The sequence below is a fragment of the Neltuma alba genome, unplaced genomic scaffold (genome assembly GCF_004799145.2).
Source record: "Neltuma alba isolate B1F8T4 unplaced genomic scaffold, ASM479914v2 tig00011768_pilon, whole genome shotgun sequence".
Lineage (NCBI taxonomy): Eukaryota > Viridiplantae > Streptophyta > Magnoliopsida > Fabales > Fabaceae > Neltuma > Neltuma alba.
In genome coordinates this window covers 7,276-79,364 of record NW_021636392.1, presented here as the reverse complement: position 1 = coordinate 79,364, position 72,089 = coordinate 7,276, and the positions used below count along the sequence as shown (strand labels likewise).

Genomic DNA, 72,089 nt, shown 5'->3' with positions numbered 1-72,089 from the left:
CAGTGACCCAAGAGAGCTCTGGCACCAACCGGAGCTCAGATAGCCAACCACCTTGTGAGGATAACTTGATATTTTTTGAAAAAAAGTAAATGGCAGCGTCCTAAATTTACCCGACATTTTAAACTTTTAATTTAGTCATTATAATTGATTTGAAAATTTGCCAATCTAGGTTTTGAAAATTCAACTATCGTTTTCTCAAAAAAAAAAAAAAATCAAATCATTATATTTTATATTGAGAATTAAATCAAAATTGTAAATCAAATCACCAAGGGAACATAGAAGTTATAGCGTGAACTAGAGACTTTTTTTTTTTTTTTTTGAAACCTTGAGCTAGAAACGAAATATGTACGTTTGTCCATGTTTTGATCTGAACTCTGAAATCATACTTTGTACGTCAGGCCTTTTTCTTGGTATTTTTTTTTTAAAAAAATAAAAGCCCGTTTCAGAGGAATTTTTATATTAAAAAAATTAAGTATTATTTTACAATTAAATTAGAAGGCATATTATTTTTTATAACATCACCTACTCTGTATTTCTATCACAAATTCTTATTGTTGATATTTTTAATTTATTTTTAAACTTTAAATTTAATTTAATGACTAAGTTAAAAACTTAAGCATTTCAATCCAAAAACCTAAATTTTCTTCTTTTTTTTCTTTTTTTTAGAGATCAAGACAAGCACACACTAGGTGGCAAAAAACAAGAGAGAATTATAATAATATTTCAAATAAAGAAAACAATTAAAAAACAAGTCCCAAAAATTGTCATCCTCATTATAAAACTTATTATTAACTTGTTATAAGTTGTTAAGATTATTATTAAAACTTTTTGATAATTATATTTTTTTCTGTAAGATTTGACTATAATTCTTTCAGAAAAAACAAACAACACATAAAACAAAACTGTCTAAATTTTTCTTTTTGAAAATTTTTTTTCCCTTTAAAAGTTTGTCTTTTTCTTGATTCAATTATTGTTCATGCTTGCCGACAGCTTCTGCCTCTAAACTTGTCAGTCACGGAGTCGCAGCGGGCTGAAAAAGACGTCTTTGATGAGAAAGGAGGGATAGAAATAGTAATTATATATTTTTTCCTAAAATATTTTTTACCATATTATTTTTCTTAAATATTATTTTTTTAATAAGAGCATTGGATGTAGAAAAACTAAGAAAAATTAAGAAATTAATAAAAATAATATGAAAAAAGTAAACCAAGAAAATAAAGTAAATCAAGATCTTCTCCCCCAGTATTGGACCAAAAAAATCCTAAAATTTGCATTTTCCAAAACCTGCAAACCATGCACATTAATTGTTTTATATATGACTTTTAATGCATTCATTCTGCATCTATTTTATCTTTATTATCTTCTGTTGAGCGAAAACTTTGATCGGCCCCACCTTCATGTTTAGGGGATAAATGGAGCTTTAGGGTTAATTAATAACTTTTGTTCACTGATTAATGAAGTACTCAGTTTTTTGATGAAATATACGTGTATAAAAGAACACAGAGAGAATGACGTGTCCCTCCGGGGATGGGAGCTAATAATTAGGTTGGCTCCGCTTTTTCCAAAAGCAGATACACAAGTCAGTAATTGAGAAGAAGATTGAATTATTGGGAGATTGAATGAAATTAAAGGGATATTTAAAAGGGTTAAGAAAAATATTTATTAGAACTAGCTAGATTCCGTTTGCCTCAAAAGCTATTTGCAAGGAGGTGAATCACATTTACACTAATTTTAGTTTCAAATTTTTGGAAGATATCTCAAAAATAAATTTATAAATTGTATCTTAAGATTTGGAAATTAAATAAATATTTTACTTAAAAATATAAAGGAAAATATATCTAGAGCTGATAATATGATTGGATCTCCTACCAACTCACAAAAAATGGTAGCATCAATAAACAAGCATTTTTAGCTCAAAATAAATTCATAACTTATTGTTATGATTATATATTATATATTAATTTCAATATGTTTTACATATATTAAGAAAAATTTTAAAATTCATTAACTCTTTTTTAAATGTAATAATTTTTACTTTATCTCTATTTAATATATATTATATCGACAAGAATAAAGTCAACACAATAATAAATAAAAAATAATATTATATATTCATACGAAAAATTTAATTTTGTACTCTATAAATAGAATATAAAAAAATTTCTCTGTTTTTTAATAAGTTCAGAGAAGTATATCCTATCTAAAAAAATTTAAAATAAATGCTTATAATTTATTTTGTACTTTTAATCAAGTATTTGATGAAAAAAATAAAATTTTCATTATATCTTTTGCATACTGTATAAAAAATTTCAAATATATACTAAAGAAAAGAATAAATAATTATCGGCAGGTTAGAGTAAGCTTTTAGCCAACCCACCTATAAAACATACCTTTTTGACCCACACCACATAAATTCAACTAACCACAGGTCAACTCATAAGTTGGGTTGGATTACCTATCTATATATAAATCTACATATAATATTCAAACTCTAATAAATCCCTGATTACTTTGAATAATACCATTTGATTTTAGGATTCCATAAACGTATAAAACTCATTCTGTTTTCCCCAAAGAGGCAATGCTTGGCTTTATTTCATTTTGTTTATACTCCCTCCACTGAGTTTTATGATATTTTTGCCTAGAGACAGTGATGAGCCTATTTAGCTGGGCATCTAATGTTTGTTATGTATATGTACACACATAATTGATATAATTAATTGGTATTATTATATTAAATTCAAAATTATTGATTCTGACTTAACTGGTTCTGCCCGCATATTATTTCGTCACATAAACCCTAAATATTAAGTTCATAATCCTCCAATTAGAATATCTTGGGCCCTGAGGTTGAACCATATTCAATACTACAAAATTTTCCTTATTTAATGTTTTTTATCCTACTAAAAGGTGCTTGGGAACCTCACAAAACACTTAAAAATGTGCTTTTTAAGTTAGTCTAAACAAAATTTCTTCTACCTATTTATTTTGTATATTTTAAATTATTTTTAAAAATATGCCTCAGTTCTTAATCTCCTATTAATATAAATGTAAAATAAAGTGAGATAGGGAAAATGAACAAAAAAATCCTGAGATTGTCAATTCTCATTCAGAAAACTAAAACTTGAATATGATGGGGAGGAAAATAAGCCTAAATTAAAATTTTAAAACTCAAGAAAAATGATAAAATATCCTTTTATTTTATTTTATTTTTTTGAAAAAGAACTTCACCCCAGCTGGCCGACACCACCAACATATCAACTTTAAATCTCCCCTCTTCCTCATCAGTAAGAGGATTACCCAATCTTCCTTCAGGTAAATCTGGGATCTATCTATCAGTCCAGATTCTAATATCACTACCAGTCCCTGACCTCCAAAACAAGCCTTTATTTAATGAATCTCTGCCTTCAAGAATGCTAACCTAGCACCACGATGCTTTTTCTACTTTCTTAGCTTCCATAAAGCTATCATTTGGAAAATAGATGCCCTTTAGAATCCTGCAGCAAAGATCATTAGGATTATGCAACATTCTCCCAGCATTTGTTGCAAGCAAGCAAAAACATCGTCAGTATCAGCAGTGGATTGCATACGTGGATGGACAAGTGTGAAGCAATCATGTAAAAAAACACACACACACATATTAATCTTAACTCGTTATTAAACTTGTGTGTGTCAATGGCTCCCCATTATTAAATACGAGGATGTCAGCCTCTTACACAAATGCTTTTAAGGGTAAAAGTGTCCCCTAGCTTATTACACAATCTCAATTTGACAACTTAGTTTTCAAAATGTAAATATAGAAATATTGTATTTTCATTTTGCATCTAATCACTTAAAAATATTTAATAATTTACTAAAATTTAAAAAATTAATTTGTAAGTCTTTATAGTTTCATCTGATTAAAATCAAGTTCCTATAATTTTATTTTTAATTTTATCAAGTCTTTATAATTTCTTTTGATTTAACTCAAATCCTTGTAATTTTTATTCGGCACAAATTTCTAATTTTGGTTTCCTTTTTCAAGAACACATTTATAGTTATGTTTTTTTTAAAAAAATTTTTGCTTTTTACTAATAAGCAATTTTTTGCATTATAAACTTTTTATTCATAACCCTTTCCTTTCGTTCATTTTTTTCACATTTTATTCATAAAATTTTTATTTTAATATTTTCTTAAAACTACATTTCTACTTATTTTATTGTTATTTGAAATCTATTTGTTATATTAGTTATTTTATTTTATTTTTTTGATGAAAAATTTTAGGTGAGTTTTGTTCCAGAACTCATTAGGATCAAGACATTATATTTAGATTCAAAGTAACTTTTTATTGGCTAAATAATTTTTTAGCCCTTTAATTTTATACAATATTTCAATTTGATTTCTTGAATTTAAAATGTATACTTTTAATCTTTTACTTTAAAATTATTAACAAAAAAAATGACATTGAGATTTTGAATGTTGAACAAATATTTTTAAATCATAACATATCAAGTTTAATTTTCAAAACAATCATCATTGGTATGAAAATCATCATTTAAGATTAATAATTTTAAAATCAAATAATTTAAAATATACTTTTTAAGATAAAGAACTGAGAGAGAGAGAGAGAGAGAGAGAGAGAGAGGCTCAGCTTGTGAAAGAACTGAGGAACATATCCATAATGAAGAAAGCCATCGTCATGATCGTCTTAATGGCGATGATCTTGATGCTCACAGCAGAATCAGGAGGAAGCATGAACTCATCAGAGAGCAGTGGATTACTTCTTGGTTTTGATGAAGCTGATATGGCTGGGCTCATGAGCCCTCATCACTTCGCCAGAATGCTTTCTGATGATCTCAGTTCCGTCACTAAAGGGACCAACCAGGGAGGCAAACCAGCCGTCCAGTGTCCTCAAAGTCAAAACGGACCCTACAGTTCTTGCCTCTTCCCTTCCAACAATCCTCCACGGAGCCCTTACTGTGACCCCAGAAATAGAGGTGGCGAATGCCATTGAAGATGGAAGACATACATATCTCAGAGGTTCTCATAATATTAGTCTCTGCAGGTTTCTCCTTTCTGCTCTCCCTTTCACTGGACTCGTCATCATCTGCTTCTTACTTATTCCTGTGTTTTAATTTGTGTTCAGTCAGCCCGAAAAAAAAAATGTTACTTAATTTCACTCATTTTGTAAATCCACCACTTACTAACCAGAACTAACCATGATAGAAAGAACTAAAACTAGTAAACATATCCTATCATGGTTATTTAAGAACAATCACATCACTAAGGGGCTAACCATGATAGAAAAGCATTTGACCTTAATTAAGGCTATCATGGTTAGAAAAGAATAACCTATATTTGTAATCATGCAAACATGGTTATAAAACAATATGCCTCTAAATGATAAATTATAATAACAGTTCAGATTTGACTATATTAGTCAATACTAGCAACAATTAAACTTGCAAAAATTACCATTATCACATCGTGGATCCACAATAATTCAATCACATGCAATCTAAGGGCCTCAGACCCACTACCAGCACTCTAGCCAATGTCCAAACAAAATAAACCAAGGATAGAAAGTATAATACGTTCATTAAGTCAAACGACATAAAAATATAAGAAGGTAAAATAAGTCCCAAATGAATGCAGTCCTGATGCGTGGCAATATACGAAAAGATTGCATAAAAATAAGGTCCAGAAGCTCTACACTGTCAGCTATAGCTATTGAGCCTCAGGCGTCTTCCCCGAAGGTCCCGCTAACGTATTTTTTCCTGAAAATAGTAAAGCAACAGGAGTGAGACAACGTCTCAGTAACTAAATCCCTACCTATCCCACACCCTAGCATGGGCTAATGAGGTGTCAAGTGGGATACACAGAGTTAATAATAGTTGATAAACATTTATTTAAACATTTAAACTCACAATAATCATACAAGACAAATATTTCCACCAATCTCATGCAATTGATACATTTCAAAAGAGATAACATACTTATCATTTATTTAAAAGATATAAATATCAATGAATATCCCATGTCATATGCAATTCCTGAACCCAAATCCATCCTTATATCCTCCCTATTTCCGCCGACTGGACCCATGGGCTAAGTTCTTTCCATTTGACTGGAAACTCTGACAAGCTCACCACACGAATGATGTGGACCGGCCAAAGACCACAGAGCACTCGGCGGACTATGGGTCCCCCTTCGAAGAACTAGTGGGGTGTCGCAGTCCCTCGAAGAACTAGTGGGACAATAATAGCAGCCAACCATAGAGCTCCGTATGGAGGCTAATACCACGTGGCAAGTATATGAATCTTAATAACTCCAATTACCTCCTTTCCCCACCCAAAATAGATGCACATGGTTCAAAATGACACATTTATATGCATAACCAACAGAATTTCATAATAGCACATTATAATCATGATCACCAATTTCTTGCAATACAAACTATGTCAATCCTTTTTAAAATAGCATCCCACAAGATAATTCATACAAAACGTAATATACTTTTATAGAATTAGTTATAAAGCTGCTCACCAACTTCATATTAGAGCATGCAACAGATAGAAATTTAGTTACCTGGTCTCCTAGCTAACAGTCAACTACAACCAGAGTCCAACCTCGAAAATGCCATAATAGAGTTTATATCTACAAAAAAAATTAAAATATTATATCTATAGCATTAGAGTTTGCTACTCACAAAATTTTAGCCTCTAACTCCTCCTCTAAAAGTTTTAATTTACTCAGAACTCTAGCCTAAAGACATTTTTCTAAGGTTTGGAATGAGAACATATATATATGATTTAGACTCGATTCCTAAATTTTCCTTACTTAAATATCCCTTAATTATTAGATTATATTATTAGAACCATCAAATTCATAATGTAAATAGACAAACTGTAAATTTATAACTTATATTCCATTTTCGAAGAACTTAGACAAATAGACTTAGTATGAACTAGGTTATTCTCACTACAGAAGTTAAACCCTTAATCTAACCGTTGAATTTAATTTCCTATCTATCATGATACTATCCTCCAAATTATAGCTCAATCTAACGGTGAATGAACTTTAAACTGCTAATTTACTATTCAGGATTCTATTTGCTAAATCCAAAAGATATAAGTTAAAAATGTACCTAATAACTTGTAACTCGGAGATCAAAATGATGATCCAACCGTTGGAATTAACGATTTGGATGTGCCAAATGGGCTGACCAAATTTCAGTTCGATCCAACGGTTAATAAACTCACAACTAGCACTTTTCTGAAACTACCTCAGATATGTGCGAAAATTATTTACTCACTTCAAGCTCCACTTATTATCTCCTATATATAGGCTCCTCATACTCCTTCACTCTAAAGATTAGTCGATGTGGGACTTCTATACCATGGTTTAATTTTCTAGAATATCATCCACACACACACACAATCACACACAAAAACATTATTAAAATAATAATAATAATAATTTGCCTATATCTAACTCTCTTTTTTTAATTAACTTAATACTAAAATATATTTATTTATAATTTAATTAAATACTAGATAAAAATAAGGATGTTACAGTTCTCCCCACCTAAAGAAATTTTGTCCTCAAAATTCAATAAAGGATGACGTTTTCATACCTTTATCGAATAGATGAGGATAGTCACGACGCATTCTCTCCTCAGTTTCCCAAGTAGTATCCCCATGTGACATGCCCTTCCAGAAGACTTTGAGGAGTCTAATAGTCTTATTTCGCAATTCCTTATCCTTAACATCCAGGATTCTCTCTGGTTCTGCTTTATAAGTCAAGTCTTCTCGTAGTTCCACCTCTTCTAATTCTATAATATGTGATGGGTCCAGCTGGTATTTCTTCAATTGGGAGACATGGAATACATCATGCACCTTTGACAAGTGTGGAGGTAGTGCAATGCGGTAGGCTACTGACCCAATTCTTTCTAGGATTTCGTACCGATGTATCTGGGTGTCAACTTTTTAGCTTTAGTGGATCTACCAATACCGGTAGTAGGAGATACCTTCAGGAACACATGATCCCCTACCTCAAACTCTAGTGGTCTTCGTCTTTGATCGGTGTAGCTTTTCTGTCTACTTTGTGCAGTCAGCAACTTTTGTTTGATTACTTCAATCTTTTTGGTGGTCTCATCCACATACTCAGGGCCAATAATAGTCCTTTCACTCAACTCTGTCCAACACAATGGCGATCTACACTTTCTGCCATATAATGCTTCAAATGGTGCCATTTGTATGCTAGAATGGTAACTGTTGTTATAAGCAAACTCTGCTAATGATAAGTGGCTATCCCAACTCCCTCTAAACTCAATAACACATGCTCGAAGCATATCTTCTAATGTTTGTATGGTTCTTTCGGTTTGTCCATCAGTCTACGGGTGGCATGCTGTACTAAAACACAATTTGGATCCCATTGCCTCTTGTAACGATTTCCAAAATCCTTATGTGAACCTGGGATCGTGATCTAAGACTATACTTATTGGGGTTCCATGAAGTCTAATTATTTCTGAGACATATGTCTGTGCTAACTTTTCCATCGAGTAGTTCATTTTAATGGGTAAAAAGTGGGCAGACTTTGTTAATCGATCCATAATAACCCATATGGCATCAAAACCTGCCGGCGTTCTTGGTAATCCCATAATGAAGTCCATAGAGATACTCTCCCATTTCCATTTGGGTATATCTAGATTCTGTAACAAGCCTGGGGGTTTTAAATGTTCAATCTTCACTCTCTGACAAGTGAGACACTTCTGTACATACTCTGTCACATCTCGCTTCATCCCTGGCCACCAATATTGTTGTCTCAAGTCATGATACATCTTGGTGGCTCCTGGATGCATGGTATATTTACTTCGATGGGCTTCCTCTAATACCAGCCTCTTAATTTCTTCATTACCTAGAATGCACACCTTCCCTTGGTATCTTAAAATACCATCCTCCCCAAGGCTATAATCCTTTACCTCTCCTTTTTCTAACTCTTTCTTAATTCTCTTTAGGTGCTCATCTTGCAATTGAAAAGCCATAAGTTCCTTCCTTAAATCAATCACCTTAACATTCGACTGTAACAGGGTAGGTGAGCTAGGAAAAACCCCGCTATCCCTCAAGCTCTCTAGTAAGTAGTACTCTCTTAGATTCATATAAAGTACGTGAACGGTTTTTCAGCTTAGGGCATCTGCCACCACGTTTGCCTTCTATGGGTGATATTTTAGTTCGAAATCATAATCTTTTAGGAATTCTAGCCACCTTCGTTGCCGGTTGTTTAATTCCTTCTGATCCATCAAATACTTTAGGCTCTTATGGTCACTAAGCACTTCAAACTTTGAACCATAAAGATAGTGTCTCCAAATCTTAAGGGCAAATACCACTGCTGCCAGCTCCAGATCATGAGTTGGATAATTTTCCTCATGGGATCTTAGCTATCGTGAAGCATATGCTACCGCCTTCCTATCTTGCATTAATACGGCACCTAAACCTTTCAATGAGGCATCAGTATATAGGGTATATGGCTGATTCGGGTCAGGGATAGTAAGAACAGGTGCGGTTGTTAATCGGGTTTTCAACTCTTAGAATGCAGCTTCGCATTTATCAGTCCAGATGAATGGTTGATCTTTCTTTGTCAGATTCATTAATGGCATGGCGATCTGAGAGAATCCTTTGATAAACCTGCGATAGTATCCTGCTAATCCCACAAAGCTTCTAACCTCTGTAACTGACTTGGGCGACTCCCATTTCAGCACAGCGTCTACTTTACTCGGGTCTACTGCCACCCCCTTTGCTGAAACCACATGGCCTAGAAAGTTTACTTCCTTCAACCAAAACTCACACTTGCTTAACTTTGCATAAAGCTTGTGATCTTTCAACACTTGTAGTGCAACTCTTAGGTGTTCTCAATGTTCTGCTTCACTTTTTGAATAGATTAAGATGGCATCAATAAATACAACTATGAACTGGTCTAGATAAGGTCTAAAAATTCGATTCATGTAGTCCATAAACACTGCTGGGGCATTAGTCAACCCAAATGGCATCACCAGAAACTCATAATGTCCATATCTTGTACGAAAAGCAGTCTTAGAGATATCTTCTGCTTTAACTCTAAGTTGATGGTAGGCTGACCGCAAATCAATCTTAGAAAAGACTGAAGATCCCACCAGCTGATCTAATAGATCATCTATTCTAGGCAAGGGGTACTTGTTCTTGATTGTTACCTTGTTCAGCTGTCGATAGTCGATGCACAAACGCATGCTTCCATCTTTCTTCTTAACAAACAACACTGGAGATCCCCACGGGGATACGCTGGGTCTAATGAACCCTTTCCCAAGAAGTTCCTCTATCTGTCTTTTTAATTCATTCAACTCGAATGGAGACATTCGGTGAGGAGTCTTGGATATAGGCGTCGTGCTTGGTATTAAATCAATTGTAAACTCGACTTCTCGTTCAGGAGGTAACCCGGTCATTTCCTTAGGGAAGACTTCAGGAAATTCCCTAACCACGTCAATATGATCGATTCCGTCCTCGGTATCCACTTGTATTGAGAAGAACATCGCATAGGCTTGACATCCTTTCCGTATGCATTCATCTACTCACGTGGCAGATAAGAATACTGACCCACTAGATGGTTCTATAGGCACCACATCTTCAGGGAAGACAACTACTCTTTTTCTACAATCTAGTACAGCATTATTACGTGATAACCAATCCATCCCAATAATTACATCCATTCCTTGTAATGGCAAACAAATTAGATCTATTGTTGTTCTACGGCCTTTAAAGTCTAATGTAAGGTTTAAACAAGCTTGAGTAGTTCTAACAGACAAACCCGCAGGAGTAAACACACTCAAAATAACAGGCATCTCAGATATGTGCAAATTAGAATGCAAGACATATTTATGAGAAACAAAGGAATGGGTAGCACCAGAATCAAAGAGTGCTTCAACATTATGTCCCTGAAGGGATATCATACCTTTGATGACGTTAGGGGCAGCACGTACTTCTTCTTGAGTAATAGCAAAGACACGGCCTGGCATTATTGATCGAGTATCCCTGGAGTTCTGAATGTTATGCTGATTCTCAGGACAATAACGAGCAATGTGCCTCATCTTGTGACACTTGTAGAATTCCCAACATTTTCCAGGATGGTTCCTTCCACACTGTAAGCAAGGTCCATGGATAGTAGGGGTTGACATCACTGATTCATGATGAGTGATCGGGTTTCTATTAGACTGAGATCTTGAGATTATGCTCTTCTGGGCTGAGCCCTTCTATACAGACTTCTTGTGGCTTAAACTTCGATTCTTTCCATATGGACCTACACTTTCTATGCCCGTATTATTTCTCTTACTAACCCCTCCACTTGGTCCAGGGTATGAGGAAACCGCCCTTGAGAATCCCTTTTACAAGCTTCCTCAACCTCACGAGTCCTCCTAGCTGCAACTCGAAGGTTGGTACACATATCTCCAAAATCAGTCACTGGAACCAAGGCCAGTTGTTGCTTCAAGTCTGGTCTAGCTCTTTCTCGTAATTGCCTAGCCATCCACCCTGAGTCCTCATCCCTCCGTAAAAATGTCACATACTTGGACAAGTCTATAAACTTAGCAATGAAGTCATCTTCATGCATATTGTTTTGTTGTAAGGCAAAGAAATCTGATTCCTTGTCTTGACGTAGGGCAGGCAGGAAATAGTGATCGAAGAACATCCTCTTGAATTCATTCCAAGTAACTTGTGAGTCATCAGCTGGGCTTACACTTTCCCACCAGCGCTTAGTTCGTCCCTCTAACAGCACAATAGCTACTTGCACCTTATGCTGAGTAATGCAAGGGGCAGCTCTGAAAATGGTCTCCAATTTATCAATCCAACCTTCAGCCTCAACTGGATTCATGTCACCTTTAAATCTCGGGGGATTATGACGGCTCACATCTTTCCATACTGTTTTCATTGAAACATCCACTAGCGGGGTTTGTTGGACCGTTTCTTTCCGCCCTCTCAATACTTGGAGCACCTCGCTCTCTAGACTGTAAGTCACCTACACTCTTACTCTCAACTAGGTTTTCCCTCTGCTTTGATCTCTGAATTTCTTTTTCCCATCATATCCTCCTCCAGCTTCTTAAGCCTTTCTTCCACGACTTCAGCCACTACCACTACAAGAAAATGTGAAGTAGCAGCGGAACATTTCTAGCGGTTCAACAAAACCGCTAGAAATTCCAAATATTCTAGCGGTTTCTATAAAACCGCTGCAAAATACAGACGGTTTGACCATTGCCTGCACATTTCTAGCGGTTACCACCTAACCGCTAGAAAATTAGAGCTAGAAAATTCCCCGGGTTTTGGCGGGAACTTGGCGCCAAATTTGTAGCGTTTATTTTCTAGCGGTTCAGGCCAATAAACCGCTAGACACTGAAAATTTCTAGCGGTTGATGCATGAACCGCTAGAAATATTTTTCATTCCCCGAGGAGTTCAGAAATTTCTAGCGGTTCGGCACAAAACCGCTAGAAATTCTAGCGGTTTGGGACCGAACCGCTAGCCAATTCCCGAGGCACATGTGACCGTTGGGAATTTCTAGCGGTTCGGTCCAAAACCGCTAGAAATTTCTAGCGGTTTTGTGCCTAACCGCTAGAAATTCTCGGTCTATATATACCCCCCCACTCTCACTTCTTCAATCGTTCTGGAAGCGAAGCTCTGTTGAATTTTCTCCACAAACATATTCGAGTTCTGATTCAGTTGCAGATCCTTATTTTCAGGTAAAAATAGTAATTTATTGATAAATAATTTTATTTTATGTTTTATTTTATTTATTTTATTATGTTGTAGCTTATAAATAATTTTTTCTTTTTATTTTATTTATAAATAATTACTATTTGTTGTTATTAGGATGACTCGTCGACACGGGAAAGACCCAGTTGATCCTGAGAGAGCTGGACCCAGTGAGGTTCATCATGATGCTGGTGAGCCATTCCCCAGCATTCATGACTACGATCTCAGCGAGGAGGATATCCTCAGTTTTATGGAGCAGGATGATGTTGAGCGGACTGAGGAGGCTCATTTTACTGGGGATGAGCAACCCCATGCTGATGCTGATGCTGCTGACGAGGAGGATGAGGAGGAGCAGGATCAGGGGAATGAGTATCCCCAGGCTGTGCAGTGTCCTGCTCCGAGACGTCAGGCTGGTTATGAGGTGGAATTTGTCGGTAAGTATTTATTTAACTTTTTAAAGTTTTGATCAGTATTTAATTTATATAGAAATTGTATTAATTTATTGATATATAATTTATTTCTTAATTAAATTTTGCAGACACTGAGGGGAACAGGTCCTATCGGAGGCTGACAACCAGAGAGTTGTCTATGATGACGAGCGGACGAGTGGTTGTGCCGCTCAATGAGTTGGGCCAACCGACGAAGAAAGGTGGCCAGTTGTACAACAAGTACGTGCGCCTCCTTGGTCAGCAGTGGACGCTGTTCCCTATCTACGTGCAGGACTGGAAGAAGATCACCTTAGACAAGAAGCAGCAAGGCTGGGAAATGATGAAGGTAATAAAAAAATGTTATTTATAATTTTTTTTTAATTTAAATAAATGATTATATATTTTTTTTCAAATAATTTAATTGTTTGATTATAATTTTTTATTTATTTAATTTGTTTGTTATTTATAATATTTTTAAAGTAGTTAAATGAATATATATATATTTTTTATTTAAATTATTTAAAAGTAGTTAAATGAAAATAATTTGTTATTGATTTCATTAATTTATTACTTATAATATATTTTAAATTTAGTTGAGTAAAATATTTTTTCATTTAAATTACTTAATTGTTTAATTATTATTTGTTTTTGATTAATTTATATTTTATTTATAATATTCTTAAATTAGTTAAAACTAATTATTTGTTTTTGATTATTGAAATTGCTTAATTATTTGTTTATAATTGTTATTTAGTTAATTTATTATTTTAATCATAGAGTAAATTTATTCTGGGGGAGGAGTTGAGGGCTGACACGATCAAGAGGCTTGGGATGGCATGGAAGAACAGGAGGGCCGACCTGTGGAGGGAGAAGAAAGGTGACGGGACGAGGCCCCTCCAGGAGATACTGGCAGATGTACCTGGTGAGTCCCGGACCAAGACTGGTCCAGTTACGTCTATTTTAGGATGACGGCTGACCAGATGGTATGATAATATTGTATTAATTATAATTTCTTTATTTTTTATCCGACTCTACTCATTTAATTTAATTTTTTTTACATTTTGCTTCAGGCTCTTTCTAGGAGAAATGCTGGGAGCGTCAGGCATCAGACGATACGTCATAGGGCTGGATCCAGGAGCTTTGCGATCACTTATGACGAGATTGTGAGTACTTGAAATAAATTTATTAAATATGTATATGTATTTAATTTGTAACTAATTATTTATTTGATTTCATTTACAGAGGGAAAAGACGCAGCAGGAGCGGGGATACACGCCCACTTATGGCGAGATGTGGCTGATGGTGTATAGACCCTGAGACGGGCGTGCGTCGGATGAGGTTGAGGAAATAGCGGTAAGTAATAAATTAAATATTAATATAATATCACAGTGTAGATATCATTATATTATAATTAACTTCTTTATATTAATTTTGGTAGGCACGGATGACTCAGGTCGATTCCGAGTTGCGTGAGTCTCAGGGGTCTGCCTTGGATCCCACCGCCTCACTTTTAGCGGGTCGTGGCCGGCCGCAGCACCCTGGTCGAGTTAGCGGGCTTGGACTTGGACCTACACCTGACTAGGTTGCCCCGCTCAAGTGGCGTTGGCCCTTCATATACTGCTGGGAGCTCTCATGCAAGTGCGAAGCGGTCGGGTTCCTCATCCTCAGAGGAATTGCGAGAGGAGCTCAGACAAGAGTTCGAGGCCAGGATGGAGGCCAGGATCGTGGAGCGTGATCGTCAGTTCTAGGAGCGTGATTGTCAGCTCCAGACGTAGCTTGACCAGCTCTTGGCAGCTGCTACGACTCTGCGTCATGTGGTGGTTAGTATAGCTCCAAACATCTCAGTTCCTGACTTCCCCGACCTACACCTGCCACCAGTCCCGCCCCTACCCCCCCATCCGCCAGTCCAGTCCCAGCAGGTTGAGCGGCCTGCCCACCCCCAGCCTGAGGATCCAGCAGAGGATGATCACGATGATGCTGCTTCTGCCCCCTACCCATGATTTGCTTTCATTGTATGGGATTTTATTAGAATCTTGATTTTACGGTTTTATATACTATTTAGATATTTATTTAAATTTTATATTTATTTGTTTACTTTATTGATTTATTTCTATAATTTTATTTATGTCAAGTACTAATTAATATTGAAATATTTATTTATTTATTACAACATCAACATTACAATTTATTAAACACGTTAAACATGTTAATTAATCAAAATAATTCTATAATCATTTATTAATTTAATAATATTTATTTTTGTAATGTTATTAATTTATTGTGCAGTATTTCTATTTAATATTTAAAAATAATATCATTTGTAGCGGTTCTAAAACCGTTAGAAAATTCAACTGAATTTTAACCATCGTGAAACTTTCTAGCGGTTTCATAAACCGCTAGAAAATACTAATTTCTAGCGGTTTTCTTGTAAACCGCTAGAAATTATCTCATTTTCTAGCGGTTTACAATAACCGCTAGAAAATTGAAAATTAGGTAAAATTTGCTAATTTTCTAGCGGTTATAAACCGCTAGAAAATTCAAAACCAATGGAGACAAAATTCCGTTAAACCGCTAGAATTTCTATCGGTTTGTAACCGATATTTAGAATTTCTAGCGGTTAATAACCGCTGGAAAATGAAAATTTCCGTTAAAACCGCTACAAATTTGTAGCGGTTTTGTAACCGCTACAAAAAAATGACCGTTCTACCAGCCTCCTTTATAAGCTGAAGCACTCCAACTGAATTCCATTTTAACTTCTCTTTGAGCTCTGTGTCATATTTTCACGAAATTTGAGCATTATTAGTGATGGATAGGTCGTGGATCAACTTGCACCGGTCGACTCCGCAATACTTGGCTGGTCTAACTATTTCTTGGATTTTGCTTTCGCCAATGCTGCCGTAAATGGTAAGATTCAGTGTCCCTGTCCTAAATGTAATTTCAAAAAGTGGCATCCCAAAGATATTGTTAGGGAACATTTAATCTTTAAGCCTTTTCCGCGAGAGTACGTATTTTGGCAACTACATGGGGAACGGCTAGATATGGGTGCTGAGTCAGTTCCAGTAGTTTCACGGATGGGAGTTCGAGTGGATGAAGCCGATGCCGTGAATGATGCTGTGCGTGATGCTTTTGGTGTTCACGAAAGCTCGAATCCCAACGAAGATGAAGTAGAGGGACCTCAACCGGAGTTTCTAAGAAACGAAACTGCTCGGGAATTTTTTGACCTCATGACCGAAGCTGACAAGCCTCTTTATTCTGGGTGTACAAAGTATTCGAAGTTGTCATTCTTGGTGAGGCTGTATCACATCAAATGCTTGTGCGGTATGACTGATAAGGCGATGTCTATGTTGCTGGAATTACTGGGAGATGCTTTCCCCCAAGCTGAATTCCCTCCATCTTTTTATGAAGCAAAAAAGATTATTAACAAGCTTGGCTTGAACTATAAGAAGATAGATGCATGCCCAAACGACTGTATGCTATACTGGGGAGATGATGCCAACAAAGAGATTTGTACGAGATGCAAGACGTCACGCTATAAGTCGGTACGGAAGGGCAAGAAGCAAAAGAAGAAACCGGCCAAAATTCTCAGGTACAAATTATTACAGCGTGTTACTTGTTCCGTCTCTAAAAATATTCGATATTTGAAATTCTTAAAACAATTGATTATGTCATCAATTTTCTTAATTGAGTCAATATTTAGTATTTAAATATTCGGTATTTTAAATTTTTAATATATTATTTTCTTAGATACTTTCCTTTGAAACCACGGTTGCAAGAATGTATATGTCATCAAAAATGGCTCAGCACATGAGGTGGCACGCGACTGAGGAAAACCTAGATGGTAGGTTAAGGCACCCACGAGACTCGGAGGCGTGGAAAGCGTTTGATGCGAAATTTCCAGACTTTGCCAATGATCCTAGAAATGTACGTCTTGCATTGGCAACCGATGGTTTTAATCCCTTCGGAAACATGAGCACAAGTTACAGTATCTGGCCGGTGGTGTTAATTCCATACAATCTACCACCTTGGATGTGCATGAAGCAGAGCTCCTTTTTGCTTTCCATGATCATTCCTGGCAAGAAAGCACCAGGAAATGATATTGACGTATACCTGCAACCGTTGATACACGAATTGATCGACCTATGGATGAATGGTGTTGAGGCATATGACTCACATGACAAGCAACTATTCAATCTCCGTGCAGCCTTGATGTGGACAATAAGTGATTTTCCCGGTTTGGGAACTTTGTCTGGCTGGAATGTGCATACTGGTTGGCCTGTCCTGAGTGCAATTTTGATTCTGTGCCATGTCGCCTTCCACACAGTCGCAAGTGGTGTTTCATAGGACATCGACGGTTCCTTGATTCCAAGCACAGACTTAGATTGCAACGGATTCGCTTTGATGGGAAACAGGAGAAGAGAGATCCTCCTGTTACTTTGTCTGGTATGGATATTTTGCGGCAGGTAGAAGATGTTCATGTCGAGTTTGGTAAGAGTGTGGATCCCGAACAATTGGGACGACGATCTCGTGGGACATCTGATACGCAACCTATGCAATGGCGGAAGAGAAGCATATTTTTCACTCTTCCTTATTGGGAATCTAATTTGCTACGACACAGTTTGGATGTTATGCACATTGAAAAAAATGTGTGCGATAATGTGCTATATATGTTGCTCAATGAAGCTGGAAAGTCCAAAGACCATCTCGCAGCTAGAAAAGATTTACGGGCCTGGGGAATTCGTGAAGAGGCTTGGCCTGATGAAAACGACAAGTTTCAGCCAGCTAAATTCACCTTGACAAAGCAGAACAAGGATATCTTCCTCTCGACGTTGAAGAACATAAAAGTACCAGATGGATATTCTAGCAACATCTCAAGGTGTATCGATCTGCAGGCTCGAAAGGTTACTGGGTTGAAAAGTCATGACTCTCATGTTCTTATGCAACAGTTACTTCCATTGGCCTTGAAAAACACACTTCCTTCTGATGTATCGGTGGTTTTGGTAGAATTATGTTCATTTTTCAAGAAGTTGTGTGCGAAGGTCTTGGTAGCGGAAGAGCTTGATCAGCTGCAAAATAAAATTATTCTTACACTTTGTCACTTGGAGATGATATTTCCTCCATCATTCTTTACTGTTATGGTTCACTTGACTGTCCACCTTGTTCGAGAAGCAAAGGTTGCTGGCCCAGTTCACTATCGATGGATGTACCCTATAGAGAGGTACTAGATTATCTTTTATTCCCGCCTCTTTAAATTTCACATTGTTCTTTCATTTACTCGTAATTATTAATGCAATTTTAACTTACAGGTACTTGGGAAAATTAAAATCATATGTTAGGAATAAGGCATGGCCTGAGGGGTCAATAGCAGAAGGTTATTCCGGAGATGAGGTCCTAACTTTCTGTTCGAGGTACTTTGATGACATGGAGACATCTTTTAACCGCCCGCGTCGCGTAGATGATTCTCCTCCTGGTCCTTCCACGTCAACTTTATTTCCTCTTGTTGGGAAACCAGTTGGAGGATATGAATTCTTCAGACTCACTCCTACAGAGAAACTCCAGGCACACAGACACGTTTTGATAAATTGCAGCCAAGTTGAACCCTTCATGCAGTAAGTATATATATCATATAAGCTCACTAGCTTTTACACTTTATATTTGTTTCTTACTGACTCTTCTAACAAATTACACTTTACTATAGTGAGTTTAGGAGTTATCTCAGGCGTCAGCTACGGGGCCGTGCGCGTTTGCTGACATTGATAAAAGAGTCCACAAAGAGTTTCCAGTTGGTTTACACGTCGAATACGTAATGACAACAGCCCATACACAGATGAATTCAAAGCTCTTTCTCTCGGTCCGTTAGACCATGCACGAAGGTTTACCGCGTACAATGTCAACGGCTTCAAGTTCTGTACGGTTAGACGTGATCAGGGATTGCTCACACAAAACTCTGGAGTTTGCGGGACATTCGGAACGAGATGTTATGCTAGCAGTAGTGATGGCGATATGCGCTTTGGAGGCGTCACTTACTATGGAAAGCTAATTGACATTATTGAGTTGAGTTACCAGCTTTTCACCGTGACACTGTTCAAATGCTCCTGGGCAAATACGACAACTTCACGGGGACTCGCTACTGACCATTTGGGCATCACCTCAGTCAATTTCTCTAGACTTATTCATACGGGGGCATCTGAAGATGATGAGCCATATATCCTTGCTTCTGAGGCACACCAAATTTACTATGTCGAGAACGAGAAACATAAAGACTGGAATATGGTCGTTCACCTCAAGCCACGGGATCTTTACGATATGGGTGATGGTGACATTATTTACGACAGTGAACCCTTCCAACCCTCGAATTTTGAAGACTTCTTTCCTCAAGGAGATGATAATTTGCCACTTATCAGGTACACGTCTTTTCTTAAATTATTTAAATAATTAACTACTAATTACTAATTTTTTCCAAATACAATATAAATTTAACAAATTTTTTTAAAATGTGTCCTTTCAGGCCGGATGATGATGGAGAATAGCAGCATCCAAAATAAATTATTTAAAAAATTTTCCGTCCATAAATACATATGTATAAATTAAAATTCGTACAGTTTTTTAAAAATAAAAAAATTTTAATTTGTAGCGGTTACATAACCGCTACAAATTTTTTTTAGGAAATTGTAATTTGTAGCGGTTATTAACCGCTACAAATACATATATGTAAATTAAAATTCGTTCAGATTTTAAAAAATAAAAAATACTAAATTTCTAGCGGTTAATAACCGCTACAAATATAACCGCTACAAAATACTAGCGCTTATATATACGCTAGAAAATGAATAACAGCTACAAAATGCAATAAAACGCTACAAAAACACCGCTACAAATGTGTCGCTGATCTGTATAAATACCATATCTTCTCTACATTCATTTACTCCATCTCTTTTCTTTTCCTCTCCTATTCTTCTTCATAATTCTCTCTTTTTTCTTACTATCTCATATGGTGGTTTTTTTCTCTTTACTGTATGGTAAGTGAATTTTATTTTATAATTCATTGTATCTTTTATTTGTTTTTATTTAAAATTTACTAACATATTTATTTCTCCTTTCCTTTCAGATTTTTCTTCTCCACACTTGTCATGCCCTCCTCAACTGATTCAAATACTCATCAACCTAATACTATAGGTTCAATATTACAAAATATATCATCTTCAATTCAACTATCTTATTAAATATTCAATTAAATTATCTTATTAAATTAAATTCACTTCTTTTGACACATTCATAATTTAATTACATATTTTTTTATTACAAAATTTAAATATATAAAATGTAACATATAACTAATTATACAAATTAACAAAAATTCTTCAACATAATTTATTTAATGGTTTTTAAAATTATAATATGAAAAAGCATAAATTTTTTTTCTGGCACGGTAAAAATTTCTAGCGGTTTCGAACCGCTAGAAATATTTCGTCAAATTCAAATTTTGCGCCAAAATTTCTAGCGGTTCAAACCGCTAGAAATGTTTTTCCCGCCATTCCTAAAATTCAATTGCCGGGAAAATTTAATTTCCCAAACATTTTTAGCGGTTCTATAACCACTAGTAATTTTCGCGCGCTACTGAAATTATTTAATTCCCGGCAAAATGGATTTCGTTTAGCAGGTTTCTAGCGGTTATAAAACCGCTAGAAATTTTTTTCCGGGAACATTTTCTAGCGGTTTTTAACCGCTAGGAATGTTTCTCCTTCAGATATTTTCTAGCGGTTAGAAACCGCTAGAAATTTTCTTTCGTTTTGACCATGATGTGTAGCGGTTGCAATAACCGCTAGAAATTTTTTCTTGCACCTGTTTTTCTAGCGGTTTCCTTAACCGCTACAATTTGATTTGTTGCGGTTAAAACCGCTAGAAATGTAACACTTTAACCGCTAGAATTAACATATTTTTTTGTAGTGTACTTGTCGTATGCATCAGTAGAACCTCGTTACTCTGCTGTTGAGGTTGCTCAGGTAGTTGATCATTAGGTTGATTAAGAAGTTGTTCCGGAGAAGAAGAAGCCTCCTCTACTATGGGTTCAGTCCTTCGTGGTCTTGCGATTCTCCCTACCTAAGGATGGAACCCATGAATATAACCAAACGAAAGAAAACACGAAAACTAAGGACATTTCAGGAGTTTATGCAACTCTTCGTATATGCCACTATATGCATGCAGGAAGCAATTCAAAATCACAAAAAGGAAAAACCCCTGGCTCTGATACCAAAATGTAACATCCATCACTTACTAACCAGAACTAACCATGATAGAAAGAACTAAAACTAGTAAAATACCCTATCATGGTTATTTAAGAACAATCACATCACTAAGGGGCTAACCATGATAGAAAAGCATTCGACCTTAATTAAGGCTACATGGTTAGAAGAGAATAACCTATATTTGTAATCATGGCAAACATGGTTATAAAACAATACGCCTCTAAATGATAAATTATAATAACAGTTCAGATTTGACTATATTAGTCAATACTAGCAATAATTAAACTTGCAAAATTACCATTATCACATCGTGGATCCACAATAATTCAATCACATGCAATCTAAGGGCCTCAGGCCACTACCAGCACTCTAGCCAATGTCCAAAAAATAACCAAGGATAGAAAGTATAATACGTTCATTAAGTCAAACGACATAAAAATATAAGAAGGTAAAATAAGTCCCAAATGAATGCAGTCCTGATGCGTGGCAATATACGAAAAGATTGCATAAAAATAAGGTCCAGAAGCTCTACACTGTCAGCTACAGCTATTGAGCCTCAGGAGTCTTCCCCGAAGGTCCCGCTAACGTATTTTTTCCTGAAAATAGTAAAGCAACAGGAGTGAGACAACGTCTCAGTAACTAAATCCCTACCTATCCCACACCCTAGCATGGGCTAATGAGGTGTCAGGTGGGATACACAGAGTTAATAATAGTTGATAAACATTTATTTAAACATTAAACTCACAATAATCATACAAGACAATATTTCCACCAATCTCATGCAATTGATACATTTCAAAAGAGATAACATACTTGTCATTTATTTAAAAGATATAAATATCAATGAATATCCCATATCATATGCAATTCCTGAACCCAAATCCATCCTTATATCCTCCTATTTCCGCCAACTGGACCCATGGCTAAGTTCTTTCCATTTGACTGGCAACTCTGACAAGCTCACCACACGAATGATGTGGACCGGCCAAAGACCACAGAGCACTCGGTGGACCATGGGTCCCCCCTCGAAGAACTAGTGGGGTGTCGCAGTCCCTCGAAGAACTAGTGGGACAATAGTAGCAACCAACCATAGAGCTCCGTATGGAGGCTAATACCACGTGGTAAGTATATGAATCTCAATAACTCCAATTACCTCCTTTCCCCACCCAAAATAGATGCACAGGGTTCAAAATGACACATTTATATGCATAACCAACAGAATTTCATAATAGCACATCATAATCATGATCACCAATTTCTTGCAATACAAACTATGTCAATCCTTTTTAAAATAGCATCCCACAAGACAGTTCATACAAAACGTAATATACTTTTATAGAATTAGTTATAAAGCTGCTCACCAACTTCATATTAGAGCATGCAAGATAGAAATTTAGTTACCTGGTCTCCTAGCTAACAGTCAACTACACCAGAGTCCAACCTCGAAAATGCCACAATAGAGTTATATCTACAAAAAAATTAAATATTATATCTATAGCATTAGAGTTTGCTACTCACAAAATTTTAGCCTCTAACTCCTCCTCTAAAAGCTTTAATTTTACTCAGAACTCTAGCCTAAAAGACATTTTTCTAAGGTTTCAAATGAGAACATATATATATGATTTAGACTCGATTCCTAAATTTTTCCTTATGTAATAGACAAACTGTAAATTTATAACTTATATTCCATTTTTGAAGGACTGACAAATAGACTTAGTATGAACTAGGTTATTATCACTACAGAAGTTAAACCCTTAATCTAACCGTTGAATTTAATTCCCTATCTATCATGATACTATCCTCCAAATTATAGCTCAATCTAACGGTGAATGAACTTTAAACTGCTAATTTACTATTCAGGATTCTGTTTGTTAAATCCAAAAGATATAAGTTAAAAACGTACCTAATAACTTGTAACTCAGAGATCAAAATGATGATCCAACCGTTGGAATTAACTATTTGGATGTGCCAAATGGGCTGACCAAATTTCAATCCGATCCAACGGTTAATAAACTCAAAACTAGCACTTTTTTGAAACTACTCAGATATATGCGAAAATTATTTACTCACTTCAAGCTCCACTTATCTCTCCTATATATAGGCTCCTCAAACTCCTTCACTCTAAAGATTAGTCGATGTGGGACTTCTATACCATGGTTTAATTTTCTAGAATATCATCCACACACACACAATCACACACAAAAACATTATTAAAATAATAATAATAATAATTTGTCTATATCTAACTCTTTTTTTTTAATTAACTTAATACTAAAATATATTTTTATAATTTAATTAATACTAGATAAAATAAGGATGTTACAGATTTCCTCCTTTGTTTTCTAAAGTGTAATTTCATGTCAAACGCGGCTATATATGTCAGTTTGAATCCTCTTGTTTATGTACAATATTATGCATTGCTTTGTATGTATATGTTGCATTAACTAGCTCGGTCTTCTATGATGAGGATGCTTGTTCCATGTGCTGATAAAATGGATTGTTTATATATTTAATACCGAGAAAACTATAATACTTTTAAAAATAGGGAAAATCCTAATTAAATCTTACTGAAATACTTAAATTTAAATTGAGGCCTACACTTTTAACAAATTTTTAATCAGGACATAAAACCTAATTAGGAATTGCTGAATATTGTTAATAACTATAATGCCCCTCTTTAGTTAAAAATGAAAATTGATTATTTTATCCCGCTAAAGCGGTTCATCATCTCTTATTATTAATATTTAGACAAAAAAATATAAATAATTTTTTAGTGTTTGAAATTTTGTAATATAACTAAAATCTTCAAAATATTTTCATAAAACATTTCAAATTATAATATAAGTAATCTTTAAATAATTTTTTTTAGGTTGTAAATATTTATTTTAAAATATTAAAATATTTTAATTATAATAAAAATTTAATATTAAATCGTAATCATTTACGTTTTCAGTTGGATCCAATATTGTTTAAATAAATAAAACTAACATAAATTATAAAAACTGAAAAAAAAAATTTATTTAAACTTTAGTTATATTTATAATTTTACTTATATTTGTAATTTAACATGTTTTATTAAAATATTTTTAATAGTGTAAGTTATATATACAAATTTCAAACATTGTAAAATTACTTATATGTTTTTTGGTCTAAAAAAAATCATAAGAGATGAAGAATTACTTGGGAGAGGTATATTAATCAAATTTTCTTTTTAATTGAAAAAGGGCATTCTGGTTATTTAACAACATTTAGAAATCCCTAATTAGGTCTCATGGCCTAATTAGGAATTTGCTAAAAGTGGAGATCTAAATCTGAATTTAGGTATTTCGGCTGGATTTAACTGGGATTCTCCCTTAAAAATAATACTGTTTTTTAATAATTAAACCTAGTGTCTTAAAAAAGGCAAATAAAAACTGATGGTGACCCGTTAGGGTTCTGGCACCAGTCGGAGCTCAGATAGCCAACCAACTGGTGAGGATAACTTGGTATTTTTTGAAAAAAAAGTAAATGGCAACGTTCTAAATTTACCGACATTTTAAACTTCTGATTTAGTCATTATAACTGATTTGAAAATTTTCGAATCTAGGTTTTGAAAATTCAACTATCGTTTTTAAAAATTTTTTTTTCAAAACATCATATTTTATATTGACAATTAAATTAAAATTGTAAATCAAATCACCGAGGGAACATAGAAGTTACGGCGTGAACTAGAGACTTCTTTTTTTTTTTTTTTGAAACGTTGAACTAGAAACGAAATACGTACTTTGTCCATGTTTTGATCTGAATTCTGAAATCATACTTTGTTAAAATATATTTTTAGTGTTATTTAAGTACATCAGGCCTTTTTCTTGGTATTTTAAAAAAAAATAAAAGCCGGTTTTAGAGGTATTTTTATATTAAAAAATTAGGTATTTATTTTACAATTAAATTATGAGGTATTTTTTTTATAACATCACCTACTCTGTATTTCTGTCACAAATTCTTATTAGTGATATTTTTAATTTATTTTAAACTTTAAATTTAATTTAATGACTAAGTTAAAGGCTTAAGCATTAATTTCAATCCAATCAACACCTAAATTTTTTTTTTCTTTTTTTGGTAGAGATCAAGACAAGCACACCCTGGGTGGGGAAAAAGCAAACACAAATACGACAACACATAAAACAAAACTATCTAAATTTTTCTTTTTAAAAATTTTTTCCCTTCAAAAGTTTGTCTTTTTCTTGGTTCAATTATCTTGTTCATGCTCGCCGATAGCTTCTTCTTTTATAATTGTCGGTCACGGAGTCACAGCTGGCTGAAAAAGACACCTTTGATGCAAAGCGGGGATAGAAAAGGCACATATGGTACGCCCTCTATTCTTAAATATAAAATTTACTTAATTAATTGTCATTCATTTAAAAAAACATTAAATTAATTATTTATTATTAATATATAAAATTATATATTTTTTCTTAAATATTTTTTACTATTGTTTTTCTTAAATACTATTTTTTAATAAGAGCATTAGATGTAGAAAAACTAAGAAAAATTGAGAGATTAATAAAAATAATATAAAAATTAAACCAAGAAAATAAAGCAAATCAAGATCTTTTTTTCTCCAGTTTTGGACAAAAAATCCTAAAATTTACATTTTCTAAAACCTACAAGCCGGGCACATTAATTGTTTTATGTATGACTTTTTAATACATTCACTTGCATCTATTTTATGTTTATTGTCGTCTGTTGAGAGAAAACTTTGATCTGCCCTACCTTCGCGTTTAGGGGCATTGAACGATGAGTGGAGCTTTACCATTATTTGGATTGAGAGAAAATTAAGGAAGAGAGAAAACTAGAGAGAAAATCACAAGGAGAAACAAGTTTTTTCTTGTTTGGATATAAGTGAAAATGTGGGAGGAAAGAAAAGTGGAGGAGAAAATAAGATGGACCTCGTGTCTTAATTTTTTTCCAAATTTTCTCTTCATATATGAAAAGATTTGGAAAGAAAAACAAGATTTTCTGATTGTTGCTCCTCTCTCTTTCTCTCCATATTTATTTATTTTTATTATATCTAAAAAGTTATTCACTTTTTATTTTTAAATCTTAAAACAATATTTTATTAAATAATTTGGTTTTAAAATATAATAATCTGAAAAAATATATAAATCAAATAACTTGATTTTTAATTATTTGATGATGCTAATGTTAGTATAATTTTTCTATTGCAATATTTAATTTAATTGAATCATAAATATGATATATTTTGATAAGAACATTTTAGTCATTTAGATATTTACTAATTTTATTTTCTCTCTATTTTTTCTCATCTAAGCAAGACGGATGATAATAACTTCACTCCAATTTTCCTTCTCTCTATTTTCTCTCATCCCATTATTTTTTCTCTTAACTTTTCTTCCTATCCAAGCGGAATATTACTGTTAATTAATAACTTTTGTTCCCTGATAAATGAAGTACTCAGTTTTTAAATGAAACATAAGTGTATAAAAGAAGTCAATAATTGAGAAGAAGAATGAGTTATTAGGAGGAGAATGAAATTAAAGGGATATTTACAACGATTAAGAAAAAATATTTATTAGAACTAGCTAGATTCCGCTTGCCTCAAAAGTTATTTGCAAAGGAGGTGAATCACATGTACACTAATTTTAGTTTTAAATTTTTGGAAGAAATCTTAAAAATAAATTTATAAATTGTATGTTAAGATTTGGAAATCGAATAAATATTTAGTTAAAAATATAAAGGAAAATGTATCTAGAGCTGATAATATCAATTAGATCCCCAACCGATTCACAAAATATGGCAGCAGTAAACAAGCATTTTTAACTCAAAAAAATTTATTGTTGTAAATAAAGAAGAAGAACAGAGAAGAAAGAATATCAATAAGAGAGAGTATTTCTCTTTCTATTCAATAGGGTACTGAATACATTGTACATGGCCTCTATTTATAGGCACGACTTTACATCTTTGATAGAATCTACAGATATAAAGATAATTGCAGATAATGGGGATAATGGGAGTTACTGAAGATATTGGGAGATAAGGGAGATAATGATAGATACATGGACATCCATAAAGATATTATATTCATAACACTCCCCCTTGGATGTCCATAACTAAATATGTGCCTCGTTAAAAAACTTCTACTAAGAAAACCCTGTGGGACAAAACCTAGTAGAAGAAAAAGAGTGCAACATTTATTGATATATATTTCATAGTGCTGCCTCGTTAAAAACCTTGCAGGAAAACCCAATGGGAAAAACCATAGACAAGGAAAAAAGAGTACAGCATACATTTACTCCCCCTCTTGACAATGTCAGTTGATATCTCTGAGTCTACGAAGTCCAATGTCATGAACAAGTCTCTCGAACGTGGTGGCTGGAAGTGATTTGGTGAATAGGTCTGCTAAATTTTCGCTGGAACGAATTTGTTGGATATTGACTTCACCATCCTTTTGAAGATCACGAGTGAAGAAGAATTTTGGGGAGATATGCTTTGTTCTGTCTCCTTTGATATACCCTTCTTTTAGTTGGGTAATACATGCAGTATTATCTTCGTACAGTATTGTTGGGATCATTTTACCAGAAGACAAGCCACAAGTAGTTCGTATGTGATGTATTAAGGACCTTAACCATACACATTCTCGACTTGTTTCATGCATTGCTAGAATCTCCGCATGGTTAGATGATGTGGCTGATATAGTTTGTTTCATAGATCGCCATGAAATGGCTGTACCGCCACATGTGAATACATAGCCAGTTTGTGATTTACCAACATGGGTGGAAATCCAGCATCTGCATAGCCAACAAGATCGGTCTTGGATGCATTCGAATAAAATAATCCCATATCCATTGTACCCTTAAGATAACGAAGGATATGTTTAACTCCATTCCAATGCCTTCGTGTTGGTGAAGAACTATATCTTGCTAGTAAGTTGACTGCAAATGATATATCAGGTCGTGTATGATTAGCAAGATACATTAGTGCTCCAATTGCACTAAGATATGGTACTTCTGGACCAAGTAGCTCTTCATCACCTTTTTCCCCGATTTCTCGAGGTCTAAAAGGGTCCTTATCCACCTCCAAAGATCTTACAACCATTGGAGTACATAATGGATGTGATTTATCCATATAAAAACGTTCTAGGATCCTTTTTGTATAAGTTTCTTGATATACAAAAATTCCATTTTTCAAATACTCAATTTGTAATCCAAGACAAAATTTTGTTCTTCCTAGATCCTTTATTTCAAATTCTTTCTTTAGGCAATTCACTGCCTTTTCAAGCTCTTCAGGAGTTCCAATAATATTTATATCATCAACATACACAGCGATTATAACAAACTCATTTCCTGATCTTTTCATAAAAATACATGGGCATATTGCATCATTTTTATATCCTTCCCTCAATAGATACTCACTAAGCCTGTTATACCACATTCGCCCTGATTGCTTTAATCCATATAGGGATTTGTTTAACTTAATTGAGTATCGTTCTCGAGAGTTTGAATTGTGTGCTTCTGGCAATTTCAGCCCTTCAGGGAGTCTCATATAAATGTCATTGTCAAGTGAGCCATACAGATAGGCTGTAACAACATCCATTAGATGTAAATTGAGCCCTTTATTTACTGCGAGGCTAATCAAGTATCGAAAAGTAGTTGTATCCACTACTGGTGAATAAGTTTCTTCAAAATCGATACCAGGTCTTTGTGTAAATCCTTGAGCAACGAGTCGTGCTTTGTATCTTATGATTTCACCCTTTTCATTTCTCTTTCGCACAAAAACCCATTTATATCCAACCGGTTTTACATCTTCAGGTGTAAGGACTACTGGTCCAAAAACTTTTCGCTGTTCTAGCGATTTTAATTCTGCCTCAATTGCATTTTTCCATTTTGGCCAATCCTTTCTTTGTTTACATTCACTAATTGACTTTGGCTCATGATCCTCATTATCATTCATCACATCGAGCGCTACATTATAAGAGAAAATATCATCAACGTCGACTTCACTTCGGTCCCATCGTATCCCATTCATAACATAATTAATTGAGATCTCATCATTTTCACATATTTCAGGTACCTGACTTTCACTGAGAATTGGGACGTTAGCGTTGTCTGATGACTCTTCTGGAGTTGCTAACTTTTCTAAATTATTCTCGACTAGGCCATCTATACTTTTAACTCCTTTTTTCTTTCGAGGATTTTTATCTTTGGAGCCGATGGGCCTGCCACGCTTCATGCGTGCTTTAGAATCATTCACAATTGGTTGTCCATCAGGGACATCAATTTTAATAGGAGCATTAACAGCTGGAATATGTGATTTTGTTACTCTCTTCGGGTCAGTAAATGCATCTGGTAATTGATTTGCTAAACTTTGTAAATTGACTATCTTTTGAACTTCCAGTTCACATTCTTTTGTGCGAGGATCAAGATGAGACAGTGATAATTCTTTCCAGCTAATGTCCTTTTCCAACTTCTTATTTTCTCCCCTCATTGTTGGAAAAACTGACTCATCAAAATGACAATCGGCAAATCGAGCTGTGAACAAATCTCCTGTTGAGGGTTCTAGATATTTTATTATAGTGGGAGATTCATATCCAATATATATTCCCATCCTTCTTTGAGGCCCCATCTTGGTACGTTGTGGGGGAGCAATTGGAACATGTACAGCACATCCAAAGGTTCTTAGATGGGAAATATTTGGTTCATGACCAAAAACCACTTGTAAAGGGGAGGACTTGAGATAACTTGTTGGCCTGATGCGAATTAACACTGCTGCATGCAAAATTGCATGTCCCCAAGCAGAAATTGGGAGATTTGATCTCATAAGTAATGGTCTTGCAATTAATTGTAAACGTTTGATTAATGATTCTGCAAGTCCATTTTGTGTGTGCACATGAGCCACAGGATGTTCAACATCAATCCCAAGAGACATACAATAATCATTGAAAGCTTGTGAAGTAAATTCACCAGCATTATCAAGACGTATTTTCTTGATAGGAAAATCAGGGAAATGTGCTCTTAATCTAATTAATTGAGCCAATAATCTTGCGAACGCCAGGTTACGCGAAGATAATAAACAGACATGCGACCATCTTGTTGATGCATCAATTAGAACCATAAAATATCTAAATGGTCCGCATGCTGGATGTATCGGTCCACAAATATCTCCCTGTATGCGTTCTAGAAAAGTGAGAGGCTCACTTTTTAGTTTTCCTGGTGATGGCCGAACAATTAACTTTCCCTTGGAACATGCATTACATGAGAAAACATTGGATTGTGGTATTTGTTGACTTTTCAATGAATGTCCACATGAATTCTCAATTATTTTTCGCATCATAATTGTCCCGGGATGGCCTAACCGGTCATGCCAAACATTAAATTTGTTATCATTTACAAACTTCTGGTTTATAATGATGTGTACTTCAATTGTACTAATAATTGTATAGTACAAGCCAGAAGAAAATGCAGGCAATCTTTCTAGTGTGCATTTTTTACCTGAGGTTGACTTTGTAATAGCAAGATATTCTTGATTTTCCTCAATTGTTGTTTCGATATGGTATCCATTCTTGCGGATATCCTTAAAACTCAACAAATTTCTTTTAGACTTAGTTGAGTAAAATGCACTATCAATGTATAATATTGTTCCTCCAGGTAACAATATATTGGCTCTTCCGGAGCCTTCAATCAGTTTTGCACTTCCAGATATAGTCTGAACGTTGGCTTCTTGCATTACCAAAGAAGAGAAATACTTTTTATTTCTAAGTATTGTATGAGTTGTTGCACTGTCAACAAGACATAAATCTTCATGATTGACGTCAATAGGAGCCATTCTTCGTTACAAGGAACATAGTCAAGAGAGGGAGGAAGAAACAAAATTAATAAAAGGAAAATACTCGTAATTTTATTAATTTGGAAAGATAACAACATTGAAAGTAGAAACTTTATAAAAGAAGATGAAAAAGAAGGAAAAAAAAATCATAGAAATTTAACTTCACTAAAACAATTTATTGTTGAACATTCCCATCACCAATCAGGTGATCAATCTTTCCATTAGGATCAGCAAAGAAATCAGCAATATCCAAATGAGTGACATCCATGTTGCCATAATCAGAATCGCCCTCTTCATCAACAAAATTGGTTTCTACCCTTGGCATTTTGCCGTTGCCTTTACTTTTATTTTTAAGCGATTCTTGATAAAGGTCAACCAAATGTTTCGGTGTACGACAAGTACGTGACCAATGACCATTCCCACCACAACGATAACACGAGTCTTCAGAGTGGTTATTACTTCCACTAGTTTTTCTCTTGCGATTCTCATCATTCTTTGTCCTCTTTGAATAGGAATTTGAACCACCTCGATTATGACCACGACCACGTCCACGGTCAATGCGACGGCCTCGTGCACGTCCATGTCCTCGTCCACGACCACGTGTTGGTCCATTTACTACTACATTCGCTTCGGGGAATGGAGTGGAGCCGGTTGGACGGGATTCATGATTTTTCATTAGAAGCTCATTATTTTGCTCAGCTACAAGAAGGCAAGAAATAAGTTCAGAATACTTTTTGAAGCCTTTTTCACGGTATTGCTGCTGCAGGAGCACATTGGATGCATGAAATGTGGAGAATGTTTTCTCCAACATGTCTTCATCAGTGACTTTTTCTCCACATAATTTCAGTTGAGAACTGATTCTAAATATCGCAGAATTATACTCACTAACAGATTTAAAATCTTGTAGACGCAAGTGCATCCATTCATAACGAGCTTTTGGGAGAATGACAGTTTTTGGTGGTCATACCTTTCTTTCAAATTGTTCCAAAGTACGAGTGGGTCTTTAATGGTCAAATATTCCATTTTTAGTCCTTCATGTAAATGATGGCGTAAAAAGATCATAACTTTAGCCTTTTCTTGACTAGATGCCTTATTTTCTGCCTTAATTGTGTCTCCCAGACCATTGGCATTTAGGTGAATTTCCGCATCTAGTACCCAAGATAAGTAATTCTTCCCAGTAATGTCAAGAGCCACAAACTCAAGTTTTGTAAGGTTTGACATGATGGCACTACCACAAAAGAATATAATATTAAAAAAAATTGTCATGTATGGAAATTACATTGCTCTTCGTTAATGAGAAGAAAATAAAAGAAAAGAAAAATTATAAATTACCAAAAGAAAACAAATGAAGAGAAAATTTGAATGACTTCTGGTCATGAGTTAAAAATTATATGGCTTCTAGCCATATGTTAGAAAATTAAAATTATGGCTTCTGGCCATAAGGAAGAAAACAAAGTTTTATAGCTTCTGACCATAAAGTATAAAATAAAGTTTTTATGACTTCTGGCCATAAGAAAGAATAACAAAGTTTTATGGCTTCTAGCCATAAGAAAGGATAATAAAGTTTTATGGCTTCTGGTCATAAGAAAAGATAATAAAGTTTTATGGCTTCTGGCCATAAAGTAGAAAACAAAGTTTTATGGCTTCTGGCCATAAGAAGCAAAACAAAATTTTATGGCTTCTGGCCATAAGAAAGAATAATAAAGTTTTATGGCTTCTGGCCATAAGAAGCAAAACAAAATTTTATGGCTTCTGGCCATAAGAAAGAATAATAAAGTTTTATGGCTTCTGGCCATAAAGTAGAAAACTTTAAACCATATAGCTTCAAGCCATTTAGGAAAAGAATGGAGAAAAAGAAAAATACTCATAGTGTAGAAGAGTATAGAAAAGTATAGAGGATAGACAATAAATCATGAAACATAATGTATAATAATAAGATCGGAATATTATACCTTTGTTAGAGCCCTCGTGCTGATAACGTGTTGTAAATAAAGAAGAAGAACAAAGAAGAAAGAATATCAATAAGAGAGAGTATTTCTCTTTCTATTCAATAGGGTACTGAATACATTGTACATGGCCTCTATTTATAGGCACGGCTTTACATCTTTGATAGAATCTACAGATATAAAGATAATTGCAGATAATGGGGATAATGGGAGTTACTGAAGATATTGGGAGATAAGGGAGATAATGATAGATACATGGACATCCATAAAGATATTATATTCATAACATTTATAACTCCTTGTTATGATTATATGTTATATATCAATTTCAACATGTTTTACACATATTAAGAAAAAAATTTAAAATTTGTTAATTCTCATTTTAAATGTAATAATTTTTTTTAACTCTATCCCTATTTAATATACATTATATCTATAAGAACAAAGTTAATACAATATGAACAAGGAGTAAAACTGTACATTCATATCAAAACTTTAATTCTATATTCTGTAAATATAATTAAAAAATTTCTTTTTTTTTGTTTTATAAATAAGTTCAGGGAAGTATATCCCATGTAAGAAAATATAAAATAAATACTTATATCATTTGTTTGGTGCTTTTAATCAAGTATTTGATTAAAAAATAAAAGTTTTATTATATCTTTTGCATACTGTATAAAATTTTTTAAATATATACTAAAAAAAAATGTAAATAGTCTTTGGCAGGTTAAAGTTAACTTTTAGCCAACCCGCCTGTAAAACATGCCTTTTTGACCACCATCACATAAATTCAAACTCTAATAAATCTCATGATTACTTTGAATAATGCCATTTGAGTTTAGGATTCTATAAAACTCATTCTGTTTTCCGCAAAGAGGCAATGCTTGGCTACATTTCATTTTGTTTATACTCCCCCGCTGAGTTTTATGATAGGAAAAATGACAAAAAAAGACCACTGAAATAACAAAATTACACATAAAGACCAATTTATAAAAATTATTGTCAAAACTCATACTAATATTATTATGAGTTCTTATTTACAATTTTTCTCTTTCGGCTGTCTTTCTTTGCCATTTTCCCTTTATGATATTTTGGTCTACAGACAATGATAAGCCTGTTTAGCAGGACATGCTCTTATCTTTGTTATGTATATAGACAAACATAATCGATATAATTAATTGGTATTATCATATTAAATTCAAATTATTGATTCTGACTTAACTAATTCTCCCCGCATATTGTTTTGTCACGTAAACCCTAAATGCTAAGTTCATAATCCTCCCATTATAATATCTTGTGCCCTGAGATTGAACCATATTCAATACTACAGAATTTTGTTTATTTAATGTTTTTTTATCCTACTAAAGGGAGGTTGGGAAACCCACAAAACACTTCAAAATGTGCTTTTTAAGTGAGTCTAAACAAAATTTCTTCCACGTATTTATTTTATATATTTTAAAATTATTTTTAAGAATATGCCTCGGTTCTTAATCTCCGATTAATATAATGTAAAATAAAGTGAGGTGGGCGTTAATTTGATGGGACCCACGTGGAAATTTATGTGCCCATCTCATTGCGGAAGCCAATGAGTGAGGTTGGCCAAAGAAATGGAATCCAAGGAGTGGGGACTGAGGGTGCAGGCAAGAGTCTCCGTCTCTCATGAATTGATTGTCCATTTGTTACAATTAAATCTCAATATATATATATGTATCAATAACTGCTAATAACAATTTAAAGAGTTTGTAGTATATAATGACAAGTTTTAAAATAATTAATAATAATTTTTAACTTATTTTATAATTATTTCTTTATATTTTATTGTAATTCTCTTTTTATTTATCTCACCCTTGGTGATTGTGCCACCGCAGCTTTTTTACCCATATATAATAAACAGTAAAAAAAATTTACATGAAATGCTATATTTGAAAACCGTGAGCTCATTCCTACCGTAAACAATTTTGGAGGGACCCAAGTCAGAAACATAATTGTTAAAAGATCCAATTTATAATAATAAATTCCAAGACAATAAAGGCCCCTTTGGATTAACAGTAAAAAACAATAACTTATTTTTAATTTAAATTTTTTTTTTAAAAATCAGATTGGATAAAAGTTAGATTGAGTAATATGATTTATGTTTGAATTGATTTTTGTAAAATTTAGTTTGTAAATGAAAAAATTGTTTAAATCATGATTAAATAAGTAAATTTAATTTATAACTGACTAAAATGAATATGATTTTTTTAAGACTTTATTATAATTTTTTTCTTCTATATTTTGTCTTCTATCTTCTTCACCGTTTTCCGGGTATCATTTTCCGACCACCACATGGCCACATGCTGCTTTCCAAACACGAAAAGCTGCCCATTCCCACATGCTATGTTTTCCTTCCCCGGGCATTCCCATAAGCACAGGATGAGAGGCTAGCCTTCTCAGCTCACGCCTAGACCTGGTCACATCTTTTTGGCGTGTGAATGTACGGTATATATGTATATATATATTTTCCATTCTTGGGTATATAACGCATGCAATGCTTATGTTTTTTTCTCACTCAAATTTGCCCCTCTCTTTATTTCTTCACCTCCTTCCCTTCTTCTTCCTCCTTCCACTGTTTCATTCAGTGAAACGGAAATGATGGTGTGTGCTGCCTTTCAGTTGCAAACCCGTGTGTGTGTATATATATATATATATTTTGTTTCAACTTGGAGCTTAATTTTTCATCTGAGACTAGGGTAAATTCTTTTGATTAATTTCTTTTATACTCCCTCCGTTCCTTATTATAAGAGACAAATAACCGAAGTACGTTGATCAAAAAACAGTTAAAGTTAGTTAAGAACAATTAATGTAAAAAGTATAATTTTTTCCAAAAATGCCCTCATTAATAAGGAGAGAGAGCATGAGAGAGAACAATTAAATTATTAAAGAAAGAGAAGTGGGAGGGAGAGAGAGTGTGAGTTGGAGATAATAAATATGGGTAAAATAGTAAATCAACACAAAAAGTAGAGACAACTTGTAAGTGTCTATTATATATAGGAACATGGCATAAGCATCAAGTGTCTCTTATAATAAGGAACGGAGGGAGTAATTTTTTATATGTATTCTTGTTAAATGATGGGTAAGAATTTTATGTTTAGTCATTTTTTTAAGTGAAAATGTAGACGTATAATTAATTTTTATATAAAATAAAGTGTAGGTAAGCTGTTTAATATTGTTTGGTTGCCAGCTTCCTGGAGTCTAGCCTTTTGTATGGTCAATCAAAAACCAGAACTAAACGGTCTCAATTTTTCTGGTAAAAAGAAGACTGCGGTGAGAGTCAAAATAAAGGAACAAAGGAGCTTTTCTTTCCTCCGCCGGGGAAAAGAAGTTCTCTTTGCGACCAAAGTAATTAGGGGTGAGTATTCGGTTTTTCGGTTCGGTTATCGGTGATAACCGAACTAACTGAATAACCGAATAGAGTAAATTTTAAAAACCGAACCGAAACTGATTAACCGAACTAACCGAAACCGAATTAACCAAAAATTTCGGTTCGGTTAACCGATTAATCGAAATATATAAATATGAAAAATAATTTTAAATTAAAAATAATAATAAAACACAATTACAACTATTAATTAATAAATATTTCATGATTCAATATGATTTATTATAATAATATTTATTATAACCATATTTATTGAATATAAATATATTTAAAAAGTTTACATATACCCACATATATATATTTATTATACTAATATTTATTAAATATAAATATATAATATATTTATTTCGGTTATAACCGAATTTTTTTTTTCTACTAACTGAACCGAACACCGAAACCGAATTGTTTAAAAAATAAAAACCGAATATATAACCGAAAACCGAAATAACCGAACCGAAAAACCGAAATTGAATTTGGTTCGTTTTGGTTTTCGGTTACGGTTCAGTTTTGCTCACTCCTAAAAGTAATTATCTGTTGTCATAATAATATTAAAATATAAAATTATGAGGACTCGTTGCCGCACGGTACGGTATCTCTTGTTTTGTCTGCAAAGTCTGTTAACTAAGTGATTTTTTTTTTCAGTTCGTTTTTTTTATAATGTTTAATTATAATTTTTTTTGAATAAAATGAAATGTGTGAAATAATCAATAGAAAATTATTTATCTAAAATATTTAATTTATATTATTAATTCTATATTTATATAGAGCGGAACTATAATTTAATTTTCTTATGTAACATTTATTTTAAATATAATTTAATATTTTTAGTTTAATCAATTTAATATATTAATTTTTTATTCTAAATTTATTTTTACGATAGATGTTCCATTTAATTTCATGCTCGTGAATGATGATGTCTGATATTGCGTTATTGCAAAATGAAGGGCATATCAAATTCAAACCTTATCAATAGCTAAATAGGGCCTAGATTCATAATCTTCTCCTGAAGCTCAAATGGGAGGTGCTCCACACGCGTGAAATATATTTATTATTTATTTTTGGCACAAAAAATTTGAAACCAAAAATCAATACATAATTGAATTTAATAATGTAAATTTTTTATAATTCATTAATCATTAATTCTTTTAAAAATATTACATGTTACTACCTTGATTAAAAATGCAATAACTAACATTTCAAGTGTCAGATGAATTTCTTAATAAAAGAATAGCCTAATTTTTATAATTTTAGTAAATGATTAGTTCAACCCACTCTCTTCTGAAAAAAATCATTCAATAAAAGATAATGATATTATGGAGTTAATTTAGTTTTATAGTTTAATTTTGCTTGATTAATAGTTACAGTAAAATATTTTGAAAGCTGAATAGATTACAGAAAAGAGTTTGTGTGTATATTTACAAATGAATGAATTTTTAATGATTCATTGGTACAACATTTAAGTCTAATAAAGTGAAAGTAATGAAAGTCAATCCAAATATTACCCATGAGTAGATTGAAAGAAGTTACTGGACAAAAGTTATGGCTCCTTTCCAATGAAATTGTGACAAATCTAGAATACGGATATCATACATGTATAAATCCGCTACAATACCAAGCATGTAATTTGGGAAATGATTCAGATGTACAACAAATATGGCACGTGAGCTGTCAATTCTTAACTCAATTATCATGTGTAGAGTTGTGTGCCAATATATGGAACAAGGACCCATGTTTAGCCCAAAGGATGACTTACTTTTGTACTTATAAGCCTAACATATTTAACTGCAAGTGTGGAGTAGCAATGTAAGTAAATGATCTTGATTAATGCTTATTAATTCTATGCTTTGATACTAAGTTCTTTTTATTTTCCTTTGTACTTTTCTCAGATCCTACACACTAGATGAGTCATGCATACTAATCAAATGACTGAGCCACCCAATCAAATATTTTAATATCTTAGATTAGTTTGGATTTTAGGGTTTGCTTGAGTAAAATAATTTGATTATGATTGGAGTTTGGCCTCAACCCTTGTTGAGAGATGGTATCCTGAGACTCACACATTTCATACTCCACGCGGAGAGTACACGATCACATTAGAAAATGTTGCTATACAGTTAAGCATTAACCCATGTGTAGGAATACCTATCATTGAGAAAATTGTATTTAATTGGTTAAATGTTTGTGAATGGCTTCTAGGTATTAGACCACTTGTAGATAGAATACATGGACAATGACTGCTTATGAGTTGGTTAGAAGATCACTTTAATCACTTACTCGATCGTGTAAACAATGTACAAGTTCAACAATCTACTCGTGCATGCATCCTGAGGTTGATAATGATAGATGAAAAAATGTAAGATGAAACCCTTGTCCAAGAGCCACATCCTTATGCTAATATAGGAGTTTCCTTGACAAAATAACCGATGATGAGATAATGTGGCAACCATATGAATCTTTGCGCTAATTGATTCTAGAGTATTGCTTGGCAACACTTAAAATTTTTCTTTCTTTGATTACTCTAATATGTTTTGATATTGTAGAATGGCATAATCCTAATCACGTACTAAGGTAATTTGGTCATCAAGAACCTTGGGTAGATTAAAGGAAGTTATTGAATGAAAGCTGTGACAATTCTAGTATACAAATATCCTGTGTACATAAATCCGCTACAATATCAAGCATATAATGTGGAAGATGATTCGGATCTACAACAAATGTAGCAAGTAAACTGTCGATTCTCAGTACAGTTAACATGCACAAAGTTGTGTGGCTATATATAAATATAAAATTAATAACATTATATGTTACTCCTCTAGTCCTATGATAATTTCAATGAACATTAACTATATATACCCATATTTAATAAGGGTAGTGAAAGAGTATAAATTAATATAATATTGAAATTTAGTGTAGTTAATGAGGTAATATTGGAAATCACTTAATTAAATTTTATAACAAATTTAATGCATTTAACTGTTTTTATTAGCATGTATGAATGAGTTAGCAATCTCTTATAATAAGGGCTAGAGGGAGTAGTCAATAATTAAACAAGAATAGTCATCAAATTTTTAGAGACAAGCAAAAGCAGTTAATCACGATACTAGAATAGTCAATAGCTTAATAAAAATAGTTATCAGAGCTCTACAAACAAATATAGTCAATAGTCAAATAATAGTAGTCAATACTTAAACAGAAGTATCCAGTGGAGCTTCAGTAGTTAGTTTTCAGCTAGGAGTACTGATGTGGCATTTTTAAAAACAAGAGAGAGAAAAGGGAAAAAAAAGTAAAGAGCATTTGTGTCATTTTGCAATATTTAAAAATTCTAAAATTAGTACAAAGGATATGTTTTAGGATTTTGAAATTTACCTATCCTGATTTGTGATTTAACAATTTCTAAGATATTTTATTTTATTTTTGGTTGGGTTTAAAGTGCGCACAGCACTCTGCTGAGACACCTAATGTCATGAAGTTATTTGTGGTACAATTTCGCCTTAAAGTGTTTAAAACGGTGCACCCATATCTATTTTAACAGAACTGTTTTGTCTTATTGTTAATTTGATGACTCACACAAATTTGACCAAAACAATCCTATCTAGCATATGACATAAGCAGGTGACGTGGCTTTTGTTGTTAGGAATTTTTTTTATTTTGTTAAGAATTGTCTCTAAATGTAACTCCTGCACACCTTCTACATTTTCTCGACCGAACTCCTCCGAAAATCCCACTTCTTTCATCCTCATTCTCCCAGGTTCATGCATACTTTAGCACTCTCGAAAAAGCTTATGGTGCTGGGCAAATTTTAGATCATGTCACCTCATTTTTAATTGAGTAGTTTTTGCAATTTTTTCCTTTTATTGAGCTGTTATAATTTTTTTAATTATTGGTACTACTATATGTACTCATAAATTTTTTAATTTGTAAGAGAAATACAGTTAGAAATTGATGATGCAGCTCCTGCTGCATACATCTGGATTAATTATGTCACATAAATTGAAATAAAACCAAAATCAAACAGATTACACATCGTTGGCAAAAAACAAACTACACATTATATATAGACGTAAGGAAAGTGTTGTTCTCTGAGCATAATATAATCTTTTATGTTGATAATAAATAAATTTTATTTCATCATTTTATTTTCATAGTCCTCCTTTAAAAAAAATATTTTAATTCGTACCAATTTCATTCCCACTTCAGCGTATGAGTAGTGTACATAGGAACAAATAATTTCCACCAGCTGTAACTTTAGTTACCCTGATGCACATGTTCCAAAGACAAATTTTAACCTATTCATATCACGAGAATTGTCGCAATTTTGTAGTATTCCAGTCGACTTTTCAAGTGACTTTCGCTCACGGATTCCCAAACCAACCAACCAAATCTTGTTTTTTTAATATACCGACAATCATCAACCCAACCTCGAGTTATCTTTTATATGAAAAGCTTGAGATAATGAAGTTAGACCCTAAGCCCAAAAGGCACATCTGCGAGTTAGCAAGAGGGGAAAGAAAATAGCTGGACTGATACAGAATGATGAAGATATCGTTTTGCTTCGTCTGTCTAATTTCCATTGTCTTCATAATACTTCTCCAAACCCAGAATCGCAGGGCAGCTTCTCTTTCATGGCACCACAACACCTCTCCGGCTAACGACACCGTCTCCTCCACCGCTGATGCCCCCACAACTACCGCAGCCTGTGACTCCGACCACCGCTGCCTCGTCGCCGATGTGGCCGACACCGACTCTTTCTACTCGGATCCTCGATTTGTGAGCATATTGGACTCAAATTCACTCCAAATCACTCCCAAGACCCTTACCCCTGGACCTTCAGTTAACTGTCCGTCAGTTAACGGACGCTTTACGGGGTGTCTCCCCGACAGGAAAACCCCAGCTCCCGGAAGCACGGGTTGTAGGAGTCCGTACGACCGAGTCTGCTATGCAAAGCTGTAAGATGCTTCATAATAAGCAGATTTTATTAATTAAGCCTACTTTGCTTCAAATAATCTCTGATTTAATCATTTATATATGTCTTCATCTGTATATGCACTGGCACTGCTGTTTAATTTGTATTCCTGAACTAGCTAGCTTGTTTGACGTGTGAAGTGATGCTTGGTTTAATATGTGCTTTTATTTGCTCTAAATTCATTAACTCATGTTGTTGAAATATACAGTTGCCTCAACATCAGTTTTAACCCGCGTTTTTTTCATACCTCTCTGGGCGGATGTTGAAACCTTTGGCTCGTCATGTTTTGAGGAATTAACTCGTTTCGTTATGTTTAACTCCGGTTAATATAACGTAGAAGAACTGCATAAATTCGAAAATTGTGACGCTTCACGGTTCAGAATAGAATGGACCACTAAAAATCTTCTACATAGGCCATGCTCAGGATTTTCTTCTCGGTGTTCAATTGACGAAAAATACAGTCCAGTTGAACTGTATGCTTAACATTTTCTTCTCGGTGCTTTTTCTTTCCGTTGTTTTTTTTTTTGGGCATAAAATGCTTCTTCACTCAACTTAAGATTAAGATAAGCACTCACGTTTTCGATATCATCTTCAATTCCCTCTTTTTTTATTTAAAAAAAAGGTATAAAAACTAGCACTAAAAATTTAAAACTACAGATACAATTGAATTCAATTCGCAAAGTATATTCTTTTCCTCTTATATCAAATATGGGAGAGACGATGATATTTGTCGGCAGTTCAAACATCATTAGTGCTGGAGTCCACAGATCAGGAAATAGATTAACTTAAATTTCACTAACCATTTCTTAAAATTTAATAATTTTCTTAACTTTATCCTTATTTAATATATATATCAAATTAGATATAAGAAGTCCAAAAAGTAACAGTCAAATATTAGAAGGAAACAAAAGGCAAATAGAACTGAATGGAGAAGAGGAATTTGAGTTCTCTGTTTTTTTTTTGGGGATAAAGATAGGAATTTGAGTTCTTATTCATCTTTCCAGCACTACAAACCTAACCACATTAGCGACATTACTAGAAGCATGGCCGAACCTATGGTAGTAAATGCAAAACTAAATCTCCTTTTTGTCTAACTTTGCTTTATAATTTTTTTTAAATAAGTACATATGTTTTCTCATTCAAGACAATTTTATTCCTTTACATAATTGTTGTTGTTGCCTTGTGGGTTCACCCTCTGATTGAAGAAAATTTAAAAAAAAAAAAACTTCCCAAAATGAAAATGAGATACAAAAGCATGGAAAAAATAAATTTAAAAAATACTCTTCCGGTTCTTAATATATGACTTAATTATTCATTTGATTTTAGTTCTAAATGTAAAACCTATTTCTCATTATTTATTAATTTTTTTGAAATTACAGTTACTGATACTCTTTCAACCATAATCAAATTGAAGAGATAAGAAGAATATTAAGAAAGATGATTATAGTGTTTTAAGAAAAACATGTCATATTTCTTGTCTAATTTACTTAAGTTTGTTAATCTAATTAAATTAATTAAATAGATCTTACGATAGTATTAAAAATGTCATGGGCCCATTGATGTAATTGGTATATACTCAATTACTCATATAATTTGCACAGGGAAAAATGATGACAATGGGACCCACTGAAAGAAGGGCGAACAAAGCTCTATATATATAAGGCTGTATTATTGTATTATTGTCACACAGAAAAAAAATGCTGTATTATTTTCATTCTTCCTGGCGCCAAGGTTCATGAAGTCGCTCCAATTCCCTTCCTGGGAGCCACTGAATAAATGATCTTATAGCATAGTATTTCCTCCTATTATACAATCTCGTTTGTAAATTATAAATAAAATCTTATAATTAGGATCACAGGTAATAATATAAATGCTCTTTTCTAAGTGGGAGGCCATCCTATTTTTATCAGCTATCCAATACAACCTCTAATATTTAATACAAAACCCAATTAGCTAATCTGAAAGATTAAAGATACTACTAAATTACATGATTTCTCTAAAACACATATGTGTATCATTAGATCATATGTCGATTTAAGAGTGTGTCAAATAGTTTGGAGAAATACAATAAATATATATATACTTTAAAGTAATTTAGTATTTTTTTTAATCTTTTCAAATTAATTAAGTGAATCATATATTAAGTATAAGAGATATTAGTTAGTATTTTAGGACTTTTTTTTTAAAAAAAAGAGTTAAAATTGAGGAATCCCTCCATTTGGTCTATAGTTCAGCCTCCTTGGGAACATCTTCAGCGTTTTTGTTCCGACTATGAGACAATTCCCCCTACCTTTCTCTCTTCTGCGCACTTGTTTATATTCATTTTTCTTGAAATAATAAAATTACTGTCCCATACCATTCCAGGACATTATCACTAAATTTTATTCTTTAATAAAAAGGTAGAAAAGATCAATCAGCTGGTTCTAGTCATACCAAATTTTAAACAAGTACCTATAAATCTAAGTTTTTTTTTAAAATTTATCCTTATAGCCTAAAATGTTACATTAATGTTAATCCCTACACATTAATAAAATATTCCATTCCTTCAAATGATCCAAATGAGCGTTGACATATACGTCAACATCTATATATGTATGCACATAATGTTACATTAATGTTAATCCCTACGACATTAACAAAATATTTCATTCCTTCAAATGTTCCAAATGTGTGTTGACATATTCGTCAACATCTATACATGTATGCACAGTGTGGTCCATATATTTTCAAATGCTATTATGCGGTATCAAAGAAAGAAAACTCGAAACACATTTGTTTTGATCTTGTAAAGACCAATTGTACAGTCTTTTTTATACTATAGTAGAAGTTTAAACGTTTTAAACTATAAGATTGATATAAGGATTAATTATTTAATAATTGATTTTTCTTAAAAAATACTCTATATTTATTTGCAAATGGGTCGAGGGCCTTGCTAAGGAAAAGTCTGAAATCAATTCAAGGGATGTTTATCATATTGATTCAACCATTATAATACGGGTGATCTTTTTCCATTTTTTTAAAACCACAGGGATATGAAATTTTTATTGCATACGTGTCCCTATCTTCAAACTCAAGTGATCCGTCACTTTGGGAAATCAAAATCTGTGATTGAATTTGGAGCAAGCTTGAAAGTCATCTCCTTTCCAATCTCTATAAGACTTTGCACCAGAGCAATCTGCACGCATAAAAATGTTTGGATAAAATAATTTTCAAATAAACTCCACTTTTACAGACCAATTTTAATATAGCAACAAATTAATAACATGTGTGTGTATGGATGTATGTAATGTACCTTCATAGGCTCTTGGAAGGAATTCTTGTCTTTTACATCAGCCGATGTGAGCACAGTCTTTGTTGCCTTCACTACTATAAAAAAAAGTTTTTACTTCTCTAATTTATGTCTGTTTCTAAAAAACAGACATAAAAAATCAAGGGAAAATTCCAGAAAAGGTCCCTCGAATATAGAAATTTCAGATTGGGTCCTAGAATTTTCAAAAGACAGAAAGGGTCAGTGACCCAATCTGTCATTTGTGAAATTAGACCATTGACAAATTTTGCCCCTGAATGAATAAGTAGTTATTCTCTACACAAATCTAGGTAACGCTTACAATGTTCTAGTGATTAAGATTAGTTGTACTTAATAATTACAAGATTAGTTGTAGTTAATAATAAGGTGCCTGACTATGAAAAAGTGAGTAGTTATTCTCTACACGAATCTAGGTAATACTTACATTGTTCTAGTGATTACAAAATTAGTTGTAGTTAATAACAAGACACCTGAATATGAAAAAAAGAGTAGTTGTTCGCTATATGAATCTAGGTAATGCTTAAACCCTTATAGTGATTTCTTAAATTATTGTAGTGAATGAATACAAATGAGGACAAAATTGTCAATTCCTCTTGATTTGCCAAATGACAGATTGGGTCACTGACCCTTTCTGTCATTTTGAAAATTTCAGGACCCAATCTGGGATTTCATATATTTGAGGGACCTTTTCTGGAATTTTCCCAAAAATCAATACCGTGAAAATTTTGTAATTTTTAAGAAAAAATAATTTTTCACTTCTATTTATAAAAAAAAAAACAGACGAGAATAGGAGATTTTTCTCGTCTGTTTTTTTTTAAAACAGACAAGAAAAGTCCCCTGTTCTCGTCTGTTATTTAAAACAGACAAGCATTTTGCTTAAGTATTAACTTTAAGGCTAATTCAATCTGCAACGACACACACTATACCCTCTTGCTCCTATCTTTGTTATGTATGGAGACACACGTAATTGATATAATTCATTGGTACTATTATATTAAATTCAAAATTATTGATTTGCTAATTCTCCCCACATATTGTTTTGTCACATAAACCCTAAATGCTAAATTCATAATCCTCCAATTATGATATCTGGGCCCTGAGGTTGAGCCATATTCAATACTGCAGAATTTTGTTCATTTAATGCTTTTTATCCTGCTAAAGGGAGCTTGTGAAATTCACAAAACACGTGAAAATGTGCTTTTTAAGTCAGTCTGAACAAAATTTCTCCCACGTATTTATTTTATATATTTTAAAATTATTTTTTAAAAATATTTCTCGGTTCTTAATCTCCGATTAATATAAATGTAAAATAAAGTGAGGGAGGCATTAATTTGATGGGACCCACGTGGAAAATTTATGTGACCATCTCATTGCGGACTTGAATGGGTGAGAAAAATGGAATCCAAGGAGGAGAGACTGAGGGTGCAGGCAAGGGTCTCCGTCTGTCCTGAATTGATTGGCTATTTGTTACAATGAAAAAAAAAAACTTATTTTGTAATTATTTGTTTAATATTTTATTATAATTCTCCTTTTATTCATCTCGCCCTTAGTGATTGTGCCACTGCCGCTTTTTTACCCACACACAATAAACAGTAAAAAAATTTACATGAAATGCTACATTTGAAAACCATGAACAATAAATTCGGCCATTCGGGCAAAACTCATTCTTACCGGAAACAATTTTAGTGGGACCTAATTCAGAAACATAATTGTTAAAAAGGTCCAATTTATAATACTCCTTTCCATTCTTGATATAAAATTTTATTTGATTTTTATTTTGATCCTAATTATAAGATCCTAATCCACTTTATCTCTTATATTTATATATATTTTTTTAAAATAGTTCCTATAATAATAGTAATTCTAATTAATAAACTTAATTAGTAAGGATATTTTAGGAAAGACAATACATATTTATTACAAATAACTAATTGAACTTACTTTCTTAATCTTTTCAAATTAGTCAACTGGCTTTTATAATTACGACCGGATGTTGTAATAAATTCCAAGACAATAAAGACCCATTCGGATTAACAGTAGAAAAAATAACTTATTTTTAATTTGAATTTAAAAAGTCAGATTAAGTAAAAATTAGATTGAGTAATATGATTTATGTTTGAATTGATTTTTGTAAAAGTTAGTTTGTAAAATAAAAAAGTTATTTAAATTATGATTAAATAAGTAAGTTTAATTTGTAAAATGACTGAAATGAATATGATTTTTTTAAGACTTTATTCTAATTTTTTTATTCTATATTTTGCCTACCTTTTCCTGGGTATTATTTCCTACTACCACATGGGCCACATGCTACTTTCCACGCACACAACAAAAGCTGCCCATTCCAACATGCTATGTTTTCTTTCCCCAAGTATTCCCATAAGCACAGGATGAGAGATTAGTCTTCCCAGCTCACGCTTAGACCTGGTCACATCTTTCCCCAAGTATTCCCATAATATTATATATGTTCCATTCTTGGATATATAATATTATAATGCATGCAATGCTTGCTTTTCTTCTCACTCAAATCTGCCTCTCTCTTTATTTCTTCAGCTCCTTCCTTCTTCTTCCTCCTCCCACTGTTTCATTCAGTGAAACGGAAATGATGGTCTGTGCTGTGCTTGCAGTTGCAAACCCGTATATGCATTTTGTTTCAACTTGGAGCTTAATTTTTTCATCTGAGACTAAGGTAAATTCTTTTGATTAATTTTTTTCACAATTTTTATATGTATTCTTGTTAAATGATGGGTAACAATTTATGTTTAGTCATTTCTTTTAATTGAAAAATATAGATGTAAATTAATTTTTATAAAAATAAATTGTAGGTAGTTGTTTAATAGTGTTTGGTTGCCAGCTTCCTGAAGTCTAGTCTTTTGTATGGTCAATCAAAAACCAGCACTAAACGGTCTCAATTTTTCTGGTAAAAAGAAGACTGCGGTGAGAGAGTCATACTAATGGAACAAAGGAGCTTTTCTTTCCTCCGCCGGGGAAAAGAAGTTCTCTTTGCGACTAAAGTAATTATAGTTTACGAAGTACATATATGGAGGAATTAGCCTCGTTTTGCGAAAAAGTGCTTCTGAAACTATAATTTTGAAGGTTGCCAAACACCTTCTAAGGTAAATTCTTTTGATTAATATTTTCACAATTTTTATATGTATTCTTGTTAAATGATGGGTAAGAATTGTATGTTTAGTCATTTCTTTTAATTGAAAATGTCGAGTATAATTAATTTTTATATAAAATAAATTGTAGGTAAGTTGTTTAATAGTGTTTGGTTGCCAGCTTCCTGAATCCTGAAGTCTAGTCTTTTGTATGGTCAATCAAAAACCAGAACTAAACGGTCTCAATTTTTCTGGTAAAAAGAAGACCGCGGTGAGAGTAATAATATAAGGAAACAAAGGAGCTTTTCCTTCCTCCGCCAGGGAAAGGAAGTTCTCTTTGCCACTAAAGTAATCATCCCGTATCATAATAATATAAAATTATAAGGTCTCGTTGCCGCACAGTATGGCATCTCGTGTTTTGTCTGCAATGTCCGTTAACTAAACGTACTATTTGATGCGAGGGAAATGAAAGGGAGGAAAAGGGAAGAAAAAATTTAATAAGCTCTATTTAAAAAATTTGAACACAAAAATCAATACATAATTGAATTTAATCATGCATATTTTTTATAATGCATTAATCATGAATTCTTTTAAAGATATTATAGGTTACTATCTTAATTAAAAATGTAATAACTAACATTTCAAGTGTCAGATGAGTTTCTTAATAAAAGAGTAGCCTAATTTTTACAATTTTAGTAATGATTAGTTCAACCACTCTTCTTAAAAAGTCATTCAATAAAAAAATAATAATATTATGGAGTTAATTTAGTTTATAGTTTAACTTTGCTTGATTAATAGTTTATAATAAAATATTTGGAAAGCATAATGGATTATAGAAAAGAGTTTGTGTGTATATTTACAAATGAATGAATTTTGAATGGCTTAATTCGTACAACATTTGGGTCTAATAAAGTGAAAGTAGTGAATTAAAAGAAGTTATTGGATGAAAGCTATGACTCCCTTCCAATGAAATTGTGACAAATCTAGAATACAAATACCCTACATGCATAAATCCATTACAATACTAAGCATACAATTTGAGGAATGATTCAGATGTACAACAAATATGGCAAATGCTATCAATTTTTAACTCAATTATCATATGTAGAGTTGTAAGCCAATATATATGGAACAAGGGCTCATGTTTGGCTCAGATGTACAACAAATATATAAGTAAATGATCTTGACTAATGCTTATTAATTCTATGCTTTGATAATGAGTCCTTTTTATTTTCCTTCGTAGGTTTCTCAGATCCTCCACACTAGATGAGTCATGCACACTAATCAAATGACTGAGCCACCCAATCAAATATTTTATATCTTAATTAGCTAGATTTTAGGGTGTTGGTCGAGTAGGATAATTTGATTATGATTGGAGTTTGTTCTCAACCCTTGTTAGGGGGTGGTATCCTGCGACTCACACATTTCATACTCCACGTGGAGAGTATATGATAATATTAGAGGATGTTGCTATATAATTAAGTATTAATCCATGTGTAGGAATACTTATCATTGAAAAAATTGACTTTAGTTGATCAGATGTTTGTGAATGGTTTCTAGAGATTAGATCATTTGCAGATAGAATACATGACTTATGACTATTTATGAGTTGGTTGGAAGATCACTTTAATCACTTACTCAATCATGCAAATAATGTATAAGTTCAACAATTCACTTATGCATGCATCCTAAGGTTGATAATGATAGATGAAAAAAATGTAAGACAAAACCCTTCTTGTCCAAGAGCCACGTCCTTATGCCAATATAGGAGTTTCCTTGGCAAAATGACCAATGATGTGATAATTTGGCAACCATATGAATCTTTGCGCTAATTGATTCTAGAGTATTGCTTGGCAACACTTAAAATTTTTTGCGCTAATTAATTCTAGAATATTGCTTGCCAATGAAGAGATAATATTTGCACAAGCATTTTGATGTGAATAATAAAAGAAAAAGAAAAATACACTGATTACCCTTCTATTTTATCTCAATTATAAAAATCTCCCTTTTATTTTGAAAATGTATATGAACCTCCTTTACAGTTAAAACATATGTTATACAAACCTCCCAATCTTTCTTTTATATTTAAGATTTTATTTCCATCCACCCAAACTGTTAGTTGGCCATTAAGTTTGACTTTAAATTATTTTTTTGAGCAAAAAACACCTTTTTAAATTAATAATTATTTAGACATTTATATTTTTCAAAAAATATTTTTATAAAATTCAAAATAAATATATTTAAAATTTGCAATATGTTATAAAATTTATTAATTTTGATCTAAATCATAACGTTTTCTAATTTTATATTTTATCATATTTATTAAAAATTATTTACTTTGATTTCTTTTAAATTGTAAAAACATATTTTAAATACATATTTTTTGTTTATCGTAAAATTTAAATAATATAGGTTTAAAATATTTTATAAATTATTTGAATTTATAATTCAAAACTTTTAAACAAATATTTATTGTAAAAATTTATAAACATATTTAGTTAAGTATATATAAATTTATTAAAAAAATTAATTAAATTTTTAATCAAATCTTTTATGTTTACCTTAACTAAATGAAATTGATATGATTATAAGAATATAGTTTAAGAATTTATTAGAAAAAGGAGTAAAAACAGTAATTAATTTTATTTTAATACAAATTTTAGTTAAAAATAATATTTTTAGAATCGTTTTAGGATACTCCTAACAGTATTAGCTAATTAGACTAAACTGTATGTTTTTAAAATAGAAAAAAAATCTATGTAATTGATACAAATTGAAAGGATGGTCAGAATATTTTACTCTGATGACCTGCCATGCATGTGATTGAACTGGTCCATGTTGCTAGGGAATAAAGCAGCGCATTTAAAAGAAATAAGATATTTATTTAATGATGGAAATTACATCATTTTCATTTTATACATATATATTATCTGTATGTGAAGACACAGTAGAATTTGCCAAACTAAATTCATGGAGCCTGCGTCTCAGATCATATGTCCACTCATCTGCCTCTATTTACTTCGCAGGAAGGAAAAATCTTGGCTGCATTAATAAAAACCGAAGGTTTTTTTAACAAACAAGACGTTGTTCAGGTGGATGGTTCTACTGGTCCTTACAAATCTGAGCACGGCGACTTCAGAGAATGTCAACAACAGCACTACAAAAAAACAGCGAATTAGCAATGGAATTTGCGACAGAAATTTCATCGCTAATTTTTTTGACAGATTAGCGACGGAATTTCTGTCTGTCACTAAATTCCGTCGCTAATGTGTATTTAGCGACGGAATCTTTTTCTGTCAGACAATTCCATCGCTAATTCGTCAAAAAAATTAGCGACGGAAATTCCGTCGCAATTCCGTCAGAAATTAGCGACGGAATTTGTTTCTGTCGCAAATTTCATCGCAAAGTTTAAGAAAATAAATTACATAGGATATATATACAAGTAGAAAAATACTGTTTATCATAATCTATTTAAATCATTTAATTTTTTATATAAAATAATTTATTAGATTTTATTATAGTAGTTATTTTTTGAATTTTTGAATAACAAGATTTTTTGACTAATTGTAAATGATTTTCTTCAAATATATAAACCGCATATACATATATAATATAATGTAATATATATATATAATATTAAATTGTATATCTTATCAATGTTAATTAAAAAATAAATTTAAAAAATATTTATGAAAAATTATTTATGATGTAAAATTCAAAATTAGTGTTGTTAGAAATTAAAATTATATTAAAAATATTTTTAAAAAATAAAAAATTATAAAAATAGTAAAACAAAATATTTAAAAATTATTTTTTCATTAAAATAGTTATTATTAAAATTATCATATAGTCTATTTTTTAGTTTTTAATCCTCTATCTGTATCTATAATTGTTTGTGTAAAATATATAATATATATTTAATTTTCCCTCCTAAGTCAACAGGTTTATTGCAGCTCAACTGGTAAAGCCGCACATGCGCACAGAGGAGGTCCTAGGTTCAAGTCATGGAGAAGTCACTTTGAGAAGGGAATTATGAGGTGGTGACACGTGGCAGGCAGAGGTGTGACACGTGGTGCACACGTGGCAGTAGATGTGAGGTGGTAGCGACACGTGGAGGTGGTCTCAGTGATGACGTGGCAATTGGTAGAGGTGCCATGTGGCATTTTATTTTATTTTTAAAAAAATCGAGTTAGCGACGGATTAGCGACGGAATTCAAAATTCCGTCACTAATCAATTAGCTACAGAGGAATTAGCGACGGAAAAAATTCCATCTCTAATTCCGTCACTAATCCGTCGCTAAAACCATGTTTTTTTGTAGTGCAGCTTCATCATAACCCCCTGCCGCGGCGGCTCAACTGACTGCCTCATCGACGATGAAATTGACGACGTCAATGGGTCGTTGATGAATTCTCATGTAGCCAGAATGCAGTAGATGTGAGGTGGTAGCGACACGTGGAGGTGGTCTCAGTGATGACGTGGCAATTGGTAGAGGTGCCACGTGGCATTTTATTTTATTTTTAAAAAAATCGAGTTAGCGACGGATTAGCGACGGAATTCAAAATTCCGTCACTAATCAATTAGCTACAGAGGAATTAGCGACGGAAAAAATTCCATCTCTAATTCCGTCACTAATCCGTCGCTAAATTCCGTCGCTAAAACCATGTTTTTTTGTAGTGCAGCTTCATCATAACCCCCTGCCGCGGCGGCTCAACTAACTGCCTCATCGACGATGAAATTGACAACGTCGATGGGTCGTTGATGAATTCTCATGTAGCCAGAATGCTTTATGATAATTCAAAGTTTAAGACTGGAAATACTGAGAACAAGGATAAGCATGCTGTGTCTTGTCCTCCAAATACCAGATACACAGGTACAAGCTGCCTTCCACAACCAAGTGTAGGCGACAAGAAAGAAAGATGCGGTATTTACAAACGATCAGGCTGCTGAGAAATTGCTCAGCTTTTTATGGTTGATTAATGATTTTAAATTTAAATGTGTTGTGAGGGAGTTTGTTAATTTGCAGTACGTTTTACTTCTTATGGTTTTAATTCCTTTCTTTTTCGGTATATGTGGGTCTGTATCGCTTAATATATGAATTCCCAGTGAAATGAAATGGTATGGAATAAATCTCAGTCTCCCTATGTTTGCTTCGACAGGTCAGTTTCATCCTTAATCCTAACTTTTTGGTGACAATTCAGTGAAGTCTCGTTAATAAATTTCTTAATCTTTGGTTGACCATGTAATTCTCTCTTCTATGATTGCTCTATTCTCTCCTGTGTAAGTACCTACTTTTATGAATCATTATGGATTGCGTTTATGGGGGTTTGGGCAAACTGAATTTTCTGATTCAAGAGGAACAGAAAGAAAAATTTATTGAAATTAATTAAAACCTAAATATAAATTGGGGAAAAGCATGGAATATTAGTTTTGAGGACTTCAAAATTTTATGAAAATTTTATTCTCTAAAAGTGGCTTAAGTAATTTTAAAGTTATTTTTTTAGAGCAAAAATGGTGTGTTTTTATAGAAAATTCAAGGAAAACTAGTTAGGGATTTATATTTGTGTTGAAAATTTTAGGATAATTATTTTATAAGATAAAGAAGATAATTGAGGAATGAAATCCTTAAAATGAGTTAAGGATTAATTTCTGAAATTAAGGGCTGTTTGTTGAAAAATCCAAGAAAAATAGTTGGGAATTGATTTTTGACTCAAAACTTTTATGAAAATCATTTTGGGGTCAATTTCTAGTGTTATTTAAATACGTCAGGCCTTCTCCTTGGTATTTTTTAAAAAAAATAAAAGAAGGCTTTAGAGGTTTTTTTATATTAAAAATTAGGTATTTATTTTACAATTAAATTAGAAGGTATATTTTTTATAACATCACCTATTCTGTATTTCTGTCACAAATTCTTATTGTTGATATTTTTAATTTATTTTAAATTTTAAATTTAATTTAATGACTAAGTTAAAAACGCAAGCATTTCGATTTTCAATCCAAACACCTACATTTTCTTTTTAATTGTTTTTTTTTTGGCAGAGATCAAGAGGAGCAGAAAAGATTTGTAATAGGAGAAAACAATATTCTATTAATTGCACATTGTTCAATACAATTACTGTACATTATATATAGACAAGACAAGAAACCCTAGAGTCAGTAGAGTTGAGACACGTATTCATGAGAAGCAGACAAAATGTAAATCAGCTCTTTAGTAAACTCATATTGGGCTTGTTGGGCTTCTCCCTATCATGGTTGCTGGGCTCGTATGTTAATGTATTTGTCTTAACATCCCCTCTCAAACTTGGGCTTGGAGATCTTCGAAGCCCAAGTTTGTCACAGAAGCTCCGGAATCTGGAATGAGTGAGAGCCTTCGTGAATACATCTGCAATCTGTTCTGAAGAGGGAATGTACCGAATGCTCAGCTGGCGATTCATCACTCGATCTCTGATGTAGTGCACATCCAATTCAATATGCTTGGACCTTGCATGGAAGATGGGATTCGATGCTAAGGCCGCGGCACTCATGTTATCGCACCAGGCGATCGGAGTTCTACTCAAACGAGCACCAAGTTCTTCAATCAAGGACTGAATCCAAGCCAATTCAATTGCGAGATTCGCAAGGGATCGATATTCCGATTCAGCACTGGAGCGAGAGACCACACTCTGTTTCTTCGCCGACCAGGAGATAAGAGAATCACGAAGGTACACACAGTAGCCCCCCACTGAACGACGATCATCGGGGCAAACGGCCCAATCAGCATCGGAAAAGCCTTGGAGAAGGAGAGTACTGCTCGGGCGAACATGCAGGGCTAGATCAGAGGTGCCGCGAAGATACCGAAAAAATCCGTTTTAGAGCCTGCCAGTGAACATCTGTTGGAGAGGTAAGGAACTGACTGAGTTTATTTACAGCAAACATAATGTCTGGACGTGTGTTGATGAGATACTGTAAGGCTCCAATAGCTTGTCTGTAGGGAGTCGGATTTTTCAGAGGTACTCCATCGTTTTTGGAGTAGTATTTATTAACAACCATGGGCGTTGGTACTGATGAGGAGTTTTCCATTCTAAATTTTCGAAGAAGATTGAGAATAAATTTCTCCTGTTTCAGATATAAGCCTGTGTCATCCCTGTATGCCTCTATTCCAAGAAAATAGTGCAGATTGCCCAAGTCCTTGAGTGCAAATTGATCATTTAGGCATTGAATGAACATAGTGAGAATTTTTGAGGAGTTTCCCGTAATGATTATGTCATCAACATATATCAGTACAAAGAGGCAGAACGTCTTGCTTTTGATGAAAAATAGTGACGTGTCACATTTAGAGTGTGTAAACCCCCAGTTCAGTAAAACTGATTTTAGTTTCTCAAACCAAGCTCTGGGAGCTTGTCTCAAACCATAGAGAGCCTTTTTTAAGAGGCAAACATAATTGGGAAATTTACCAGATTCAAATCCTATAGGCTGCCTCATAAAGACTTGTTCTTGTAACTCACCATTAAGGAAGGCGTTATTAATATCTAGCTGTCTAATAGGCCATCCAAAGGTAACAGCAAGAGAGAGCACAAACCTTAGAGTAGAGGCCTTTAGAACAGGACTGAAAGTCTCATCAAAATCAATTCCTGGGCTTTGTTGAAAGCCCTTGGCTACTAACCGAGCTTTAGGTCTCATAATGGTTCCATCTGCGTTAGACTTCAGTTTGAAAACCCATTTAGAGTCAATGAGCTTCATATGTTTGAAGTAGGGAACAAGAACCCACGTGTTATTTCTGACAAGAGCATTATACTCCTCAGCCATAGCTTTCCTCCAACTTTCTGACTTCAAAGCTTCTTTAACAGTAGATGGTTCTTTCAAAGGAGCCAAATCAGCAATAGCTACACCAACGTAAGGTTGCTTTGGTTTATAAATACCAACTTTGCTTCTTGTCACCATGTGATGCGAGACTGGAACTAACTCATTTCCAGTTGATTGAGAACTAGCTTCTTCATTACTTTGTTCTTCTATTTGTTCTGTGTTTTGACTGGTTGAATACTGATTTTCATGCAAGTCAGTTTCTGCAACTACTGGTTCAGAAGGAGCTATTTCAGCAGATGAGGAATTTGCTGCGACTGGAGGAGAGACAGTATTGTCTGACATTGATGGAGCAACATTTCGGTCAGTTGAGCAAACATTAAAGCTAGATAAGAGAGGTTGAAAGAAAGCCTTAGGATGCACAGACTCCTCAGGTATCTTCTTCTTGTTGATAAACCCTGCTGAGAAAGGAAAATCACATTCATTAAATACAACATGTCTGGAGATATAAACTCTTCCTGTAGGACTCAAACATTTATATCCTTTGTGAGAATTGCTGTATCCAAGAAACACACATTTTACAGACCAAAATTGTAACTTATGCTCATTGTATGGTCTTAGACATGGAAAACAAGCTGAACCAAAAACTCTTAATGAGTTGTAATCTGGATGTTTGCCTAAGAGACGGAAGTGAGGTGAAATTCCACCTAAAACTGGAGTAGGTAGTTTATTTATGAGCAGAGCTGCTGTATGAAAAGCCTCCCACCAATAGAATAATGGCATTTTAGCTTGTGCTAGAAGTGTTAGACCCATTTCTACAATATGGCGACGTTTCCTTTCTGCTCTTTCGTTTTGGGCTGATGTATGAGGACATGAATGTCTGAAAATAATTCCATTTTCACTTAGTAGCTTGCTAAAACTTCTATATTCTCCTCCCCAGTCACTTTGAATAATTTTGATCTTGTTATCAAATTACTTCTCTGCTTGAGTTTTAAACTGAACAAACATGGATAGTGCCTCATCTTTAGTTTTTAGAGGATAGATCCAGGAAAATCTACTATAATCATCAAGAAATAGAATATAGTACCGAAAACCATTCAATGAAGTTATAGGAGAGGGACCCCAAAGATCTGTGTGAATTAATTCTAATGGTTTTGAAGCTCTAGAAGTAGACACCTTGAAGGGAAGAGAATGTGATTTTCCATACTTGCAAGATTCACAGAAATCAGACTCATTTTCATTCATAGAAGTCACTTGCAGATTACATCCATTAATCAACTGATTCAATATTCTATTGCTTGGATGACCAAGCCTACAGTGCCAAAAGTTCCTACTAAAATTGTTAAATTTAAATGCTGGAGAACCAGCTTCTTCTTCTGCAATAAACACTACTTCAGTTTCACCATTCTCTCCTTGCTCACTGATTTGAAACATTCCACCGTTACTTGGTCTTCCCTCCAATATTGTTTCCCCTGTGTCCTGATTCTTCACAAAAACACCACTAGTATTAAAGATCACATCAACATCATTGTCATAAGCCATTTTGTAAACACTCAGTAAGTTTTTCTTGATTTTTGGGGCATAAAGAATATTTTTCAGCTCAACTTTCTTTTTAGAACCATTATGATGAATGGTGGATGAACCCACTCTTTCAACTCCTAGCTTAAATCCATCACCAACAATCACATTCATCTTACCATTAGGTGCAGTCGGATTGTCCAGCTTACTGAGGTCATTTGTTACATGACTTGTTGCTCCACTGTCTAGATACCATCCCTCATCACTTACGGTCTCTAGAGTGGCCCAATAAGCACTATCAAGTTCAGTATAATCATTTCTGTTCTTGTTATTCTGCTTGCTACCTGGACCATGAAAAGAGCAATCATATCTATAAAAACAGTGTTCAACAACATGACCAACCTTATGACAGAGCTGACATCTTATAACATCAGTGTCATTGTTGTTGTTGAAGCTGCTGTAGCGACCTCCTCTAGCATTTCTTCCCCTGCCACGTCTGCCACGGTTTCCTCTTCCTCCTCTCCAATTATTTCTAGAGGAGGAACCACCATCAGATCTGGCATAGTTGACAAAGTTGTTGTTGAGTGACAGCTGAGCAAGCTGATTTAGCTGTTCCAACCGACTCTCAAAGGTAAATAGAGAAGTCTGAAGTTCAATCCAGCTTAGTTCTTCAGCTTGGTTGGAAAGTTGAACCACTATGGGGTTGTAGTCTGCATCTAAGCCAGCCAGCGCCTGAACGATCAAGTCAGGGAGAGGAAGAGGGCTTCCGGCCAAGGTGAGTTGTTCTCCAATGCCTTTGATTTTGGCCAAGTATTCTGCCATTTTCATGTTTCCTTTTTTGGTCCTTTGTAGCTCAGCACGCAGCATAAGGAGGCGTGATTTTGTTTGAGCACCGGCTAGTTGTTTTGCTGCCTTCCACAGACCAGCAGAAGTAGACACGTTAGTCATCTCAGAAGATATTTCCAGAGTCATAGTGTTCAGCAACCATCCGAACAGCAACTGATCTGCAGCTTCCCAATCCTCAAAATCAGGATTCAGCTTAGAGAAGTCATTCTCTTTGATAAACTGAGGAGGGCAAGGCTTGGTGCCGTTGATAAAACCCTCAAGTCTATACCCTTTGATTATGGGTAAAACGTGGGTCAGCCAAATGGAGTAGTTGGTTCTGTCCAACTTGACAAAACATGTTTGGGACAGTGTATTGCTCTTCTCAGTCAACCTGGAGAGTGCATTGGCCGAACTCAAGGAGCTGTTTCCTCTATTGTTTCCGCTGGTTCCGGTGCTTTGTGATGCTGGAGTTTCAGTGTGTGAAATTTGCTCTGCCATGGCGGCTAGCCTAGGGCTCTGGTACCAAGAAAAGATTTGTAATAGGAGAAAACAATATTCTATTGATTGCACACCGTTCAATACAATTACTGTACATTATATATAGACAAGACAAGAAACCCTAGAGTCAGTAGAGTTGAGACACGTATTCATGAGAAGCAGACAAAATGTAAATCAGCTCTTTAGTAAACTCATATTGGGCCTGTTGGGCTTCTCCCTATCATGGTTGCTGGGCTCGTATGTTAATGTATTTGTCTTAACAGGAGCACACACTTGGTGGAGGAAAAAACACACACGAATGCTACAACACATAAAACAAAACTGTCTAAATTTTGTTTTTTGAAAATTTTTCCTTTAAAAGTTTCTCTTTTCCTTGATTCAATTATCTTGTTCATGCTTGCCGACAGTTTCAGCTTTAAAATTGTCGGCCGCGGACTCACCGTCGGCTGGCAAAGACATCTTTGATGAAAAAGCAGGGATAGAAATAGTGAGGCGTGGTACGCCTTCCTGAATCCTTCATTTTTTTCAATATAAAAAACATTTAACTAATTTAATTTGATAAAAAAATTAAATAAAATAGTTAATTAAAAAATGATATATTTTTTCTAAAATATTATAGTTATCTTTCTTAATATCTTTCTTTTTTCACATCTAAATCTTCAATACAAATACTAATATTGCCAATTCCAAGTCATATGTAGGGTAGGTTTTCTCATGTGGCTTCAATTTTCCGAAGGCATAAAAAAGTATTCATGGAGATAATTTATAAAAAAATTAACAAAAAATGATAAATAAATCTTATATTTATGATCAAAAGTAACTTAATAGTTGGGTCCTATATATAAAATTTATTTAATTATATACATTTATTGAAAAAATGATTAAATTAATTATTTATTATTAATATATAAAAATATATATTTTTTCCAAAATATTTTTTACCAGATCTTTTTTCTTAAATATTATTTTTCTAATAAGAGCATTAGATGTAGAAAAACTAAGAAAAATTAAGAAATTAATAAAAATAATATGAAAAAAAATTAAACCAGGAAAATAAAGTAAATCAAGATCTTTTTTTTTTTCAAGTTTGGACCCAAAAAAATTCTAAAATTTACATTTTCCAAAACCTGCAAACCATGCCCATTAATTGTTTTATTTATGACTTTTAATACATTCATCCTGCATCTATTTTATGGTTATTGTTGTCTGTTGAGTGTTCAAAATGCATAGAAGAAAGCTGTGATCAAGCCAACCTTCATGCTTAGGGGAACTGGATGATGAATGGAGCTTCAGTGTTAATAACTTTTGTTCACTGATTAATGAAGTACTCAGTTTTTTAATGAAATACTCCTATGATCTTATTTATAAGATAGAGAGAAGATATTTTTTAGTCCTATTTATAGAGTGCTAAAAGAAATTTTTTATATGAGTGTACTAATTTACCTCTCATTTATTATTGTGTTGACTTTGTTTATGTATATTAAATATGGATAAAGATGAAAAGTTATTAAATTTTAAATAAGAGTTAATAAAATTTAAAATTTTCTTGTGAAATATGTTGAAAATAATTTATAAATAAGATTATATGAATGTAAATATATAAAATAATACAGAGACAGTGATGTGTCCTAAAATGTTATGCTTTTCCCTAAAGCATTGAAACAAAGGGGGGTTGTTTACTTGTTTTGGACTTTTGGGGAGTGCCAATAATTAGGTTGTCTCCTCTTTTTCCAAAAGCGGATGCCCAAGTCAATAATTGAGGAGAAGAATGAATTATTAGGAGAAAGAATGAAATTAAAGGGTTATTTAAAAAGATTAAGAAAAAATTATTTATTAGAACGAGCTAGATTCCGTTTGCCTCAAAAGTTATTTGCAAAGAAGGCGAATCACATGTCCACTAATTTAAATTTTAAATTTTTGGAAGAAATCGCAAAAATAAATTTATAAATTGTATGTTAAGATTTGGAAATTAAATAAATATTTTTAGTTAAAAATATAAAGAAAAATGTATCCAGAACTGATAATATGAATTGGATCTACTAGCCAACTCACAAAAAAGGAGAGCACCAGTAAACAAGCATTTTGAACCTAAGCTCCCAACTCATTATTATGATTATATATACTCCTCCGATCCTTATTATAAGACCCAATTTGACTTTTTATTTGGTCCTAATTATAAGATCCAATCCATTTTCTCTCTTATATTTATGCATTTTTTTCTAAGATAATCCTTCTAATAATGATAGTTTTAGCCAATATACTTAATTAGTAAGGATATTTTAGGAATAACAACACTTATTTATTATAAATAACCAACTTAACTTACTTCCTTAATCTCCTCAAATAAGTCAATTGGGTCTTATAATTAGGACCAAAGGAGTATTATATATCAATTTTTAACCTACAAAAGCGTCATCTTTGTAAACTCTCTCTCTCATTCTGCCAAAAGAAAGAAATAACAAAATGGCACCAATGCATAACAACCTGGAAAGATCTCTTCCCACACAACACTTCTCCTGCATTCCACAACTCCGTTTTGTCCATGTCAGCAGGCAACCTGGTCACAACCCATATCTTCTTCCCGATGAAATGTCCATACTATCAGATTTCTTGCTGCTGTCCCTTTTGGTTCTCAGATTGGCCAAGCCAGCAGAAGTGAAAAGTTTATTTGATTGATTTTTATCAAAATTTAGTCTGCTGTTTATGGTGACGATAAAAAAATTACAACAGTTGACTTAGCGTAGTCGACTTGGGAAGAAATCCTTAAAGATAGAGATGCCAACGAGAAACATGGATTACTTGAAGGTCTTCCTCTGACTGTGGCGGAATGAGGGGGGCGGGGAGAAGCGTTTGCAGAGACGACGCTGTATTTTTAAACCGGATGATGGGGTCACGAGAAAAAGACTGAAACGACGTCGTTTGAGGAAGTGGAGGGAAATGGATCAGAACAGAAATGAAGACATCCTTTGCCGCTCGCCCGCACAATATTGTTGTAAATATTGTGTGTGGGTGTCTCAAAGGAAGAGTCCCACATCGCTTGGGATTGTGGGGGTCCAAGTAAGAAGAGGTCTTGGGCTGCTAAATGGGCTAAGAGGATGAGTGGGCTTGTACGCACAATAGGCCACCAAAGACAAATCTGGCAATTTCTCCTCATTCCCTGTGCATGAGTCAAAGACCTTTAAGCTTTCGGGCAACTTTCTTCCCTCCTCTAGTGTTCTGCCTTGCTGAGTTCGTTTATCTTTCACTGTTCTTCCACCCTGTTCTTATAGGAAGAATCCGTTTAATCCTGGAGAGTGCCGCTTCTTACTTTGCCGGTAGTTGCGGAATAGCTCCTAAGGACAGTGTCTGTAAGACATGACTCGGATTTATCGTTTCTTTGCAGGTGTTACCATCAACAAAATTCGTAGAACTTTACAGAGGAGGTGAAAGATCTGTTGGATTTTAGAGGAACTCAGTGCTGCCGCCAACATTCTTAAAAGCTAATTGCATCAATTGTTTTCGCATTCATTGGCGGCAAAGTTACCATAGAGGGAGGCGTCTGAGATTTGTCCTGTTTTGGTACTCCTATTTCTATTTTCTCTTGAATAAGAGGAATATTAAGTTGGTCTCACATTATTTGTGCCTCCTTTCAGGACATTTTTGAGACCTCATAACAGAGAAATTGGCTCAAATAAGCTGCTACTCTTCTTCTCTAATGAAGAATTGAGATGACAAGGGATGAACCTCTGGTAATTGTAGAGGCCAGGGATGATTTGTGGTTTGAGCTCTAACTCACATTAGTACCCAGGCATGGTTGTCTTGTGTGGTGATTTGTGAACCCGATGAAAGCATGTGTTGAGGCAATGGGTCTGATCATATATTGATATTTGTGAGTAAAGCTGGGTGACGAGGCATATCTTATACTCTTAGTTGGTCATGGTGGTTATGAACGCCAAGTGCCAATTTTGCCTCTTTGACGGGACTCGCTTAAGACCTCATAGACACTGTAGTCTAGATAGAAAGTCTTGGTATAAACGATGTGATAATGGTGAGGTGCTTGGAGAAAACTATATGGGATTGATCAGAACCTAAAAGGAAGTCTTGTTTCACATCGCACCGATCAAGTACTACTCCTCTTTAAGCACGAACAACTTTTGTGAGTGTGATGTTGTTTCTTGTGTTCCATAGACCAGGAAAAACCTTAATAATTTTGTACCCGGCTTAACGTCTATGTGCATATGTGCGTCGTCTATGTGCTAATGTGTGTTTCTTTCCTGATCCTAGTCAGTGATTATAGACAAGTAGCATGTTTATATTTTAATGGATTTTCCCTCTTCCAAAAGGGAAAGGAGATTTTACATGAATTGATGAAAATTCATTGCGTTGCGTGGAAACATCCATTTGAGGTTTATATACAAAATTCAATGTAGGACAAATTTGTAACATGAAACTTGAAATCTATTATCAATTGCCTATGAATATTTGTGTGACGGTTGTATAGTAGGTAAAAATTAAGGCTTGATGCTTTGTTTACATTAACTTGCAGGAGCTGCAATGTTATGCGGTGATATATTTAGTATGAGTTATTATGAGTCAATGGTGTTGTGAACAGAATTGAATCAATTATTATCTCATTATGTAGACGTTAATGGGACATTTATTGTGTTTTTAAAGAAATTTCGTAATTGACGCAGTCGGAGCACTGTTAAGGTTTAATAAGTTTTCCTGGTATCCTCCGGTATCATCGGTTTTGGAGTGTACTATAATGTCGTAATAATGACTACAGTTTGCAGTATTTATGCTGCTTTCAATCTCACGTCCTAAGATAGTCAATTTTTGCTTGATTATATGGCCAAGCTAATTGTCTACAAGCTAATACTTGGTGGTTTCTTGACAGCATTAAGAAATGGAAGTTTATATGCTTTATAAACAAAATTAGTGAGATTGTAACATGATATCTATATCTTGTGGGTTTTATGAACCTTAGCTTAATGATTTAATTTTGAGGCTAAAGCTTAAAATATATATTTTGCTGTGGGCTGTTTTAATAGCTTTTAGTACATAGTTTATGTTGGCAATTTAATTTATATCCGTTGGAGGTCTTGTTTCTTTTAGTCAATGAGTATTCTGTTGGTGAATTTATCCTCTTCCATCCATTGGAGACTTCGAGTCTTAAAGGTTTTATTGCATTTAATTGATGATTATATAAATTGGTTTCAATAGGTGTTATTACTTTACTTGTGTCAGTAAAATAATTTGCTTCCTATCCGTTGGAGGACTTATCGTTTAATGAGTATATTAATTTGGTTTAATGATTGGTAACCTTCTAGTTTTATTCCAGCAAATAGGCTGTTGGTTTCATACGTTAGTTCTCTTTGCATTGATTCCACGTGCATCATTGGGTTTCATGTGTTCTAAAAATTGTTAACGTTGGTGGGTTTTATTCCTCGACGTTGAAAGCTTCGTTGGGTTGTTCAACATATATGATTAACCTGGTTTCAATAATTGATAACCTCCAATTATTATTTCATCGGGGTGATTTAAATGATCACTTTTAGTATGCCAACAGTAATTTCTTCAAAGTACTATAAGTGATCATTTACAGTAACTATATACCTATAATGTGTGATGCTGCTTTTATGTCGGGGAAAAAAACACTTGTATTGGCGTTGGCAATATGAGTTTTCAAATAATTTAGTATTTAGATATATGGTTTGCTATATGTGTGCAGTAACAAAATATTATGAGAAAAGTTCTAATTTAAGTAGAATTATTATTGATGAGGAATGAAAATAATTTTCCTATAAAAATGAAATATTTCAAAGTGTGGGGATGCCTTAATTGTGGGGTACCTTACAGAAATAATATTGGTGAAAAAATATATTTTAATTTATTTCAAATTGTGTTAGTCTTATCTTGGAAATTTCAATATGTGTGTTGATATTAAGAGGGGGGAAAAATATTAAGTAGAGACTTTGTTATTTGCTATTGAGAGCAAATTTTGTGAATTATCAAATTTTTTTGTGTTGCTTAAAACAAGCATTATCTGGGTATGAAAATCTAATCATTTATCTAGCACAAAGATAAATTTGCTTTAATCTTTATAATATCATTATTTGTGGTTTTAAGTGTTGAAATCATAGAGGAATGAGATTTTGAGAAAAGTGTTTTAAAAGCTTGGTTTTGAGAACTGGTATGTGAATATTCTTTATGATGCCAACATTTTGTTTGAGGTAGTTGTGCAACTCAATTTGTGTATGCACAAATTTTTGAGAATTTGTTGCATTAAATTAATTTTTGTGATATAACTTTTATTGTAAGGATGAATACATATTTAAATATGAAGTCTTATGAGGGAAATGAAATATTCGAGGGGTACCATAAATGTTGGTATCATGCATCGTGGATTCCTCTTGTATTGAGATACATGGATGTTAACTGAATTTCAAGTTGTATAAGAAAATCCACTAGTGATTATTCACCTATAGCGGTGATTGAAGGCTAAATTGTTGAAAATTCCTTAGCAAATATATTGCTGCAGAAGTAGAACCGACGCTTAGTGTCGATGAATTATGATTGCTAAAAGGCAACAACCATTGTAAAGAGAACAATGATGTAAATATACATAGTTTGAGATACTATGTGAATAAGCTAGCTTAAAAATTGTAGAGTTATCTTAATTGATTTTGTGAGGTCGAAAGCAGACCTAGTGGATCCATTAACAAAACCCCGGGAAGGAACAAATTAGTCAAGGGGAATGGGACTAAAGCCAATTTGAAATTGACAACGATGGCAACCCAACCTTTGTGATTGGTGATCCCATGAAGAAGGTTCAATGGGTAAGAACAAGTTGTTTGTCAGTTCTGCTAGCACTGAAATAAAATAATGGTCCCTTTCTATGGCATGAGAAAGTGTTAGAATACATTTTGGTGAGGTTGAGCGAAAGCTCTTAATTATTTCATAATCCTATGGGATGATGTGCTCATTGCAGGTACATTTAATGAAATTACCTCTACGAATGTGGAGTGGGGCCACTCCTATGAGATCATGGCAAAATCTCTAAAGCATTCGTTATGCACGAGGCACTCGCATGGCCGTCTTAACGTGCAAAAACACCGTTAACAGTAGAAATGTGGGGGGGTATAATCTGACTAATAATGCCTCTAGTATATGCCCAAAAGATGTGAGTTCATAGTCCAAGGACCACTGACATCTCTGTGTACTAAGTGTTATTGGTCTAGGTCTAGTTCATAGTCTAGAGGACTACTAGATACAATGGTTATATTCATGTGAGTAGCTCAGCTAAAGTTACTTCTTTTGACACATGTGGGGGATTGTTGTAAATATTGTGTGTGGGTGTGTCATAGAAAGAGTCCCACATCGCTTGGGATTGTGGGGGTCCAATTAATAAGAGGTCTTGGGCTGCTAAATGGGCCAAGAGGAGGAGTGGGCTCATACGCACAATGGGCCACCGAGGACAAATCTGGCAATTTCTCCTCACCCCCCGTGTATGAGTCAAACGCGGTACTGGGCACTTTTTATGAAACATATATGTCTAATTAATTCACATCCTTAATCACCATTATACCTCTTCAATATTTGTAACTGACATCTTTAATAATACTAAATCCTCATTAAGTGAGTTAATGATATTGAAACCGAAACTTAATTGTGTTTAAGTGCCCAGTGCTCCCTAGTGATCCGCGGCCTATAAATGGGGCATGAGACTGAAGTTCACCATGACCGAGCTTTAAGCTTTCGGGCAACTTTCTTCCCTCCTCTAGTGTTCCGTTTATCTTTCGCTGTTCTGCTCACCCTGTTCTTATGGGAAGAATCCGTTTAATCCTGGAGAGTGCCGCTTTTTACTTTGCTGGTAGTTACGGAATAGCTCCCAAGACAGTGTCTGTAAGACATGACTCGGATTTATCGTTTCTTTGCAGGTGTTACCATCAACAAGATTCGTAGAACATTACAGAGGAGGTGAAAGATCTGCTGGATTTTAGAGGAATCCAGTGCTGCCGCCAACAAATATACCTCATAGATTTCCGTTTATTTACTCATAGACCATGGCCACTCTCTACAAGCCTACACTAAAGCCGAGTACCATCATATTTATTCCATCCAAAGTGGGTTGCGTCACATTTTATTCCCATAAATTAATTGATTCTGGGGGCATCTTGGTCAAAGAAAAAGTATCCACACAATTTCTGAAAAATCTTTACTCAATCTTTTTGAAAATATATTATTACCTTCCCCTGTTTAACATCCAATCCACTGTTGACATGTTAATTAGGGAGTTGTATGAAAATGCTTGGACTAAAAATTAGCGCAATGCAGTGAAGCTAAAATTAGTGAGAAGATATTCTGGCTGGGATGATGTATACGGATGTGCTACTCTTTGCTATTAGTAGGATTATCTAAGAGTACCTGATCAAGGGAAATCAAAGACCATGAAGACATATCAGTGGGAGTTATGTCTGGCAAGTGTTTTGCAATATAACAAACTAATGTTTAAATTCTGCATTAAAAAAGGTGCTCGATTTCATTGAATAAAAATTCTCTCCAATAATAAAAAAATATACTTGTAAGAAAATTGCCTTAAGGACAAAGAGCTCGAGAAACACAATGCCATCAGTGATGTTTATGACTAGAGGCTGACTTTGTGGTGCCAAGAAATAAACGTGAGCTGGAAGTCTATTGATCACGCCCTGTATTTCCAGAGCGTGTTGTTTAGTAGGCGCGTGCAGGGGACAGAGGTGCAGCGGTTACTCTTCATAAAAACTTCTGCCTCCTGTTTTTAATATAAGATTCTGTTTAATTTTTATTTTAATCCTAAATATAAGATCCCAATCCATTTTGTTTTTCATATTTATACATTTTTTTTCAAAATAGCCCTTCTAACAATAATAGTTTTAGTCAATACTCTTGATTAGCAATGATATTTTAAGAAAGACAGCACCAATTTAGGATAAATAACTAACTCAACTTACTTCTTTAATCTCTTCAAATTAGTCAACTGGCTCTTATAATTAGGACCGGAGGTCGTACTTGACAAAAAAAATATTAAAGATAAAATAAATAAATATTAAAAATAAAGTATATTAAGATGTTATATTTAAGATCAAGTTGAATTTTTAATTAGTTTTTATATTAAAATTCAGATGTAGTATTTTTTGCAATTTCAATTGTTTGATTTTGCATATTAATTAGAGGAGTTTTGGGCATCTCAAAGTGCTCTATTGGCTCCAGGGTTAAATGTCATCTTGTTATTATAGTCTAATAAGGACACGCTCTTTGCAAAAGTAACTATTTGAATGTAATTAACGAGAATGTTAAGAACTTAAAAGATAACGAGCATTTGGAGAAGCGCCTTAGAACTCGAAGACGGAATATCAAGGTCTGTCGTGTGTGTGTAGAATGGCAACGCCTCCCCTCTCCTCTTCCCTTCTTTCCTCCTCTAATGATTCACATTTTAATGTTTTTAAAACTTATTTATAAAATATTTTTAGAAGCCTGTAAACGGTTGGAATTAAAATTTGGTAGTTTATATTTTATTATTTATTTACTTTTTATAATTTAACATTTTAGTAATAACTTTAAAAATAAAGGGTTAAGATGCACCCAGTCTATTATCCTGAAATATTTTGTAGGTACGACCACCATCAAAAAATATTTTTAATGTGCCCAACACCCTACAATACTTTTTAAATGTATCTAGCATTTTAAAATATTTTGTGGTGTAATTTTTCTCTTGAACTATTAATTTTTCAGAAGCAATATAATTGTGCATTTAAAGTATTATTTTATGAGCAATTTGGATTTTGTTATTAACTCCTCAAAAGGTTTGTTAACTGAATATATATTAAGCATCATAAAATATTGTTTCAGTATTTTCTTAAGTTGTTGGTTGCACCTAGAAAAAAATTTATATTTCAAGGTGTTGGAAGAATTACAAAATAATTTAGATGCTAAATGCAGTTGAAAAATTAATTAATAGTGTTGGACGCATCTTACAAATTGTTTTAGGGTATTGGACGTACATGACAAAATACTTAACATAATGGTAACCCAAAAATAAAATGTGAATTATTAAAATATTGATATAAGGACTAAAAAAAAGAGAATAGGAAGGAAAGGGAAGAGATTTTTTTTTCCCAAGATCACCATGGTTTGTACCTGGATTAGCCGCACAACAATCCTCCGGAGGCAAAAGCAAAGGTTTGTTTGGTTCAAAGAAAAGAAAAGGAAGGAAGAAATTTTAGTGGAGCAGAAAGGAGGGAAAGAGAATAGAAAGATTTTAATATTACTTCATTTAGATTTATAAAAGAAGAAGGGAGGAAAAGGGTTTTAATGTTACTTTATTTGGTTCATGAAAGGAGAGGAGAAAAAATATTTTAAGATGAACAATTTTGCCCTTATTTTATTTAAGATTTTTTTTAAAATTTTATGGAGTGTTTAATAAAATAGAATTATAAATAAAATTTAATATAAAATTATATTATATAATTTTGTCTGTTAACAAAAATTAGACCTTACAATTATACTTACAATGGGTAACAATAATAATTATATGTTTTAATTCTTATCCATTTGTTATTTTCTTGGCTTTTGACAGAACTCTTTAAAATATGATATGAATAATCTGTTTGTTATTTTATTGGCTCTGCATTGGGGTAGGGAAGGAGAGAGCATCGTTTGAAGAGGGAGGAAAAAGTTTGAAATGGCGAAGGGATATTGAAAATAAATATGATATAATAGTCACAACATAATAAAATATTTTCTTTCTTTTCAAATCCTTCTAATTTTGAAAGAGAGGGGAAGAAAAATTTTAGAAAATTTAGCTTGCCCCCGCTAAAAATTTTAGGTTGCCAAATAAGAAAAAATAATCAAAATCCCTCATCCTCCTTTCCCTTCCTTTTCTTTCAGTTCCTTCATACCAAACACACTTTAAATTAGAAGGGGAGGGACGATTTTTCTTTTTCCTTTTTTTTTAAAAATTAATTATGAGTGGGTATTATAAAGCCTTATTCTTAAATATTTATTTTAATTAATTTTTAAAAAATATAATTGAAAATATATTATTAAATGATTATTACGTTTAATTATATAAATATTTTAAAAAGTTTTTATAAGAACGAAGTGACACAACATATGGATTAAGCCAATTCCTTGATTTGTTCTCTAGAACAAGTTTTACGTGAGGAGGAGTCCACTTTCGGCAGTGGAGATGACACGAGCACACCCTATATTTTGCTCTTTTCCCAGCTTTATCCCCCATTTAATGTCATAATATCAACTACAAAAAATCGTGTGATTGTAACACTAGCTCAAGAGCTAGTAGATCGGATTGGGTTTTGACTCAAAATCAAACCGGATATATTAAAAATAAAATAATTTAATTCATGACAACAATATATAATAACATTAACCTTCCTAACAAAAAAATATTAAAAATATAACAATAATTTAATTATAATAATAACAAAATATAACTACATTAAGATTCTTCATTTTTAGAATTATTCAATCACAAAAATTAAAAATATTATATTTGTATAAAAATATTTGGTTATAAAAAATATTTATATTAATTATAAAAATATTTTAATAAAAATGATATTTAGAAATTTTCTCTTGTTTTTTAAACAGCACAAGTATTACATGTGTCTGCGCGCGCGTGCACGATATGCATCGCAGTATTGAAACTCCATCACTTGCCTTTTAGGCTTTTAACTCCTATGTTTTTAATTTTATAATATGCATTTCTCTATATATATATATATATATATATTTATAATGGAAGATAAAAAGAATCACACGTAAGGTTAAAAATTGTAAGGCCATAAAAAACTGGGGAAAAAAAGAGAGTTATGCTAGGCCTGCGGTAGAGTCTCAGTACTAAGCATAGGCTCATTAATGCTTTACTCTGTCAACTCTTTTGCGCGCATTTCCACGAGACATCTGGTGCTTTGCATCGTCCACTAAAGCCAACACTTTTGCGCGCATAAAAATGTGTCATGGTCGGGCTAATTATCGTATACTTTACACACACACACAATCAATGATCAAGGAACATTTTAATAAAAATTTACTTTATTTTAATCATATTTAGCACATTTTTGGCAGTGACAAAATCATAATTATGTTGTGTGTAGCATAAGTCAGATAATTGCAATTTGTCTTCTATCTAATAATTACTCATATATGCAGACACAAAAGGACTGAACGCAATTGTGTGGCGCATCGGAAATATAATTACACAACATTCTCAAATCTCAACCACGCACATACACATATATGGAAATGAACGTAACTTAAAATCATCAGATAACCATAGCCTACATTAGTGACCTTCATTTCATCAAACTTTTGGATGATCTAACTTCAAATGCTCGCCGCTTGACCTCTTCAACTTGCTGCTGTTTGATTAACTCCTTGATCCATCACTGCTTGTAAACCCTGCTTCTCTTTCCACAGCTTTTGTCGCTTTCCTGATCAGAGCACTTTCCTTGCTTCTTCCTTCAATTTCGTCCACATCAATCCTCACTTCCTCTATGCCTTCCTCAACAGTAACCTCCTCATTTAGAGTCCCACCAAGCTTTTTCTCCTCTGCTTCGTTCAGCGACTCCATCAAAGACTCTAGCCCCAACATCACGTCGCCCATGGATGGCCGTTCATTCCCATTATTAGCCAAGCATTTCAACGCAATCTCAGTGTATGCGTTTAAGCACTCTTCTGTTATACTTCCCCCCAAGTTTGGACCCACCGTCTCACAAATCTCATTTTGATCAACACATTTTCGAAACCACTCTACAAGGTTTTGCCGCTCCCTCTCCACGGCACGGAGAATAGGAGGCCTCCCACATAATGCCTCTAGCAACACACCTCCAAATGAGTACAAGTTTGACTTTTCCGTCAACGTTTGACATGTGTAGTATTCTGGATCCATGTATCTAATGCTTTTTTTCACCAATGTGCTTATGTTTATGTTCGATCTAGAAATACCCCCAGGTCCCATTTTGGATAGTCCAAAATCCGATATCTTGGCCATCCAGTTTTCATCTGTTAAGATGTTTGTTAACTTGACGTCGCGATGCATAATTGCATGCTTTGCCCCTGTATGTAGGTAATGCAGTCCTCGAGCAGCACCCAGGCAAATCTCCAGCCTTTGATTCTAAGAAAGTGGTTGGTTTTCAAAATCATAAAGATGCTCACGGAAAGTCCCACGAGCCATGAACTCGTGGACAAGGATCATCATCTCATTGTCATCGTTGCACTAACCAATGAGAGATACTAAATGATGGTGACGAAGTTGAGAGAGCGTTTCAGTCTCAGTTTCAAACTGAGTCCTTGTTGTGAACCTGGTTTGAGCCGTTTGGTGGCCACAGGGACTATTCCGTCATCATTATAACCTTTATATACATTACCAAACCCTCCAACTCCGACAATGAAAATATCATCGAAGTTATTTGTAGCTGCTCTTATTTCATCTGTAGAAAAGTAGCGACACAAACGGG

The 72,089-nt window shown here is 33.6% G+C and overlaps 1 protein-coding gene and 1 long non-coding RNA gene across 2 annotated transcripts; one reads left to right on the top strand and one right to left on the bottom strand.

Moving 5' to 3' along the window:
* Nucleotides 1-10,582: 10,582 nt before the first annotated feature.
* Nucleotides 10,583-11,185, bottom strand: LOC114717686 (uncharacterized). Its single transcript, XM_028902889.1, has one exon. The coding sequence runs from the start codon at nucleotides 11,183-11,185 to the stop codon at nucleotides 10,583-10,585; it is 603 nt and encodes a 200-aa protein (XP_028758722.1).
* A 9,763-nt stretch (nucleotides 11,186-20,948) lies between these two features.
* Nucleotides 20,949-41,442, top strand: LOC114717682 (uncharacterized). Its single transcript, XR_003737742.1, has 4 exons — nucleotides 20,949-20,962; nucleotides 33,207-33,211; nucleotides 38,853-38,855; nucleotides 41,123-41,442. It is a non-coding gene; the product is annotated as an uncharacterized LOC114717682 (long non-coding RNA).
* Nucleotides 41,443-72,089: the final 30,647 nt, after the last annotated feature.

Bases quoted from the DNA above. Each gene is read 5' to 3' on its own strand.
- LOC114717686 (XM_028902889.1), bottom strand. From the start codon at position 11,185: ATGTCAACCCCTACTATCCATGGACCTTGCTTACAGTGTGGAAGGAAC.